Here is a 72,089-nt window from a genome sequence, read left to right as displayed (position 1 = left end):
TCGCTCGTTTAAACAAAACCAAGCTGAGAAGGCAACCCAAACCAACATCATGATAGGGCTGACCACATGCAGGCCTTGTTCGGAGGAAGAGCGGGGTTATTCAAGTAGTTTCCGATAGGTTTAGGATTCTATTCGTTTATCACTCGTACTCTTCGTTTCCTTTGTTTTAAATTTCATGTACTCTTATTCTATATAAATGAAATTTCATTTTCTATGTTTCTGAATTGAGATACCTAACTCATATAGTCCAAAATGGTCGTGAAACGAATCGTGGGTTTTGTAAACGGTAAAAATCGATAACATACCGGGTCTGCACGACCGTGCCTTGCTGACCACGACCGTGATGTGAGTATGTGATGATTTTTATCTATTGAAAATCATCCTTTTTCACTTTTAACCGCACCCTTTCAAACCCTTGGCGATTCCAAGCAATTTTCCGGCCATTATTCCACCGATTTCTTGTTCCAATCATCAAGGTATGTCAATTTACTCGTTTCAATCTCGTTCTAGGGTTAGATTAAGACCCACTTCACTTTCAGTTCGAGTATAATCCGAACCCTCGATTCAAGTTTCACTAAATTTGGGTTAGATAAGGACTAGCTAACATGTTGAAACTTAGTTTACATGATTTAAAAGATTTTTTGATTCGAAAACGTTGAATGTAAACTAGTTGAAACATGGTTTTGAGTCCATTTTGGTTAAATTTCAGTTCAGGTCGGGTTTCACCCTATTGACCGACCCATGTCCGAAACCATTTGATAAGTTTGGTGAACCGGGTTGATACGCACGTTCGAGACTTCATAACTCTGAATTCATGTAAAAAACGGGTGAACAGCAGTGGTCAACCAGAAAGTCAATCAAAAATTCACCCAGAATCAGCACGAGCTGTGCCTTCCAAGGCACGGCCGTGCCTTGCTTTTGTAACCAATCTTTAAATTTTTCAAACCCATCTCTCTTACTCGTTTTCATTATTTAGGATGGCCGGATATGACGATGAGGAGTTTGATGAGATAGATCACTCATCGTTACTATTTGCAGGTACTTCACAAAGAAATATAGAGGCTAGTGAAAAAGTCGAGATAATGAAATCAAGGATAGAAGCCCCTCTCTATTATGTGTGTAGGGCAACACTTAGGAATGTGAATCAATATGAAAGGTATAAGGAAATAACTCATCGATTATGGCAGTGCTTCCTAGGAAACCAAACAAAATCATATTAGGAACTGACCATAGAATTCTTGGCTTTATTCAAACTCAAAGAAAACTCATTATATCCAAGAGATCACTTTGAAAAAGACCTGGTAACCTTTAGGCTAGGAGGTCGGTGGGTTAGGACCTCATTCACTGAGTTAGGTGTGAGTTTGGGAATTTACACGGATGCTGAGACTCAGACTGAGATGTGGCTTACATCAGACTACACATTTGAGGGTGAAGAGGGAAGAGAGAGGAGGAAAACATCTGATAAAATTGAGAGAGCAGATGCATGGAGATTGTTGACAAGTAACCCAAAGGCAGTGTACAACCCGAGTGTTTCCAAGAGTACAGAGTTGAGGGACTAAGGTACATCGATCGTATCCTTAGCCACAACATGACAGCATGCGATGAGAGTACAATGGTAGTTAGCCTTAGGGATTCGTGGGCCCTCTATTGTATGAAAATGGGAGGAAACTGTAACACTATCTGCATGTTGTGCAAGATGTGGGAAATATGTGCAAAGGTCAACGAAACAAAGACATTTGGGGGAGGTTGGTTGTTAAGCTTCATGAAGCATACGGGTTAGATTCTTATGGTACCGAGGGACCAGAGCCAATTCCCTTAAATCTCTAGATATGTATTACTATGGATATGGCGGTACGAGTTTCAAGAACGAGGAGCTTTCGAATTGTGGATACCCATGGTAGGATTTGGGATCCAGAGACTCTTGCTGATGAGGATGATGATATGCCGCTAGCTCAGGTGCGTCGTACACGTCGTCGCCCCGACACTCCACATATCCACTATGGTGCAAGCTCATCACAACTTGACCGTACTCCTTTGCGGGCCTACACCATCTCATGACCACCCGATTTAACCATCATGATGGAGAGAAAAGACACATGAGGGAACAAGAGGACATGAACTAACCCCAAAAGACCAGTAGGTGCGGTATGACCTCGTATTACCCATGACACAATTAACACTTCTTCCTATGATTACTTTATGATGTTTATTGATACACTTTCATGCTTGTGTTGATTATGGTTGTTGAACAAGATTTTTTTATGTTGCTTGGTGTAGATGTTTTAAGAAAATATTATTATGTAGGATGGCGGTATGGGTAACTATATACCCATACTTATCTTGGGTCTTTATATATTTTGTGTATTATGTTTGTGGTTGTGGTTGTAGATTTTATGCAGGTAGGATTTATTTAGTACCAGAACTTCCAAAATAGCCGACAGGTAGACAACAGATGGCAAAAATTTCATCTCGGCTCGTAGGGAAGTGAAATGCTTTTTTTGACTCGATTCTATTTATTTTAAGTCTTTCACACTGAGAACAATGTGAGATTTAAGTGTGGGTAGGGGATTTACACTTGATCAAACCAAGTCTAAAAAGCAAAATTTTTGACCAAATTATTCAAAATTCTATTTTTGCAGCAAAGAAACCTAAAGTTTTTTTAAACATTTTTGACAAACCAGAAACTAAGAAACAATGAGAAACATTTGAGCAAAATTACCTCTACATTAAAATATGACAAAAATAAAGACATGGTTAGTAATATTGAGATTAACTTCATGCAAAATATGGCCTTTTCACCCAGTCCTTCCATTTGTGAGAATTAATTCTACATGCAGATATTCAGAAAAATACTAATATATTGGATACTTTTGAGTGAATCAAGTACTTTTTGCGGATTAGAACTTCTCTTAAGAATTTTATTCGAGATCTGACAAAATGATGCATAACAAGAAAGGTTATATATTTCCAAAAATCACAAGGAACCCCCACATAAACGCTACATCTATCACCAAACCTACCATACCAAATTAACCCTTTCACCGGCAAATTCAGCATTGGTATTTCACCGGCAGACCCTAGAGAATTGGAATGCATTCTTTCAATATCAATTTACTTTGCTGCCTACAATTCGCAAAACCCGTGTTGCTTCGAAAACTTAGAAAGAGATTTTTTCTCTTTAGCAATGAGGTGAGGAAAAAAGTGGCGCCAAGAGGAACAAATGCCACCATTTTGTGGGATTTCTAAAAATGCAATAAAAGACGAGCAAAAATATATGAAAGAATATTTCAGCTGCGGAAATTTGTCCCACGAAGGAAGATGTAGAGTAAGTCCAACCCAATCCCAATACGAATATACCGAACTAATGAGGATGGGGTTATTAGGCTCAAAGCCGAACGGTCCATTAGAGTTGGGAGTTATGTTCAACATAGCAATGAGGAGGAGCTAATCCATATCCTGGATAAAACCGGTCTTGACGATTTGACCTTAAAATAGTTAATAGAATTATAAAAAAAAAGAAAAAAAACAATTGATTCACCACACTTTGGGACGGAGAATGGAACAAGGACAAGAAAAAGATGAAAATATTAAGATTAGTCTTACCCTCTAAATTACCTTTTCCAAAATAACCAACAAAGACTATCACCCACATTCCAAAACCTTTGGAAATATAATGTCTTTTGACGCATGCAGCGCTTCACAGGGTAGGTGGAGATTGATCTCTCGACAAGCATATTTTTTGTAAATTGTATCTTGGCTAAAGGGATTTTATACATACAACATTGCGTGTATGTCCAAATATAAAGCTGAGTGTGTGTGAACTTTGCGAGCACGTGACATTTTACATAAGATGAAGCTCATAAAAGCAAACCATAGCTTTAAGAATCATATACAAACACATTATGCTCTTATGGATTACCGGGACAATTTGAAATTTCTCGGGATGTTTAGCTTTGATTGACGTGATGTTTTGAAGAGTTTGTTCCAAGCTTGCTTGAGGACAACCAATGTTCAAGTGTGGGGAGATTTGATGTATAGGAATTTATACATCTTTTCAGTACTAAAATATCTCCAAATAAGCATAATTTCGGCAACTATATTAGAATTAATAGCCACTAATGTTTATAATTACTATTTATAGGTAAATATAATCCTATGGAATAAAACAAGCTGAAACACGAAGAAAAACGTAGATAAACAGTGAAAACACAACTCAACACACCTCACGGTAAATCAAGACATGGTCATGCCTAGAACATACGAAGTAAAGAAAAAAATCAGGAAATCAAGACATGGCCATGTTAAACAAGACACACCCCATATTATCAAAAGCAATAAGAAAAGACAAAATAAAAGGTTCTAAAGCAATACACGACCATGCCTTCCCAAAACACGGCCATGCCTTCAGTACAAGAGAAAAGGACAAAATAGGATGACTTTGGACTATTGTGGAACTCAACACGGTCGTGTTACCCATGAGTTGTATGATCTGACATAGACAATTAATGTAGTAGGACAAAAATGGCGACACGGACATGCCTTGAGGGTCTGATCAGCCTATAAATTGAATGTTATTCTCCTTCATTTAATGGACTTGAACACCCCTTGAAGGAGCATTCAATACTCTTCAACAACTTCCTTCCATCACCATTAATAAGAGAATCAATCCCATGCATCCAACCTTTGAAGATTAAAGAGATTAAGCTTTTAGGAGAAGTCATTAGCATCAAAGACTAGTCCTCCAAATTGGTTAGATTATTTCAATTTGGTCATGTTTGTATCTATTAATTTGATAATTATCATCATGTCTATTAGTAGCTAAACATCCATGGTATCATCTTCGTTTATAATGAATCTTACTTGAAGTTTAATAATGATAATAAAACATGTGATCGTTTTTAATAGCTAATAGTTGTGTTGCAATTATCACTTGATGAGGAATGTGAAATACTCTTAAAAGATACCCCAAGTTCTAAGCTTGACGATTAGCCTAGAAATTTCTAGTATTGTGAAGCCTTGGCGAACCTTAAAATTTACACCAGGACCCCGAACTTGATGATAAATCAAGAAATCTCTATTCTTGTGAGGACTTGGTTGATATATTAAGAATCTTTAAAATCAACCCCCAAACGCCAAGCTTGACGATAATCCGGGGAACTATCACTCTTGTGAGGGTTTGGGGAATAACTTAAGAAACCTTTAAAGTGCCGCCAAGATTCTGAGCTTGATGATAACCCGAGAATCGCCATTCCCTAAGCGCTAGGTTAGGGAAAAAACATGAATCTTAATATTGACATGTACCAAATAAAATATTAATAGTGATTAACCATTTTAGAATGGGAATTATCAACAATTATGTGAAAATGGATTGTTGGTGTTCATCCTCTAAGATCAGTTAATTACTCGTTAAGTGAATGTGCAACATAACCAATCTAATGCAACTCTTGAGTGGTTACTACATGGGTTCTATAATCATCAAGAGTTGTGCGGGTTATCACTTGGTAATTCAAGGTTAACCATTTAAGACTCAACTAATCTTTGTTGGTATTTTATGTATAATACAAAGGTTATTTTTACTATAAAGTATCAAGGACAATTCTATTTAAGGGATTGTCTCATCTTTAATGTGAGTTAACTTATCTTTATCGAACACCTACTTACATAAAATGATGCTTTAGTAAAAGGGGTCAAGAGTTATATCTTTCTTTAATTATCATGGAATAACATGACTAACGATGTTATTCTCACATTTAATCACCATAGCAAGCTCAAAACCACATGCTTACTAATCAACTATTAAACCAAGTTAAAAGGAGTTTTAACCAAGATTATACACTTTTATCTTTGATTTTATTTCTACCTTAAAATATAAAAACTCAAAAATAGTGTCTTTTAATTTATTTTACTTAAAACTAAAACCAAAACCAAAAACCAAAACAAAAATGATCTTCACTTCCGGTTAAATAAATACAAATATTTAGTAGTAAAACTCTATAAGTGTGTCCGTGGATCGATACTTGATTCTTACCTATACCTTACTACAAATATGTCACACCCCAACCTAAGGCGAAAGTGCCGGGGCGTGAGCTGATTGCTTACAACTCTCAAGGTACTATCATGCAATATTTAAAATGACAATATCTATTATTTAATCTAATAAATCAAAGTACATGATTTCATAAATAGAACAAGTAAGGACAAAATAAAATTTAAAGTTTCTGTTTCTTCTCTCTAGCATGCAATCTTAAGTTCTTCATCAAATCTTGCAACTAGATCATATGATAACCTGCATGTGCGTTAAAAATACAATAATTTTGTCAACAATAGGTTGAGTATAACACCAGATTTAAGACACTATAATAATAGTACTAGAAGTGCAAACTGTTCATGTGAGATAAACAGTTAAGCCAGAGCACATAAACAATCAATCAAACCATAAAGAAAGAGCTCAACCAATTCCATATAAATGGACATTGGTTACCAAGAAAAGACTAAACCTATGCCATAAATATGGACATCGGTTTTCGAAGATAGTCGTATGATCATACTATAAATAAGGAACTTCTTCAACATGTGTTCAAATAAAGCAAGTAAGCAAATAGCAAGTTACGAAAACTGATATACACACAAGGAAAAACAGTTGCGGTTGAATACTATATAATATAAAAATAGCTAGTTACGCACATGTCCCCAAAAGATAAAATAAGTAAAATAGGGTAGTGAAATACTCACCTGAACAAAGAGGGAATGAATACGATAAGAAAGCTATAAAGCACGCATTCGGGAAATTACCGGCGAGAAATCCTAATATAGAATAACTGCGGAAATAAATATAATAAATATAATTTGAATAACGAAACTAGGATTAGAGAAAGGTGCGAGTTTCAATGATTGGGTATATTCTTACGAAAGTTAAATATTACTTAAACTTATTATTAATTTTATTATCAAAGTTTTATCGTACGATAAAATTATATAAAATACATAAAAATACTTGAATAAGTATTTATAAAGATTTTATAATTTACATAAAGAGATATGTTTTCTTTTAAATTAAAAATGCTTTTAATATAGTTGTATATTTTTATTATTAATAAATATTTCTTTTAAATTTAACATTATAAATAATAGATAATTTATATTATATTTTAATATATAATTAATGACATATTATATATATATATATATATATATATATATATATATATATTATAAACCACATTTATAAAATTAGAACCTCTAACAATTTTTAATACTAAATAATCACACACACACACACACACACACACACATATATATATGGTTTTAACATAGGTTCGGAAAAGTGATCAGTTAATATGTCGGTTTTTATAAAATACTGGTTAATTAATATATTTATATATTTATAACATAGTTTAATCAATATTAATAATATGTTTTAAATGGATTGAAATCAAATAAAGAAAACAAAAACACACTGTCGGGACTCAAACCCGCGCAGTTGGCCGGCACAGACTGAACAAACACACATACATAACTGATTGCTCTGACAGATCAACTGGTTACAGTTTATAAATAATAAAACATAACCAGAAGCTTGAAGAACCAGATTATACAATGAACCCTAACAAATCCAATCGATTATTCTTATTGTTTTTGGTTCAATTAACCTTACGGTTTTTAATGAACACGAACTAACGATCAAAACCATATAAATATTACCACAATCGATGTTATCTAGCGGGTTAATGAAAAGAAACAGTGGACGGCAAATATGATATCAAGAACACCAACGAAATAGCAAAGATAACGTAATTGAATATGGGGGTAACGTCAGCGATCGTATAAGGGTTGTACATGCTTGTTTAATTGAATTATGGTGTTCGTTACACTGTATATTAGTTAACGAGCTAGGTCGGTTTAGGTAAAATAAGGAATCGGTGCAATATTTGATTGTTATTTCCAATTATTTAAGGGATAACGACGGCCAAATATGTATGAATGACATTATGAGATCAATTTAGATTGTAGACGAAAATTAGGGTGCAAGAAATCATATACGTGTTACGGGTTGGTTAGAAAACGGGTTTGGGTAATTGAGTTAATAGATTAAAATAACCAGAATTTGCAAATCAGTCCTTGGAGATTAGAGATGTAAACGGATATAGGCTAAAGTATAGTGTGGGGGTTAAATTGAATACTTTAAAAGTTGTTTTATATTTATATTAAATAAATAATAACAAATATTAATAAAATAATATTATCTCGAATAACGCGATATTTTATCGATAAACTTTCCCGAATATAAATAGGGGTCGGGTAATATAAATTTGGAAAGCCCGAGTTGTTACAATATACGATAGGTACACTTGCCTATTTGTGTGTGGTCTACTTAATATAATAATCATTTTATAAATTTAAAACTCAACATTGTGCGAACAAACTTTAGAAAAAATTAACACATTTTCCACAATACACCTATCGCACACCAATAATATACTTAGGATTTGATGATGAAAGAGTTTCATAAATAAATGAGAAGTTATAACCCGGTTTAAAATCTATTTGGGTTTGTGAGACCGATTACCCGCTTATTTTTTTTACTATAAAATTATTTCTTAATTATAATAATATCTTTTTTTATAAAAACGGATTTTAGTATGTCCCTATTTTATAGGATTTTCATATCAAATATTTGGTTAGTTTAATTTTTATTTAATGAGATGTTATAGCTTGTTTATAGGCTATCTGGGTTTGGTGAGACTCACGCACGTGAATTCATTTCAAATGCATGAGAAACCTTCATTTACAAATAAAGCAATCTGATTTCCTGACCTGAGAGAATGTAGGGAAATTGCGTTTATATATATTTAAGATATAGTGGATGGCTCTTGCGAGAAGTGATATTAGCACGAGAAGTGTGAGAAGTAAATAATAACTGTTGATCATGTTTGATCTATGGTATAGAATCAATATGGCAATATTGTAATTTTTTGCTTCTTCATTTTAATGCATTTTAAGACAAAAGGACAGTGTTGTCTTTTTCTTTTTTAGAAGCCAATATGAAACATCCTTATATTAGTTAAATTTCAAATTTTTGGTTACCATTATTTCTCAATATCAGTTATTTAAAAAATATAATAAAAATTTTCACTCACAAAATAATTTACAATTATGGATCGTTTATAATCCAACTACACATGTAAAAGTTTTTGATAATTGTGTAGGTTCAAAATTTGTATAGGTATATGTTAGTTTGCTTCTTCAAATATATAAACTATTTAGGTTGTTATAGGTTTGTGAAGGTATATGTTAATCTGGTTCTCAAAATATGTATATACTGTATAGGTTGTTGAAAATTTTGTAGGTATATGTTGGCAATATAAGGATTTGTAATTTAATGCTTGTGTATAAGTATATTGCTTATTAAAAAATTGTGTAGGGATATATTGGTTGTGTAGGAATGTGAAAAGATCCAATACACTAATCCTTAACGTACATTAACGTACGCGAATCCATTTTTCACGAATCGATCCATGAAATCACATCCAAACATCTCGGAATCGTCAATACATATCCAATCAATCATTTGTTCTCCGAAAAAAACAGTTTTGGATGGTTAATCGATCAATTTTTCACTTTTTTCATGAAGACCGTTTTTTGAGTGTTTGCTGAGCGTTTAAGTTTTCTGAGCGTTTTAGGTTTTTGCCTTTGTTTTTTGCCTTTGAGCGTCTCCCGTACGTTAAGGCATTATCGTACAGTAACTGCATCCGTGTAGGGATATATTACTTAATGGATGCAAATGAGTATATTGGTTGTGTGTGAGTATTTAATGGTTATGTAGTTGTATGTATATGTTAATTTGGTACTCAAAATATATATATACAGTGTACGTTGTTAAAATTTTGTGTAGATACATGTTGGTTGTGTAGGGATATGTTATCTGATTGTTGTGTATGATTATATTGGTTAAAAATTTGTGTAGGTATGTGTTGATTGTGTTGGGATCTGTTATTTAATGGTTGTGTATGAATATATTGGTTGCTAAAAAATTGTGTAGGCATATGTTGATTGTGTAGAGATATGATATGTAATGGTTGTGTATGAGTATAATGGTTCTTGTGAGTATTTAGTGGCTATGTAGGTGTAGGCATATGTTAATCTAGTTCTTAAAATCTGGTTCTCAAAAATTGGTACATGTTAATTGTGTAGAGATCTTTTATTTAATTGTTGTTTATGAGTATACTGGCTGTTAAAAATTAATGCAGGTATATATTAGCTATTAAATTATTGATTTGTTTTGTTTAAGGGCAAATGAGTTATTGTACTTTACCAATTATGTACCTTATTAGATTGTCTACATAAAAAAATAATAAGAAAACTAATAAAATTAATAAGAAAATGACATCTTTATTACATAGTAGTTTAATCATAAAATTAATATGAAAAATAATAAGACTCCTAAAAAATGTATTAACGGGATGTAAATTTCAAATATTAACCAAGATAAATATCGTACGATCAATGTTTGATATTGTGATGTATCAATACTTGCAATTGTCAAAATAAATTTAGGATGACGGATAATAAACAATTAAAATAATACAAACATATATAAAAAGTACCTAACAGTTAATTACTTATCAAATATGAGAGTTAAAATTTTACTACTATGCCCTTCTATGATTTGAAACTTCCAAACAGATAATCATGTTCTACATGTTATTGTTCAATGATTTTAGTTTATTTGAGTATTTACGAACGTATATAACAATCACATGATAGTATATTTAGTTTAATTTGTGAGCGTTTTACGAGTGTGTTAACATGATAGTAATTGAATTTTATTATATGAGCGTTTTACTAGCGTAACATGATAATATATTTAGTTCATGAGCGGTTTACAAGAGTTTTAACATGATAGTATTTGAAGTTTAGTAATTGAGCGTTTTACAAGCGTAACATGATAGTTTACTTAAGTTTAGGTTGTGAGCGTAGTTAGGGCTGTGCAACGGTTCAGAACTGCGAGAATCGAACCGGAACCGGAACCTCTTATAGTAAACCGGTTCGGTTCCAGGATCGGTAAAGTTGGTTCTCACTAATCGGTTCTGACCAGATGCGGTTCCGTTGTATATTTATCAAATGAGTTGTGCGAACTTTGCAAATTACAAAACAAGTTTATATAATTGTATGTCTTCTTTCACAGTAAAATTAATTTAGTTTACAATATGAACTTTTTTTTTTAAAACCTAATTGCTAAACATAAATAAATCATTAGCAACGAGAGATTAAAAGAAAATCATATCATTTTATATTAAATTACCTTCATAGCTTAAATCAAAATTCATCATGGTTGTAGGTCTTTAACTTATAGAAAGAAGATTTGAATTAAATAATTATTGAATAGATGCCGGTTAATAAGTTACTCTATAAAAAATTGGGATTGGTAAATTTAGTTAAAACGGCTTTAATATTCCGGTTCTTCAGTTCCAAGTCTAGAACCGCCGCTTTTACCTAGAACTGAACCGTGAACCTTTTAATGCAAATTCTGAGAACCGAGAACCTTAAGGAAACACATGTTAGCGGTTCTGAGGCACCGGTTCGGTTCTGGTTCCTCGGTTCTAGCGCTTCCGAACCGTTTTTTGCTCACCCGAAGCATAGTTAACATGATAGTAATATAAGGTTGGTATGAGTGTTTTACAAACGTAGTTAACATGATAGTTTCTGTATAAGCGTTTCATGAGAGTTTACTATAGGTAGATTAGTTGTTGTTATTATTATTATTATTATTATTATTATTATTATTATTATTATTGTAGATGATGCAAGTGTTTTCGTTGAAGATCAATGGAATTATATTATTCTTGTAGTTGCTTCTTCTTACAAATCTGTTAAAGGAATGATGTTTTCATCAACAGATCAAACATTTAATTTTTATTGTGAATATGCAAAGAAAGCTGGATTTGGGGGTTCGCAAAGGTGGATCGCACATGCATGATGGGGTAAAAACATATTGTAAAGAAGGTCACAAGTCAGCCCAAAAGTTATGATTTGAAAGGTGATTATAATGAATCAAACAAGCCATATTATAAAATAAGGAAAAGGCCTACTATTAGATGTGGTTGTAAAACACAACTTCAGTTAAAATCTACGGACGGTATAATTTTCGAAGTTATTGATTTTGTTGAAGGCCATAACTATCATATGGTAACAGTTAGTGATATACAGTTTGTTCGATCAGCAAGGAAGTTGACACATGTTCAAGAGTAAACCATTTATGAGTTGTCTAATTTAAATTTGGGACATGTTAAAGTGTTCAATGTTATGAGAACACAGTATGGTGGTTTTAAAAAATGGGTGAAGCTAAAGATGATTGTAAAAATTTTAAACAATGTTTGAATTGTTTTATTAGAGAGTACGATGCTGAGATGATTTTTCAGAGATTATGTGCGATGAGAAAATTTTCATGTGATTATTCATTCGAATATAATATGAATGACAATGGTGAGTTAATTCATGTTTTTTTGGCTGATGAAATTTCAAAGAGTAATTATCTTGCATTTGGGGATATTATATCTTTTGATGCATGTAAGACTAACAAGTAAGTTATTTGTAACATCCCAAAATTTCAATAAATAATATTTTATATATTATCTCTTATGATGGACAAGTTTATTTAAGATGGTAAATAAAATAATATTAATAGGGGGGAAGATAAGTAGGCTAGATTAAATGGAATTAATCATGGACTAAAAAGGAAAGATGGGCATTAGGTCCATGGGCTTAAGGGAATATAAATACCCCTTAAACCCTAATCCTTTCCATTTCCATCCATAATATCCATCTTATTCTCCCTACACCTCCATAACACACACAAACCCTTTCCTATTTCGGCCGCCACCTAGATTAAGGAAACAAGATCAAAACCCAACCTTTATTAATAGATCTTTGGGATACAAGCAAGATACACAATTCAAGATCATAACAAGCCAACCCGAAGCCTAAAATACGATTAAAGGTATGTGCTTTAACCCTAAAGCTTATGCTTTTATGATAGATTTGCCATGAAACTTGACCCTAGAGTAGATTGGGTCTAGATACTTCATAAAAATGCAAACTTGATGATTAAATGAACTCCATAGATTTATGGTTATGTACGGCTCATATAGAAGATCTAGATCTAGCCTAGAACGTTTTAAACTTATAAAGGTCCAAACTTTATGCCTAAAGCGGGATAGATCTTGAAGCCATGATAAGTAATGGGTGTAATCGGGTAAGCATGATGATGGTAAAGGGTTAAAGGCCCATGATTTGAACCATGAAACGAGTAAGCTGGGCAAGGCAAAATCTAAAGATAGAAAATGAGATGAACTGGGTGTTCTTGGCCACCATGTGAACTCGGTTAGCAAGAATTCTTAATGACCAAGGGTTCTCGGCCATTAGGGGAACTTGGTCGGCATGAGTTCTCGGTCAACCCAAGTTCTCGGCCAATGAGTTCTCGGCCATGAGAGATCTCGGTCAACCAAGGTTTTCAGTCACCAAAGGTTCTCGGCCATAGGATTCTCGGCCAGTATGTTCTCGGCCAGAAACATTAGTTCTCAATCAAGAACAAGTTCTCGGCCACCCAGGTTCTGGTTGGTTTGGGCCTGGACCCTGTTGGCCCAGATGAACAGTTGGATGGACTAAATTAAGCCCAAAAGATGCTAAGCCCAACTTAGAAAAAAAAATTAAAATCTTAATAAAAAAATGTGTTAAGACTGTTAATGGGAATAAAAATTTTCCAAGCTGACCTGGCAGCTCGGCCCCAGCTAGGGGCTCTGCCCCTTGGACCCTGCTAGGGCTGCCGCCCTTAGAACCCCGCTGCCAGGGGCGCTGCCCCCGGACCCCCGTTCGTTGTGGGTTAGATAAAGATAGAAATACGTTATGAGTAGTAATAGTTAATTGATACATGTAAATATTATACAGTTAGCCGTGCACAGCTCAAGAAAGGGATTACGATTAACGGTGAACGTAACCGCATTCAGGTGAGTTTCTAGCCCCATTTATGTTTTATGTTTTCGGGGTTGTGTGCATACTCGATGTGATTGTTAATACATTTATCCTAAGTGATAAGTGTACGTCTTATGTGATTATGTGATTATGTGAAAGGTAAGAATGATGGCTTGTCGGTACGTGAACGATCTTCGGATATTGCACGTGCTGTCAAGATATAATGATATGTATGTATGTTATGAATGAATGTAAGAGATAGAAAGGTAGAAAAGGGACTGGACCCTAATAATATCCAAGGCAGAAAAGGGACCGATACCTTTAATAATCTCGAGGCAAAAAAAGGGACCGGACCCTGATAACTTTCGAGGAAGAAAAAGGGACTGGACCCTAAAAATATCCAAGGTAGAAAAAGGGACCGGACCCTAATAATATCCGAGGAAGAATAGAATAGAGTAAAGTAGAATTTGAATTATGAAAGTACGTATGTATGTATATAAAGTATGTTATGTTATTAACTAGAACTCACTCAGCGTAGCTTTTTTTTAGTATGCACGCGGGTGATAGAATGAGACAGCTCGCTTGAGGGGAACCAGTGGCATTGAATAAGAGGCTGGCATCGGAAGACGTTTATGTTTAATATTATGTTATTTTGAAGGACAAGGTGTTTATTCTAAGACAAGTTATGGATTAATGTAATGTTTATGAAAGTTTTTATATTCCGCGTATGTTTTTATTAACTCTGATGATTAGAACTATGTTGATGAGTAAATCCAACATCCAAATGTGAGGCATTGGTAACGGGGCCTTACATTATTGATCCATACATTTTGCAATATATATGTTTTGTAGTGTTGTGTGTTTTGTATGTATAAATAATTTTTTTTATAACTTATTTTTGTGCAGGTATAAGATGGTTATTGTACCATTCACAGCAATTGATAACCATTTTCATAGTGTGATTGTCGGTGTTGGATTATTAGCTTCCCAAACTATTGTCACACCCCAACCTACGGTGGAAACGTCGGGGCACGAACTGATTGTCACAGCTCTCAAGGTTACTATCAAGCACAATATAAGCTTCAATATCTTTTTAAAATTTCAAACAAATATTCAAGTACATCAAAGTTATAAATAAACAATTACATTAAACATTCAAAATTAAGTTCTTGTATCTTTTCTCTAACATGCATCCTAAGTTGCTTCAAACAAATCTTGATAATCACGTCACACGATAACCTGCATATGCGTTGAAAATAATATAGTTTATCAACACAAGGTTGAGTGAGCAACACACCAGTTTAAATGTACATATAGTATAATATAAAAATAAGTATTTGCAACAAGTCATATGAGAATACCAAATTAACCAAATGAGAAAGTATAACTGAGATGTCGAGAAGCAAAAGGCTATAACAACTGGCGTATGATCATACTAGACTGAGATTATGTTGGACCTCTCCGAATGCGGAAGCATACAAAGCAAATAAGCACATAACAAGTAAGGTATAAGTTGTTAACACATACGACAAAGTTGCAGTTTTGTGCATAAGTATATATGAAAAGTATATTTACGCATATGTCCCCAAAACGTGGAAAACGAGTAAAAAAAAGGAGAATGTGGTACTCACCTTAGCAATAAGCAAAAGATAAACGTATAGGTAAGAAAGCGGTAAGTCAGGCTCTTCGGGATTTACCGACGAGAGTCCTGAGTAACAATAATGACGGAATAAATAACTACGATTTCAATGATGAATCTAAAACTAGATAAACGTTCGATGATGATCGGGGGTGTTCTAAACGAGGATTAAATATTGCATTAATTTATTATCAAATTTATTATCAAAGTTTTATCATAAGTGATATGATTTATTTATACAAAACACATAAAATAATTATTTATAAAATTTGGGTAGTTTATTTAAAGAGATTTGCTATTAAGTGATAAATGATTTCCTATTGTTAATATATTATATATTAATAAAATATATTTAATATATTATATATATTTATATTGTTAATAAAGATTTCCTATTAAATTAATATTGTAAGTAATACGTATTAAGTGATAAATGATAATATTTTTTATAAACCAAAAATCTTTTATAAATACTTGACTAAATTTTTAACGGGATAAAATTTTTAAATATATATTTTATATTAAAACCCTTTAACAATTTTTAATACTAAAATACATATGCATGTATATATACACACACACACACGTATATACATATATTTGGCTTTAACTAAGGTTCGGAAAAGGATCGGTTAACATGACGGTTCCCGCGCCCCCCAGCGGCCGGAAGCATGACACCACCACCCTAGCCAACTGGGCTAGGGTGTTAAGTGGTATTAACCTGAGACGATAATAAAATAAACAGACGGACAAAGATCCATGATGAACATATGAACCCTAATAATCAAATTCGTTAATCCGCTTACTGTTTGATCCAATAACATTAACGATAGGGTTATTGAGATAGAACTTATCGCGATCATAACACTACAAACAATTACCTTGGACGATGTATAACCCGCGATTAAATGACGTAAACAGTGGCTGGCCCTAATGCGATCAAGAACTGGTACAAAACGACGATGATAATATAATTTCTTGTAGGGGTTTGTTAGGCGCTGGCATAAGGATGATGTACGCATAAATAATTGATATATTATGGTCGATTTCGTGTATAAGGGTTAAAAGATTTGTCGGTTTGGTAGAAAATAGGAAAACGAATCAAAGTTGATATTGTTTACTTGTTTAAAATGTCGGTTACGAGATCAAAACTTCAATTACACAAAGATTTGCTAACCTAATTTGGTGTTTATTAGCTTCGGGTACAAGAAAAACCCGATTAGATAAGGGTATGATCAAATGGATGATCCAGATAAGGAGATGGGTTATAAATCTGGATATTAGAATTATATAATTTATATTTTAGTCCCTAGGGAAAGCAGGTGGGAACACATTTGGATAAAAGTTTGAGTTTTGGGTTAAAATTGTCAAAATATTAAAGTGATAAACATATTATATATAAATATATAAACAAATAATATTATAATAATAAATTACACTTGATAAACGCGATAAACTTCCCGAACATCAGAATGGGTCGGGTATTTAATTAAAAATATTGATTCGAAAGAACCGAGTTGTTACACATGGTTATTGGAAAATTTACTTAAGTCATTTGGTAGTGCACCGAAGGTTATCGTTACGAATCAAGACCCGGCTATGAAGCAAGCAATTGCAATTGATTTCAAAATGCAAGGTATAGGTTATGTATGTGGCATATTACGAATAAGGTTGCTGACAAGGTAAAATAGAGTTTCAGTTAAGCATTTAAACAATTTTCTTTAGCTGGGAGTTTAACAATTGTTGTTATCAGGTGGGAGTCGAACTATGTAATAATGAAGATTTTGAGCGTAAGATATGTGATGTTGTGTGGACAAATTCAATTAGTCCTTCTGAATTTGAGGATGGATGGCAGACGATAATGGTTGTGTTCGAGCTTGACAAAACTAAATGTCTTATTGATATGTATGAAATGAGATTTGATTGGATTCCTGCTTTTTATAGAGACGAACCTTTGTCTGTATTGATGCGTACAACATCAAGATCAGAAAGCGAAAATCATTTTTTTGGTCAAGCAACAAATTCTCAGTTAACACTAGTTGAGTTTTTCAACCATTTTGATTTTTGTATGGAGATACAGAGATACGATAGCAGACGGTGTGATCATGATAGTAGGTACACGTATCCTGTGTTAGTAACCAAAAGTTATCTTGAAGGGTAAGCAGTTAGGATATATACAAGATATATTTTTAATGATGTTCAAGATGAAATTAATGAAATTGTTGGTGTTTCACAATTCAAGGCTTTTAAGAAGGAGGTTATTTGAGATGCAAAATTTGGGATTTTAAAGCATATATTCCTGGTTGATCATAGTTCATCTGCAACCAATATCCCAAAATTGATGGATTTTGGTTTACTTGTAGTATTAACATTGACCCAAAACCCATTGCTTCCAAACAAGCTTTCCATTCGGAGTTCATTGCCTTCACTGCATCAACAATATTATAAGGTGCACATCTCACTCTCAACTTTTTGTCTATAAATTCAACAAAAGGTTTCCTTGGTATCCTCTCAGATGGCTTCTTTTCTCTAACAACTTTCTTCTTTGGTCGTTGAAAGTCCGAGTCGGAGGTACTATCTTCTACATCTTTTCGCTTTGCTAACAAATTGTTAATTGGTGCTTCAAAGTCTGAATCAGAGTTTTCTTCAACATGTTTTGTTTTAGCCTTTTTCACAGCAGCATCAAGTTGTTTAGTATTCTTATCAACAGCCTTTCATTTAACATCATTCTTTTTCTCACCTGGCTTGTTACCTTTAACTGAATCACACACATAAAATGCTTAAGACTACATTCAAATTAATTTCATAGATGCAGTTGATACAAGAATCATAAAATGCTTATTAAACGCTTAAGACTACATTCAGATTAATTACATAGATAAAGTTGATACAAGAACCATAAAACGCTTATAAAACGTTTAACACTACATCTAGATTAATTACGTAGATGCAGTTGATACAAGAACCACAAACGCTAATAAAACGCTCATCACCACATCCAGATTAAAAAAATAGGAAAATATGATATAAATACATTAAAACGCTTAACACCAAAATTAAAGCATCTTGTAAATAAAAATTGATACCAAAAAATCACAAAAATTTAAATAAACAACGGTTACATTTTTACTGTATTTAAACCTAAAACGCTTACAGAAATCATAAAAAAAACACCTAATTTCACTGTAATATGAGGTTTATTATGATTTTCTTTCGATCTTCGTTCCCTTCTCAAAGTAGATGATTTAGGGTTCTTCAATTTCTCCATATTCGTTCCGCGCCTAGTACTTTCTGATTACGCTTAAATGTAGAGTGTCTCAGCTGATTTAGAGTACTTTCTGATTACGCTTAATCGTCGCCATGTTATAAGATATTTGATTTTGAAGAGATGTTTAGTTGATTTTGGAGTGATTTTAGGGATGGTTTATGGGAGATTATTTGACGATATTACCCTTTTAGAAGAATTGAGGCGCGTGTTTTTAATTTTTCATCAGACGCTTAAATTGGCCGCATACCTATGGTACGATAAGGTATTATTGTACAGTAACCGCCCTCTATATATATTTATATATATATATAAAGGGATAGGATCATTAGAGAACTAATAATGAAATATTTTTAATTTAATTAAAAAAAATTAACGTTGTAATGCATATATGGAATACATCGACTTTTTTTATAATGCATATGTGCAATAGTGTGAATTTTGATGTTTGAAATAGTGTTGAATAGCATATATATAGTTGTTTGTATATAAAAATATTAAAAAAAATCGATATAGTGCATATATGCATTAGTATTGTATTACATATATGCAATAATGTGTTTTGCATACAATTATTAGTGTCGTATTTGCATATATTCAATAGTGTGTATTAGATAATGTATTTGTGTTGTATTATATGCAATAAAACACTATTTTATATATACAATACACATTAATGCACATGCGCATTACATCGACGTTTTTTTTTTGAACAATATCATCTTATTAGAAGGAGGAAAGAAAAAAAATCACAAATAATTTTTAAAAAATAGTTAAAAATAATTCTTTAATAGTTCTCTAGTTCTCTCTTTAAGAGTTCTCTCTAGATCTCACCCTTATATAGAAAATTGTTCAAATAAAAAACAATTGTTTTGTGAGAATTGTGAGAATGCTTTAAAATAAAGGTTACCGCCTAAATAGGGCACTATACCATATATATCGGAAACTATACAACGTTTAGAAACTACCAATCTCAACCACTAGATCCTAGATTCAATGGTCTACATTTATTCTTATGTTTCTCACAAAACTATTGTTTTTTAAGTTAACCCTGCCCATATAATATATATATATATATATATATATGGAGGGGATCATGAGAGAACTCCATTTTATAGAGAGAACTAGAGAACTAATAATGAATTATTTTTAATTTAATTAAAAAAATATTTTGAAAATTATTTTTCTTTCATCCTTCTTATATGTTGTTATTCTTCACCACAAAAAAAATATAAAAGTGAAAAAAAAAAAAAAAAATTAACGAGTAATGCATATATGCAATACACCGACTTTTTTTATAATGCATATGTGCAATAGTGTGCATTTTGATATTTTAAATAGTGTTGAATAGCATATATATAGTTATTTGTATTGTATATTTGCAATAGTGTTATATTATATACAAAAATTAAAAAAAATCGATATAGTGCATATGTGCATTAGTGTTGTATTACATATATGCGATAATGTGTTTTGCATACAATTATTAGTGTCGTATTTGCATATATTCAATAGTGTGAATTGGATAATACAATTGTGTTGTATTATATGCAATAAAACACTATTGTATATATGCAATAGGCATTAGTGCACATATGCACTACAGTACTACACCGACAAGTTTTTTTTTTTAGGAACAATATTATCTTATTAGAAGGAGTAAAGAAAAAGAAATCCCAAAATATTTTTTTAAAAATAGTTAAAAATAATTTTTACTAGTTCTCTAGTTCTCTCTTTAAAAGGAGTTCTCTATACATCTCACCCCTATATATATATATATATATACATATATATATACACTAGTTTTTATCTCCCGTATTACGGGCGTTGTTTTATATTATTTGTTCTAATATTTATTTATTTTTTGAATTTATATTTTTTTATTATATAAAAGTTAATAATATACTTATGGTTTGATGATAAATTGTTTCACAAATAAATGAGATGTTATAACCCAGTTTAAAAGCTATATGGTTTTAAAGAGACTCAAGACCCGTTTATTTCTTTTACTATAAAATTGGTTTTTTAATTATAAAGAATATTTATAAAAGTTAATAATATACTTATGGTTTGATGAGACCCAAGACCCGTTTATATTTTTTACTATAAAATTGGTTTTTAATTTAAATAATATATATCTTTTTTAAAATAAATAAGATCTTAATTTTTAGTATATCCTATTTTATAGGATTTTTACATCAATAATTTGATGAGAATAATTTTTAATTTAATGATATGTTATAACCCATTTAAGGAATATAAGGGTTTGGTAAGACTCATGCCCATGAATTCGGGTCAAATGCATGAGAAGCCTCTATTTAAAAATCAAGCAAATCTGGTGATTCCAAAAAAAGAGGGAGCGACCACATCACGACACGTAGGATTTTTATGTTTTCGTTTATATATATATATATATATAAACAGATAAAACGACCAAGTAATTTTACTGTATTTTAATTTATGCTATGACAAAAGTGATTGGGGGATGTATTCCCAGTTGTATAATGCGATATTGCCTGGAAGCAACCCTCTCCCTCATATGACACATCTATATATAACTACAACATTACTCAGTTGATCAAATATATGTCGATGCTCTTCGTTTCATTTGGTAGATAAATTCCAAACAATGATGGCTTCATCATCCTCTTCCAACTCCGCTTTGGGTTCCTCTTCTGATCGTTTAAATATGAAGTATTTCTTAGTTTTAGAGGAGAAGATACCCACAAAACATTTGTAGATCATTTCTACGCATCTCTTGTAGATCACAAAATCTACGCTTACAAGGATGACCAAACACTTCCTCGGGGTGAATCCATCCATCTATCTCTATTTAAGGCAATCGAAGAATCACAAATTGCCGTAATAATATTCTCAAAAGATTATGCAGGTTCTTCATGGTGTTTGGAAGAACTTGAACATATTATGAAATGTAAGGAAGATAGACAACTTATAGTTATAATACCCATTTTCTATGACGTGGAACCCTCAGAGGTGAGAAATCTGAAGCGGAGCTTTGGAGAAGCATTTGCCAAACAAGAAGCGAATAATGTTACAAAAAGTGAATCATGGAGGAAAGCACTTGTTGACGCGTGTAACATCGCTGGATGGGAGGTCAAGAACAACGCCAATGGGTAATTTTTAATATTTATATTATTTGAAGTCTCTATATGTTATATATGTAACGCCTAAAATTAGGGTGTATTACTTTCATTAGATTTACAGATCACATACACATTGGAAATCTTTTAAAAACCATTGCATAATTAATTAAACCATTATAAATTTTAACTTTATACACATAACTTTACACTATAATTGTGTTCGTGTGACATGGGAGGAAACACAAACACCGATAATCACATAACATTTATATTTTTATATTAAAGTATATAAATTATAATATTGAATTTAAATAAAATAAAATACTCATTTTCTTAGTGTAAATATGATTGGATAAAATTGTAAGTATAACTTAAATAACCAAAGTTTATGTAAACATGAGGACACAATATTCTAAGTATTTTCTAAATCTTAGAGGATGGTGGCTAAAAGACAGATTTACCCTTTAAAACTCCATATGCCAGTTAGTGTTGTACACAACAATAAATCTAATATTACTAAAACTTTAAGATACTGGTCATTCATTATATATTGTATACTAGATTGAGACAAAAAATCTTTCAATAATAAAAAATTACATATTAAGAGGAGAGGGTTGAGTTATTTTATAAAGGCCAACAAAAATAAAAAGCGTGAGAAACCATAATTAATTAACATGTGTTAAGTGTGGACTAAAGGAAAAAGGGTATAAAAGTAATAGTACACATTTTCTCTCTCTACGTGGAAGTCACATGTTAATTCACCTATTATTTTGAAATGTCTATAACTTTTTCATATGATATTTTTTTAAAAATAAAATTCACCATAATAACAAGCGTTTTTTATCTTTAATATGAGTATGATTTTGTTATATAAAAATAATAAAAAATCATGTCATTGTGTCTTTTTGCTTACTATTGTGTCTTTTTTTATCATTGTCTTTCTGTTTGTTAATGTGTTTTTTCATTATTGTGTCTTTCAACTGATCATTGTGTTTTTTTAATACTAATAACACCGTTGTGTAATAATATGTAAATATAATGAAAAATCCAACAAATTATCCAATACATAAAACACAATGATGAAGACATATTGCACAATAACCTGAAACGTAAAACACAATAATGAATACATATAACACAATGGCCTGAAACGAAAGACACAATTGTAAATAACATATAACACAATGACCTGAAACGTAAAACACAATGAAATCTACATCTTACACAATGACTTGACCGTAACACACAAGGAACATAATATTATTTTTCTCAACTTAAGTGAATATTAATCACTATGACTAAAACACAATGATAAGTAAAAAAGACAAATGTTGACCATAAAGACAAAATAACGAACAAAAAAGCCACGTAATCTTTGTTTTAAGTTTTTTCTTTAATATGAGTACCAATTGAAAAAAAAAAAATGATCAAAATCTATAACACAATGTAAAGAAAAACTCAATTAAAAAAACAAATTGACAACCAAATAACACAATATAAAAAACCCACTAACTTTTTTTTATTTTTATATAACAATATGATATTCATATTAAAGATAAAAAAAACGATTGTTATTATGGTAAAAAAATTTCTAAAAAAAATTTGTATGAAAAAGTTATAGACGTTTTAAAATGATAGATGAATTAACATGTGCATTGCATGCAGAGAGAGAAAATCATCATAAGGGGGGACGGGGTGGTCCGTGATGTGAGCCCCATCACGCGTGATGGGTGTTTGAACATCGGCGTCGGTCACCCATCACTGGTGATGGGGTGCGGCCGTGATGGCCATCACATGGTGATCCCCGAGAAATTTGACCGTTGGCCGACCGTTGAGGTGTTGTAGAGAGATAAGTGTGCCTAGCTCCGACGGAAGGTAGTCGGAGAGGTTCCGGCGAGGTAAGGTTATGGTGGTGACAGGTGTTCGGAGTTGGAGGTGATACCGGACCAGTGGCATGGAGTCGGGTCGTAGTCTTTCCAGGTTGAAAGTGAGTTTGATGGGTCGGAGTTAACGGCGGCTTTGAGTACGAGTAATGAAAGGCCGTCGGAGTTTAACGGTGTTGTGATGGAGATAGAGAGTGTGATAACGGAAATGAAGAGTATAGTGTTGGTGTTGTTCATTATTATTATTATTATTATTATTATTATTATTTTGTGTTGGTGATGGATCGATAAAAAAACAAAAACAAAAAAAACAAAATCACACCATCACCCCCACTAAAATTCCATCATTAGTGATGAAAAGTGATGGGGTGAGGTGGCACACCCCCATTATGTGTTGCAAGTGATTCATAATATATATTTGACGTGATCGGACTAAGAAAATTTAAGAATAAGTGACTTTTTATTTAAAAAATTCCAATACGTCTGTAGAGATACAATTGAGTTATTACAGTTTTTTCCCACTATTCTTTTTCTAGCATTAACCCCTGTTTATATTATTTATCATAAGTATAAACGCAATTTACTTTTAAATTTTAAAACTCTACAGAATCTTACATTAGTGGTCAAGTTCTAAAAGTCAAATTGAGCATGTCAGTACATCACTTTTTAAAGTAATAATATCAAAGATTAAATCTTTAAACTCATTTTACTTAAAAGAAAATACTACTATTGAAAAATATAATTCTTCCAAATGTTTCAGGTTAACTTGACCTGACCTATTTCAAACCTTAAATAACTCGTTTAGACCCATAGCCAAATAATCAATCCCGTGCCCATTCATTCCGACACTTCTATCAGCTGCAGACAAGAGTAATAATAACAATAATGCATATAAAATGTTTACCTTTAGCTGGTGAGAATGAATTCTGGTTGTTTATAGTCCATCTAGAACCCCAAAAGAGCTGCAGTTAAGGCATCTCACGATGTTGTAAAAAGCACTCAAAATAGATTGAAAACGAATGACATTAACACATAAAAGCATTGTAAACTTACAGTTTACTATAGAGATTTGCTTTCCCATACCTTCAATCGAAGAACCAAACAAACAAATAGATAAATGTCAGTTAGAATCTAAATTGAAAAAACATGACAAAAACATCAATAGCTTACCCTAGAACTTCACTAATTAGCACAATAACAAACACTTAAACCAATCGAACAAATACAATATGAACCTGTAGATCTAAAGTAAATCGAGATGGTATTTAGGCCAGATGAGTGCAGACATTGTTCTCAAAATAACCATAAACATCAGTTCTAGGATTTAGGGTTGCGATAGGCCGATGACTACGGGAGAGCAAAGAAAATAAGCAAGAGCGACGAGAAGATAGCAGCGAGAGTAGAGCGAAGGGAGGAATTATGCTTTAAGGTTTCAGGAGCGTCTGTGAATGTTATTTGAAATTCCAAATATCCAGTGTTTTTGAAAGAGCCGCGTTTTTTTAAGAGGGGTAGTGGAATTAAGCTTTAGCACTTGTACACAATGCATATAAGGTTGTAAAACTCTTATTATTAGGAGTTTTGGTTAATGGCCATTCTATCATTCCTATATGTATTTTAATATAATATATATATATATACTAGAAGAGTGCCCGTGCGATTCAACGGGAAACTAGAAACACTTACTTTGATAATCATGTAACAAATTTTTGGGTGCTCGTTATTCCGTTTGAAATTGTGAGACCGTTCACCAGTTTGGTTTCACGGATGAAACAGGAGCTGGACGTGCATATTGAAATGTTAATTATTTACTTATTTAGCATTAGATATGTTTTATAATATATATTTGACGTAGTTAAAATATAGTTAACCAGAGTTTTATTTAATACGAGCAAACTCGTATATTACAACGTTAATTTAGCCCAATTCCAGTATGGGTTTTTTTATAATCTTTGATCTTGTTATGATTTTGCCTTCTATTTATTCTAATAAGATTTATTATTTATGTGACCAAAGTTATCTTTGTTTATAGTATTAGTTGATGCTTAGTTTGAAGTGAATATATATTCAGATTAATAATTCTTATTTTAAATTTTAAACTCAATTTTTATCAAAGTACAAACTATATCGGAACCTACTCGTTGGTAATGGTTAGCCTTAGTTGGGTTTTAGTTAGAAACAGTTTCGTTTTGATTTTTGAAGACAAAAAAAAACGTGTAAAGTTGGTTCATGGTTTAATTTAAAATCATCAAAACCAAAACACTTTAGCATACTTTTTTTTTACTTTGAAAACTATAACAATATCATACTCAAATTAAAGATAATAAAATGCTCGGTTTTATGATGCCACTTATTTTAAAAATATTAACGTATGAAAAAACTATGACTGTTTAAAATTATAGGGGTAGTTGGGTTAAAAGTGAAAATAATATAATATATAAGTAAAAGATTAAGGACCAATGTTGTAATTTTAAGGGATGAAAGTTGTAATTATTTTAAGAAATTGCAAATGCACGTAAGATTTAATGTAACTTATGCACCTAGTTAATGTTGTACCTCATGCATTAAATTTTGTAAATTACTTAAAAAACGTCTTAATTTGCTCATTAGTGGTATATTATATGTAGTATAGAGATACTAGGTTATTGACTCGTCTTTGACACCGATGAAAATATAGAAATTGTCAAATAAAGATATATAATTTAAGATAAGTAAAGATTTACTTGTATGTTTATTGGGAGGATAGGATACGTACACGTGTACTACACGGGTGAAATTTGTAAGTTCGTCAAGTAAACTTATATGCTTGTATATTTGTAGAAATTTAAAATATGTATTTATATAAATGTTTGATTTTACGCACATATTATTTTTTTTTTGTAATTATATTTAATTACAAACGATTGGCATGTTACGTTTTAAACAAGTGAAACTATAAACAAGTCCAAGATCCAATACACGATTGAACAATATTTGCTCAAACACACGAGTGTTTTCTTATTATTTGAAAACAAGAAAAGAGAGATATAAGACAAACTTATACTCAATACAAGACACACTTGATATATTTCTACAACTAAACCATACAAGTGTTATATAGGCAAACAAAAACATAAGGAGTAAAGAAACTTATCTAGTAAGAGTTTGAAACTTACACCAATCCTTATCTTTATCCTATTGAAATAAAGGAACTTATCTACTAGCAAGACTTATCCATATTAAAAAGTCTTATCCGTTATGAATACTAAAAAGACTTATCCATTAAGGAACCTTAGCCACCAAGTATGACTTAGTTTTCTTTTAAGTCACTTTAGTTATGATCTCCTCCAAACCACCCTTTGAGATCAAACCGAACCACCCTTTAGCCCACAAGTGTTGCTCATTTAACACTCCCTCTCAACACTTGCATTCGTCATCCCAAGATCATTGTAAAACTTCACCATCTTCACATTAGTTAACAGTTTAGTGAACATATCGGCTTCTTGATCGTTTGTGTCAACATACTTCAACTCGATTTCACCCTTGAGTATCTTTTCTCTAATGAATTGATAGTGAACTTCTATGTGTGTTGTTCTTGCATGAAATGTGGGATTCTCGGCTAGCATTATTGATGATATATTATTACAATAAATTTTCACACTCGAGTTAACACTTTGATTTAGGTCCTTCAACAATTGTACCAACCACATACACTCTTGAGCAGCCATTGCTGCTGCCCTATACTCGGCTCCGGTTGTGGTTAACGAAGCTGTTGGTTGCCTTTTGTTGCTTCACGTTACAGCTCCTGACCCAATCAAAAACACATACACAGTTGTCGACCTTATGGTAGTCAAGTCTTGGGCATAATCAGCATGACAATACCCAACCAATTCGATTCTTGACTCCCTCTTAAACATGACTCCAAAGCTAGGTGTTCCTTTAACGTACCGTAACACCCTTCTAACACCATCAAGATGCGGTTTCTTCGGATTATGCATGAACCGACTTAACACTCCTACCGCATATGATATATCCGGTCTAGTAAGTGTTAAGTAAATAAGACTTCCCACCAATTTCCGATACATAGTTGTATCCGTCAACTCTTTTCCTTCATCCGCTCGAAGTTGTAAATTGGTTTCTATTGGAGTAATCGCTGGTTTGCAACTCGACATGCCAAACCTACTTAAAAGTTCAACCGAATACTTGTGTTGGTGTAACACAACCCCATTTGGTTCATACTTTAACTCCAATCCGAAAAAATGACTTAACCTTCCCAAGTCTTTCATGTGAAACCGGGTACACAAGTTTTCTTTTAACTAAGCAATCACAGTAATTAAATTTCCCGTGATAATCAAGTCGTCAACATACACTAGGACAATCGCCACCTTGTCTTCTTCGGACCGAACGAACAGGCTAGTATCGGCTACGGTAGACACGAAACCATTGTGTTCTAGGAACTCTCCTATTTTCCCAAACCATACCATTGGTGATTGTTTTAGGTTGTACAACGTGTTCTTCAATTTGCAAACATAACTTGGGCGCTCTTTGTTCTCAAAACCTTTCGGTTGATCCATGTAAAGTACATGATCAAGGTTTCCGTACAAATAAGCGTTGCTCACATCCATTTGCCACATGCTCCGTTCCTTATTTGCTGCGATTGCAAGTAATACCCGAACCGTGGTTAATTTGGCAACCGGGCTAAACGTCTCGTCATAATCGAGCCCGTGTTATTGTAAAAACCCGCGAGCTACAAGACGTGCCTTCTATCGCTTGACTGATCCGTCCGCTTTTCTTTTGATTTTGAACACCCAATTGCACGATATCGTGTTTATGTTATCTACTCGGGGAACTAATTCCCAAGTTTGGTTCGTCACTAAGGCTTTGATGTCTTCTTCCATTGCCACTATCCACTTTCGGTTTTCTTTCGCCTCTTCGAAAGATTCCGGTTCGGTCTCTTCAATCTCCACAGTTGCCACATTAGCATACCGAGGATTTGGTTTTCTTTGACGACTCGATCGCCTTAACCCATGCTTTTCGGAATTCGATGGTTCGAATTGTTGGGCCGAGGGACTTTGGCCAGTTTGGCATGGGCATTGGTTTGAACTTTGGCTTGGCGCAGAGTTCGTCGAATCTTCAATTTAGACTGTCCCAACGTTCTCGACATGGTCCGACCCATCTTTCTCGTTGTCTGATTCTACTTCTCCAAGATTGAAAGTTACTTCGGTTTCAAGCTTCTCTTTCAATTTTTCAGAATCCGGTAACACTTCTCGATTTTAGAACCGCCGTGACGACATTTCGTCAAATACAACGTGTCAAGAAACATATATTCTCCCCGTATCTGGGTCGCAACATCGCCACCCTTTTCGTTCCGGATCATACCCAACAAAGATGAACCTTGTTACTTTCTTTTCCATCTTGTGTCTAAGATGGCTCAGTATGAATACGTAGCATACACACCCAAACACCTTCATATGGCTAACCTCCGATTTAATTTTGAACAACTTTTCAAACAGTGATATATTCTTCATACTTTGTTATGGTAAGTGGTTAGATATATAGGTTGCGGTTCACAATACCCGGTACATTTTTGCCGTGAATCATGCTACCTGAGAGCTCAGTTAGGGTTTGGTTCTTTCTTTCGGAGACTACGTTTGGTTGCGGAGTAATTGAGCAAGTTAATTGGCATTTAATCTTGCACTCTTTGAGATATTCATCAAACTCCTTCGATGTATACTCGCCTTCGTTGTCGGATCGAAGGCACTCGATATTAATCTTGGCCTCCCTTTCCGCCACGCTTTTAAATTCTTTGAATTCATAAAAGCTTCCGATTTTTATTTCATAAAATATACCAAAAGGTATCTAGAAAAATCATCAATGAACGTAATCATATACTTCATACCCATTATTGAAGCTTGTTTCACTGGACCGAACGCATCGGTATGAATTAGCTCCATGGGCTTCATGGCTTCATAACTTGAGCTTTCAAACGGTTGTGCGTGAGCCTTACCGAATTGGCAACCGGAACACACCATGCCTGTTTGGACATCCATCTTCAGAATTCCGGCTACAAGAGACTTTTCGATCATTAAGACAAGTTATCGTACCCAATTTGACCGAGACGTTGGTGCCATAGATCGATGCTTGGGACCGTCTCCGTTCATGCGGAAAGAACGTACACCGTCTCGTTTTTCTTTCCTTGCATTATGGCTTTGGACGAGGTTTCGAACTTATCGAACACATTGACATCATTTGGACCAGATAAAACGTATCGACCCGTAGACGTAATCTAAGGGACCGATAGTAGATTCTTTTTCACACCCGGAACATGGTAGACATCGTTTAATACATATTCCCCTTGTTTATGTGGTTTGAATCGTATGTCACGAACGTGTGCGATTTTGTGTTTCGAGTTGTCGGCTATTACAATCACTCGATTACCTTCATATTTGACCGGGTTTCTTAGCTTCGCCTTTTCTCCGGTCATGTGGTTCGAACACCCGGAATCAACAATCCAATCATCCAAAGGATTGTCTTCGGTTTTGGTGTTCGCGGTTAAGGCCATCACATGTTCTTCGGCTATAAAATAGGCTTTGGCGTCCCAAGCCACTTCCTCTCAAACTGTGGCAGCATTCCATTCACCATCCGACTTCCCCCGGCAATCTTTGGACATGTGTCCACGTTTGCCATAATTATAGCACTTATATGGAAATCGCTTACCGGATTTTCCCGACTTCTTGTCATTCATCGGTTCTCGCTGATTTGAGATTTGTACGGATTTGTAGTTATCCGACTTCTTGTATTGGTCGTTCCACTTTCGTCCTTGATTTTTGCTTGGTCGGAATTTTCCCTTCCCCCGATAGGCATACAAGGCTTCGGTCTCGATCTTCGGGCTTGAAATCGAGATGTCACCCATCTGTTTAGCCACGTCTTCTTGGCTTGCGAGAAGATTCTCGAATTCAACCAAGGATGGTTGTTTTCGGCCATCCTTGAACCGCGGCTACGAAACTTCGATACTCGGTTCTTAAACCATGTATTAAGATTCGTTTCATTCTAGCATCTCCAACTCTTGCTTCCGGATCAAGCTCCCCAATCTCACGACACAAGGTCTTGACCTTGTGAAAATATTGCGGAATCGTGAGATCTTTTTGAGTGATTGACAAAAGTTCGTTTTCAAGAAGCTGAAGCTTCACGTCATTTTTCTAGGAGAAAAGTGCCGCCAAAGCATCCCATGCTACCTTTGGTATTGCTAGGTCTCGGACGTGATCCAAAAGCTCTTCCTCAATCGTTGTTTTCAACGCGAACATAGCTTTTCCAACCTTTACTTTCCACTTGTTGATCGCCCCATTAGTGTCGATTCTCGGTTGGGTGGTGTCTGACCCTTGAACAACTTCCCACAGATCTTGACCCTATAGATACGAACTCATATAGGTTGACCACGTGTTGTAGTTTTGATTGTTCAATTTCTTCACGCCTCCAACAACTTGAATGCAAGTGAAACAGTAAACAAATCCAAGACCCAATACACGATCGAACAATATTTGCTCAAACACACGAGTGTTTTCTTATTATTTGAAAACAAGAAAAGAGAGATATAAGACAAACTTATACTCAATTCAAGACACACTTGATTATTTCTACAACTAAACCATACAAGACTTACATAGGCAAACAAAAACTTAAGGAGTAAGGAAACTTTTCTAGTAAGACTTTGAAACTTATACCAATCCTTATCCTTATCCTATTGAAATAAAGAAACTTATCTACTAGCAAGACTTATCCATATTACAAAGTGTCATCCATTATGGATACTAAAAATACTTATCCATTAAGGGAACTTAGCCACCAAGTATGACTTAGTTTTCTTTTAAGTCACTTTAGTTATGATCTCCTCCAAACCACCCCTTTAAGATCAAACCGAACCACCCTTTAGCCCACAAGTGTTGCTCATTTAACATGGCATCCACACCTATAGGGGTTGAACATTCAAAGCGATCAACTAAACATAATTGTACAAGTTAACATGATTAGCTTAACTCGGCCCTTCCCAACCCATTTTAGCTTGAACCTAACCGGTTAATGTAAAACAATATGCAATTGGTTCCATTAATAAGTTACAATGCAAAGCAATAAAAATGACCAATTTAAACAATAAGCTATAGGCTATAGGATGATGCTAATCTTGAATATACAAGTCTAGAAAAGGGAAATGAAAATTCACGAAAACGCACTCCCAAATTACTACTCGAAGCTGGAATATCAAACAAAAAATCTTGTAAAAAAATGGCTCCTAGCATATCAAACCAACATGCATAGAAAAATAAATATATACCTGATCAAAAGTAGGAAAAAATATAGGGTTGGAAATTGAAAGAATACTTGGCTTGAGTAGTCGGGTTTACGAACAATTTATGTAAAGTGTCTTGTTTGATGAAGTGTTCACAAAAAGATTATCCATTCGATGCGTGTTGAAGGACATAACTGCATTCACACCCACAGGTGATGCATCTAAATTGCATCATAATAGCAGGCGAATTATAGTTTGACACGATAACATATTTGTCGTTTAGATGTTAGAAGTAATAAATCACAAACAAAAGGGTTTGTGTGCTTATAAAGACTAACCTAACATATAGAATATAGAAAATAAAATATAGAATGATTTGAAGACCTGAAAATATGGACCTAATCCATTAGATATGTAGATAAATTAGGCAACTCCTAAAGTAGAATAACTCTCTCTATGTTGTTTCTGCATCTGTTATTAGAAATGTAAATTTCATTACAATCCTTTGATGTGAATGAGTATGAATAGATAATTGAAATACAGAGGACACATGTTAAAGCACTTACTAATTTCTTTTGTTAAAATTTATGGTGAGTTTTTTTTTAATTTTTAAAAATGTGCAAACCTTAAATAGATTGTGCTTCTATATGCGCATTATGCGTCATGTGATGTCACGTTACCATAGGGTTTTATGGCTAAAATGAGTGTAGTGGATGAAGCCTCTTCAAATCATTACAACATTATTAATTTATTATTATTATTATAAAAATAAATGCACAAGCACCACTCACCTTCCACTCCATAGCACCCATAGCGTCCCAAGAGCGGTGTTCACGGTGCTACAGGCTCAATGGGGTGGCATAGCGCCCCACTACGCATCGTCTAAGGAAATGTCAATAGACAATTAAACATAACTAATTAAAAATAAGTACTTTGTTTTTTTGAATAAGGAAAACCTCTAATTCGTATGAGAGTTTGTTTGAAAAATATTGTACACTTGTATTAATAAAATGATGGTACTAAAATTAAATAATTTGCAATTATTTTAAGGAAACTAAATAACTATTACATGATGATTGATAAGGCAACACATATTTACATTTCAGAAAATTAACACTATCAAATAATTTGGAAAATTTTAAATTCAAACGGTTATTGGTAAGAAGCAGTTTAAGAATATTGGTCAAAATTATTTGAAAAAAAAATCTCAATAGGATTTACATATATAGAAAGTGTAATTATTGGTCAAAATAATAAGAGAGATTTTAAAAAATTACAAACAAATTTAACAAAGTGAATAGCATGTACTAAAGAAAGGGAGAAGATAACCGTTTGATCCAATAGTATTTTGTACGGGATGATTCAATGATATCCAATGATAGTTACTGAAAAAAAAAACCTATCTTACAAACTAACAAATATGATATTGCAAAAGGTGGTGTGATGATGTGAAATTCGTGTGTCCAAGACACTGTATATATAGACATGCAATAGGACTAATATTTTCGGATAGTTAATTAAATAAAAAAGAAATGTGTTCCTAAAATTACAACCACACAGTATCCATTATAAGTTACATGATTAATATATTTGGTTAGTTAAATATAAAATATATTGATTTCGAAATTACAAGTCAATGGCATATAATTTTGAATTTTGAAAGAGCTTGAAATGTGGAACAAAATTAGGAAACATATAGAAATTGGGTCAATTATGAAACGGTTTTAATTGTTACTGAAGAGGTATGTACCCGCCTCAACACCGAGCAAGGCGGGTCAACCCACAAGATAAAGACATTATGAAGGCACAAAGCCAAAACCTATGCGCATGGCGCATACAAAACATGCTCAGGCATCATATGCCCAGGCACACATATGCTCGCGCATCACATATGCGCGCGGCGCATCAGCGCGCGGCGCATATCACATGCCCGTGTATATCGCATCTGCCCAGGCACACATATGCTCGCGCATCACATATGCGCGCAGCGCATCAGCGCGCGGCGCATATCACATGCTCGTACATATCACATCTGCGCATGAAATATCTGCGCGTGAGAATAAAGAGAAGACCTCGCGCATCCTCAGGATGGGCGCATATCACACGTGCGCATAATCAACCTCGTCCTTATCCAAATCAGGATTAGGGCAACCTTGATTGTGCACGTCAGACAACCTTCCAGAAGGCATCTTTTTAAGGAGAAAGAATATGCTGATGTTGATAGCTGCCAAATGAAAGGTCGACAACTCAGCATGACACATGTGTTACCACGTGATTACAACCAACGAGAAAGCGCCAGGTGTCCCAGAGGACACGTGGCGCAGTGCGATTGGAGGAAGCCAACGAGGTTGAGCCCAACCGGTGGTAACCTTAGCACTATAAATACAGCATCAACTCCACTTTGATGACACATTCATACTCAATCATTGACAGTTACAAGCAGTGATAACACATTCAATCATATTGAATCACATTCATTCACAGTCAGTTACATACAATCACACAGTCTCACAACCAAAGGGTATTGAGCAATTAAGCAATACTCTTGAGATTCTCTGACACACATTATTATCTTCTCCACAAATATACTGATTCTCACGCCGGAGGGTTACCCCAAAGAGGACCCCTCTGTCCCTTTCTGAGGGGTAAGTAACGGCGCTGTTCATTTTGTAGGTGGAAGAACACTGATCCAGAAGAACCATCGGTGAAATAGTATAATCACACCCGAGGAAAGTAGATCTGCTACCAGTGAGAAGATCCACGTTTCTTCATTGGCGCCATCCACTGTTACAAACGGCAATCAGATCTCATCAGATCTATATAAAAAAAAAATCAATCACCATGGTTTCTGGCGTTCGTAACGTTGATCAAGCTCTGGAGGATATTGAACGTGAGGGTGTTAACGACGGACAGCAGGTTCTGAGGGTACCGCGTGATTCTACGCGTACCACCAGCAACCGTCCCTTCGTCACAACCCCTCACGGCCAGACTGAAACTCCTCCAGACGATCTCACGTTACAAAATATGGCCGGCGCGAAGCTGAAAGGACCAATGGGTCCAGAAGATGAAGCAAATGATCCGAATGAATGGCTCATAAACGAGCAGCGGCGTCTGATTGAAAAGTACAACGAAATGGTCAAGCAGAAGAAGCTAGCCGACCAAACACAAAGGCAAGCTTTTGATAAGCAGACTACAAAGAGGCCGCGCGCACCGGAAGAAGGACATTCTGTTCACACTGCACACACTGAGTTCAGTGATGAAGAAGTGCATAGCATGAGGAAGACACGGGATACTCATGCAGGAGGCTCACAGCTCCGCGCGCCTGTGAACATGGCGCCTGGAGCCAGAGCAGATCTGGATCTGCACATGCCGTACAGCCCACCGGTCAGAGGGCAAGTGGACGTAACCACGCCCTACAGACCAGCCATCCTGGTAAAACACTCAAAGTTTACTGCGCGCATCGCGCAGGCTCCCATCCAGCACAAGACAAAGATGCCAAGTGGTCTGGGCAAATATGATGGCACAACAGATCCAGATGACTTTTTGCAAGGTTTCTATAACACGGGAAACCTAGAGAGCTGGACGATGCCAACATGGTGTCATATGTTTGCTCGCTGCCTCACGGGCGCAGCGTGGGTATGGTTCGAGAGCTTGCCGACAGGGCAAATTGATGGGTTCGAGGAACTATTAGAAAAGTTCCAAGCCCACTTCGTACAGCAGCGCAGGCACACGCGCGATCCTGATGACATCATGCACTGCATACGCAGGAATGATGAAACGATTGAAGATTACATCACTCGTTTCAATCAGGAATCCCTGGCAATCGGGGGTATAACTGAGCAGCTCCTGTGCGTGGCCTTTATACAAGGCGCGCGCAGTGATCAACTCCGCCGGGCTCTCGTAAGCAAAGATGGTATGCCCACCACGTGGGCCAAGTTAATGGAGGCATCGCGAGTTTTCGCGAGAAATGAGAAACAGATTGCCCAAGATAGGGCAAGAGAAAGAGCGCATCAGGAAGAATCACCGCGCAGCAAAGAGAAGAGGGCCAAACAGAACTCTGTATGGTCCAGGTTGCAGCCAACAAGTTTTTCTTCCGCGGAAAAACAAGCGCAACCAACCTCACCCCAGCCCCAAAAAGAAGTGCGTAATCGCGGGGAGGGTGACAAGAGGGAGGGCGGCAGAGATCCTAGCAGACCTCTGCCAAGAATATGGACACCCCTCACTAAAACACCTTCACAGGTGTTAAGTACTGAGAATGTCCAATTCAAGCCCCCCCAAGCAGCTACACTACAAGGGACCGCAAAACAGTGGCAAATATTGTGAATTTCACAGGTCCCCGGGCCACAACACCGACGCATGCCATCATTTAAAGGATGCGATCGAGAAGGATGTAAAATCTGGCAGGCTGGCTCACTTGGTGAAAAACCAAAGAATAGAAGATGAGCAACCGGAAGGAGCCTCTGCCAGTAAGAAATACAAAAGAATCTGTGTGGCTGAGGGGGGACGACAAGGGCAGACGTCAAAAAAGAGAAGCGCGCAAATCCACGGAGATTGGCGCGAGCAGCAAGTCATCTTCCCAAGAATCAGGGGAGGCCCTTCAATAAGCAGTCCTCTCGTCATCACCACACACATCGCTCATTACGAAGTGTCAAAGGTCCTGGTGGACACTGGAAGCGAATCTGACATTATGTATGAGCAATGTTTCAGAAAGCTAGACCCGGCAGACCAAGCGCGGCTCGAAATTGTGAACGCACCAATCTGTGGTGTCTCAAATGAAATCATACATCCCCTAGGCCAGATTCAGTTTGAACTAACTATGGGGGATGATGAGCACAAGCGAGCCGAAGTTGTCAACTTCTTGGTCTTGCCCACCACATCATGCCACAATATGATCCTGGGTAGGGGAACGATTGCCCAATTTAATGCTGTACCGTCGCCAGCGCACGGCGCATTGGGGTTCCCTACACCAACAGGCGTAACATTTGTTTACCGCGATCATTTGTGCGCAGTGACAAGCACGCCGCGGGAAGGGAGAATGAAACTTCCAATGGCTGACAATGCGCCAGAGAAGTGGATTTTAAACCCAAAATTCCCAGAGCAAACGGTCACAATTGGCGCTACCATTTCAGACGAAACGAGATTGAGAATGAAAAAGTTGCTCACAAAATACACGTCGGTTTTCGCGTGGCAACACTCCGATATGACGGGGGTCCCGCGAGACTTGGCGCAACATTCTCTTAACACGTTCAAGTCGGTGGAGCCAATTGCTCAGAAAAAGAGAATCATGGGGGATGAAAAGGCGAAGGCCATGAATGAGCAAGTGGAGGACCTGTTGCGCGCAAACATCATCCGCCCGATCCGATACCAGACGTGGGTAGCCAATCCTGTGATGGTAAAGAAAAGCAACGGGTCATGGAGAATGTGTATTGACTTCAAGGACCTCAACAAAACATGTCCGAAAGACTGTTACCCCCTCCCAAACATCGACGCAAAGGTGGACTCCGTGGCGCCATTCAAGCTCAAATGTTTCCTGGATGCCTACAAAGGCTATCACCAGATTCAAATGGCACCACAGGATGAAGACAAGACTGCCTTCAGAACCGACAAGGGTGTTTTTTGTTACACAAAAATGCCCTTTGGTTTAAAGAATGCGGGCGCAACCTATCAGAGACTTATGGATTCGGTTTTCAGTGAACAAATCGGAAGAAATCTAGAAGTCTACGTTGATGATTTGGTGATCAAGAGCAGGGAGGAGAGACAAATGCTCAAAGACATCGAGGAAACTCTTCAGCGCCTAACGGAAGTTAACATGAAGCTCAACCCGAGCAAATGTACTTTCGGCGCGGAAGAGGGGAAATTTCTAGGTGTAATGGTCACTAAGGATGGTTTCAAGGTGAGCCCTGAAAAGGTGGAAGCCATCCTTGACATGCCTTCACCATCCACCATGAAAGAGGTTCAGAAGCTGAATGGTAGATTGGTGTCAATCAACAGGTTCCTAGCGAACCACGCCAGCAAATCTACTCCATTCGTTAACACTTTGAGGAATTGCTTGAAGAAGAGCCAATTCAAGTGGACGCCTGAAGCTGAGCAAGCTTTCAGTGAGATAAAAGAATGTCTCATAAAGCTGCCCGCGCTCACAGCTCCACTTCCTGGCGAAACCCTTACATTGTACTTGTCAGCTGGAGACCGCGCCATCGGCGCAGTATTATTGGTGGATCGCAAGGGGATCCAAACGCCAATATACTATGTGAGTCGGGTACTGACAGACCCTGAGACGCGCTATTCCATCATGGAAAAGTTAGTTTTGTCACTAACAAACGCGTCGCGCAAGCTTCACAGATACTTCAATGGTCATCCGATTGAAGTTCTGACAGGTTACAACATCCAGCAAGTCTTGCGACGCCCTGCGCTATCCGGAAGGCTGACAAAGTGGGCGCTGGAATTAGGTGAACACACGATCACTTATAAGCCCCGTCCAGCGATAAAGGGTCAAGTTTTGACGGATTTCATCACGGAAATCCTAGAGGGAAAGATTGAAGAAGCTCAGCGCGAGGTAGACCCTCCGCGAGCAAATGATGAAGAAGATGTTTGGAGGCTATTCACTGATGGAGCCTCCAACAGCGAAGGGTCCGGCGCAGGCCTCAAACTGGTGGACCCTGATAATCATGAATATACTTATGCTATTAGGTTGGACTTCAAGAGTACCAACAATGAGGCTGAGTATGAAGCCCTGCTGGCTGGTCTGCGCATTGCGCGCAAGTTTGGAGTTAAAAGGCTAGAGGCCCATGTTGATTCTTACTTGGTAGCTGCTCAGGTCAACGGCCTATATGACGCCAAGGAGAACACAATGCCTCTATATCTAGAGCAGGCAAAAAAGTTCGTTGAGCAGTTTGACTTCTTCAGAATCATACACATCTCGCGCAGCGAAAACAAGTCCGCTGACGCGTTGAGTAAGATGGCATCAACTAATTTTGATCACTTTGGCAAAGATGTCAGGGTGGAAGTGATGAGCAACCCGTCAGTGCAAACGCAATCGGTCCTTGTAATTCATACAACTCCTTCATCCTGGATAACTCCAATAATGGAATTCCTGAAGGAGGGGACGTTACCGGATGATCGCGCACAGGCGAGAAAGATAAGACACAAGGCGCAGAACTATGAATTACTTGATGGTACATTATATCGGCGCTCTTATCTTGGACCGCTCATGAAATGCCTGGATGCTGAAGAAGCAAGCTATGTGATTAGGGAGATTCATGAAGGAATCTGTGGAATACACGCTGGTCCGCGCATGGTGGTTGCCAAGGCAATGAGCTCAGGCTACTATTGGCCAGGCATGTACTTGGATGCGCTAAAAGAAATACAAAAATGCAAGGCATGTCAGAGCTACGCGCCAAACACCATGCGTCCAAAGAACAACTTGATTCCAGTGACCTCCGCATGGCCTTTCCACAAATGGGCCATTGATATTGTGGGGCCCCTGCCGCAAGCGCAAGGGCGAGTGAAATTTTTGGTAGTGGCGATAGACTATTTCACAAAATGGGTTGAGGCCAAGCCACTAGCAAAAATCACAGCTGAGGCGATGAAGCAATTTATCTGGAGCCACATCATTTGCCGTTTTGGCCTTCCTATGGAAATTGTGAGCGACAATGGCAAACAATTCACTGACAGGAAGATATCCAGCTGGCTCAAAGAACTGCACATCAACCAAATCTTCACTTCGGTCTACCACCCTCAAGGGAATGGCCAAGTGGAGCGCGCGAATCAAAGTTTGTTAAATGGGCTGAAGAAAAGATTGGAGGGAGAATCCCATTCTTGGGTCGAAGAGTTACCTAATGTCCTGTGGGCGCACAGGACATTAAGCAAAACTAGCAATGGCGAATCCCCGTTCAGCCTAACCTATGGGACTGAGGCTATGATCCCAGCAGAAATTGGACGCCCATCCCATAGGGTACTCATGATGAGCAAGACTGATAACGAGCGCGAAAGAAGATTGGACCTCAACTTGCTTGAAGGGCGCAGAGAAGCGGCTATCATCAATGAAGCCAAATACAAGAAAAAGCTGGAAAAATATTATAATCAGCGCGTTAAAGAATGCCACTTCAAGAAAAATGATTTTGTCCTTCGAAACAATGAAGCTAGCCGCGCGATACCCCCAGGAAAAATGTCCCCCAATTGAGAGGGACCTTATCAAATTTCAGAAGATTTGGGGAAAGGCGCGTACACTTTAAAAGATTTGAATGGCAAAAAGATACCGCGCGCGTGGAACGCAGCACAGCTTAGAAAATGCTTCATGTAAATGTTCAAATATGTAATCAAGGCTTTTAAGCCATCATGAATGATGATTCGCGCTATCTTTCAATATTTGTTCTATTACCTTTGCATACATGTTTCACACTTCCTTTATTAATTTGGAACAATATGACAACACTATATTGACTTCAAAGCAAAATAAAGCGAAGTAAAACATACATGCGCGAGCCTTAGCTCAAACGCGTTAACGAGTCTTAACTCTAAAACGCCAGGGCCTTAGCCCAAACTTACGAGCCTTAGCTCAAACACGTTAATGAGTCTTAACTCTAAAAACGTCAGGGCCTTAGCCCAAAACAAAGAGCCTTAGCTCAAAACACTCACAAACATCCATCTTACATCCCGCGCAGCCTGATCATAAAAATCCTTAAACACAACTAAGGCAAAGTACATGCCATATCATGTTAAGGTCTCAGGTCGAGGTCGCGCGCGGAATCATAGTGGATATCTGAGTAACACACGCTGACATGTAATGGCTAAACTCATACTTCCATATAAATACCGCGCGACAACGACGCGCAAAAAAGAAATAATGAAAAGTTAGCGCGCATGTCAGCATAAACAAGATACTGCGAAACCACAAACAAAATAGAACAGAGGTTAAGTGAATAATTTCCTTACAACCTTGTTCTTATTTTAACGTGCAAGCATATCTTATATCTATACAAGCAAACATGAAGAGATGAATGGAAATGCGCAAGATGTGAAAAAGAGAAAACAAGTTTCATTCCATTGGATTGAAATTTACAAGTATGATGAGTTACAAATTACAAGTATAAAAAATTAAATATGTAAAATTTGATGAAGGGCTTCTCAAGTCTCCACGTCGACGTCAGCCACTTCATCACCTTCATCATCTCCCGCAGCATCTGACGCGGCCTGCTCCTCATCTCCGAACTGACCATAGTCAAGTTCTTCCTCCTCATTGGAGTCTTCTATCACGACGGTGGCAGGAGCAGATTTATTCGCAGCGCCAGAGCCGCTGGTAGGGGCAACATCCCCCGCGCCACCATCATCGCCACCAGCTCTCTCGCATTCATCGAGCAACTTCTTTAGCGCGCCGAGGTCGGGCTGGTCAGCAAGCGCAGCTATCTGCAAAATCATTAGAAAAGTATTGAGTACAAAACACTTGGAAAAATTAGTCAAGTAAAACTCATTAAGGTCAAGGTACCTGCATAAGGATGGGGATGGGAGTATTCATGTACTTTTCCCCCACCGCGGCCATGTCCGCGCAGGCCGCGTCGCTCTTGTAAGGGTACTCGGATGGGTTCTTCTTCAACATGCCATAGTCATACCCATCCGTAAACCCTTCAGCTCGGCCCACCAAGCGCGCGGCGGCATTGCAGTCCATCACAAGGGCCTGAAACTCGGCGGAATATTTCATCGCCAAAGCGCAGCGAGTTATGCCCTGTGACACCAGCCATTGGCGATCCTGCGCGAGGCCAGCAACAGACGTCTCGAGGACAGGAACCTGGGAGTTTAATAACTCAACAGTTTCCTTAGTCTTTTGTAGCTCCTCCTTATCAGACGCTGCTGCCGCCAAGATTTTTTCTTTCTCCGCCTGCGCAGCACCAAGTGCTTCCTGGCTGGACGCCGCCGTCGCCAAGGCCTCATCTCTATCGGCCTGCGCGGCCGCCAACTCCCTCTTCAGGCGCGCAACCTCGCTCTCCAGTGATGATTTTTCAGTGATACTCTGGACGATAGCTTGGTCACGCGCCTCAGCCTGCTGTTCCAAGACACGCACTCTACGCGCGTACTTGGCAACTTCGGCCTCCGCCAACTGTTGCTTCTCCCGCGCAGCTTGGAGCTCATGCCCGCGCTTAATATAGGCGGTGTTGGCACTTGCTCGGTTTTCGCTGAGCTCCGCCTGGAGTTTCTCAGCTCGTGCGCGAGCATCAGAAAGGTTCCAGGCGGCCACCTTAGCCTCTTGCTGGGCTGCCACAAGAGCATCGCGTACTTTAATATAATCGCGATGAAGCTCTTGGGAGGCAGCAAAGAAAGCTGACCCAGCGAAAATGTGATCGTTGAGCAAGTCAGCGCGGGTGCGCTCCTCCTGATACCTCCTTTCAGTAGGAGGCACGGCATGAGCCCAGAAGTCCTCGCATACGCCCATGGATTGGAAGGAACTGTCTTCATTAATATTCCATCTCGGGCGATAAACGTGGTCACCTTCCTACAAAACACAAGAAATGTTCTAAGTCATAAACATACTTATATGGAGGTACGCGCAGCGGAGCAACAAATTTAAACATACCTGCGGGGATGAAGCAGAAAAGTCAGCGCCAGCCCCACCAGAAGTATGCGCTGCGAAGGCTTGTGGCATCACAGGGCTGGCGCGGTCTCCCAAGGAGTCCTCAGCTTGAGCCCCCTCATCCTTCTCATCTTCTTGAATAGGCCTCTTCTCCTGCGACCTGGGGGGCTCCAAACCAGCCTCGCAGAGAGGGCTGCGCGTAGGAGGAGGCGAGGGAGGTCTCGACGCCGCCAGTTCGGCGCGCAATACGGCTTCCTGCTCCTTTGTAACCCCAATAAGGGGAGAATCAGCACTAGCAGGAGCAGGACCAGAACCAGCGGCGCCGCCAACGGCGCCAGGAGTGTCGCCAGCAACTTGTACGCCAGCTACAACTCCTATGAACAAATCAACAAGGAAAAATGGTTTATGACTGAATCCAAAAGAAAAATAAAGAAGACAAGTGTGCAAAACATACTTTGGCGCAATTCTGTTCGCGCGGCGAACATCGCCATAAAATTCATTCTACCCTTTTCAGAGGGTAGAACAGGGGACTCCGAAGCAGCCCCCGGCGCAGCCTCAGCACCTTGTGGCGCCTGTGGCTCATCTGCTACCGTCGCCGGTTCTGCAAACATTCAAAGGAGGAAAGGTTTAATAACAATTCAGCCAGATGAAGATAAATAAAGTATACCTGTTGCAGGCGCGGCACTGCTTCTCTCTTCAGCCGCGCGAAAGGAGGAGGCGACGCCACCATACCTCAAGTGGACAGGAGGTCTGCCCACTCTCACAGGCAGGGAAGCTAAAGAAACCTTTGTGGTAAACACCTGGGTTTCCTTAGGTCCCTTCGTTTGAGCATGGGGATGAGCGACAGGGGTGTCATCTTTCTTCTGTTTCTTACTGACCCCTGCGCCAGATTTCCCCTTAGCTTTGCGCTTTAGTAGGGGCGCCTCCTCTTCCTCCTCCTCCTCTTCCGCGAGCTCCAGCTCGTAGTTTTCAAGCGCATCTGCAAAAACAACCAACAGAACTGTTAATTAACTTGGGTATTCTAAAGGAATGAGCATAAGTGCGAAGGCTTACCAGGCGCGTCACTGTCAAAGTCAAATTCCAGATCCACTGGGATGAACATGTCATCGAAGCGATCTGGGAAACCAACTTCCCCAGCGCCAAGCGCGACGGAGCCACCCTCCACTTGTTCATCATAAGCGGCAAGGACATAATCCTTGGTGACTGCGCAAAAACAAGTCAAGTGATATCAGCAAAAGAATTATGTTCGCGCAGAAAAAATAAATAAAGCAATGAAATAAACTTACACAACCCGTCGACTTGGATAACGGGCTCAAGCGCGCTGTCGGCCCAAAGCTTACTCATGCCGACCCCCACCAGCGCCTCCTCTCAAATTTTCTTCGCGGGGGATGGTTCGGCGGTCAGTTTCTTAACCCAGGCGCCAGTTGGGTTCTTGAGGACACCCTCATCCGCAGGCGCAGAAGAGATAGAGCGCATGGTCATACGGATGGGGATCACACCAGCCCTTATGTAAAAGAACCTCTCAGACCAGTCATGAAGGCTCTTGAATGAAACAGTGGAGCACTTCACCTTCTGACTGCGAGGAATGAAAGAGATCCAATTGTCCTGGATCTTGGGCTTGTAAAAATATTGAAAGCGCCGAGGAGTGGGTTCCTCGCGCTGGGATTTGCACATGAACTCAAAGTGAGTCACGCGCACGAGTCCAAACGGATGGACTTGGGATATATGAATCCCATAGAACTTCAGCAGTGCACCCACAAACCTTGTCATCGGGAGACGAAGGTTGCAGTGGGTGAAAAAGTGGCTATATAGGGATATATAGCCGGCAGGCGGGTCCGCCGCCGTTTGCCCGGACCTAGGCAACATGCAGCCAAACAGGGTGGGAAAGCCCTGAGAGGCGATGAGGTTGTCGAGATCGGCCTGCTTCAATTTGCAGAGGATTTCATTCCACCTTTTGGTGGCCTTGGTCCTCCCTACTTCCTCCGATGTGGTCTCAACAACCCTCTTCCCTTTCCCCTTTTGCTTCAATGTCGACATCACCACAGACTTCACACGGCGTCTTCGAGAGGCAACAGAGGTGATTGAGGGGCTAGACGAGTCTGAACTATCAGACATACAACTGCACCAGCAGATAATCGAAAAATCGAAAAGATGAATATACTCAATTCAGAATATGAAAGGCAGAAAATAGAAAATTTGAAACAATGAAGATGAAGATAAAAATTTCCTAAGGGCCTGCTTTTATAGGCCCATGAGAGAGAAAAGTGGTAACTGATGGGATTTCACGCGCCCCCACTCGCAGGTGTAAGCCAACGAGGGCGCGGCACGTGTCCCTAACACTGTTGAGGGGACATAAAAACGTAACGGACCTGCCACGGAGCAGAGACGCGCCCCCACTCGCAGGTGCTAACCAATGCGAGCGCGACACGCGTTCAAGACAGCTGTGTGAGGGGACGTGAAAGGCAACTGTAGCACCTCGAGCACACGAAACGTCTGACATGTTTACGGCGCACGTCACCACCAACTAACCACGTGTTCGACCCTTCGTTTTCAACCCTTCGTTTTCAACCAAATGGATAGAACTTCGCGCAACGATGGAAACAACCAATAAAACGACAAAACCCCTTTAAAGACCAAATCAGTAAGTCTAATATCCATCTTACCGCGCTCGCGCGAAATAAGACACACATTAGACTGGGGGGGCTTGTAGAGGTATGTACCCGCCTCAACACCGAGCAAGGCGGGTCAACCCACAAGATAAAGACATTATGAAGGCACAAAGCCAAAACCTATGCGCATGGCGCATACAAAACATGCTCAGGCATCATATGCCCAGGCATACATATGCTCGCGCATCACATATGCGCGCGGCGCATATCACATGCCCGTGTATATCGCATCTGCCCAGGCACACATATGCTCGCGCATCACATATGCGCGCAGCGCATCAGCGCGCGGCGCATATCACATGCTCGTACATATCACATCTGCGCATGAAATATCTGCGCGTGAGAATAAAGAGAAGACCTCGCGCATCCTCAGGATGGGCGCATATCACACGTGCGCATAATCAACCTCGTCCTTATCCAAATCAGGATTAGGGCAACCTTGATTGTGCACGTCAGACAACCTTCCAGAAGGCATCTTTTTAAGGAGAAAGAATATGCTGATGTTGATAGCTGCCAAATGAAAGGTCGACAACTCAGCATGACACATGTGTTACCACGTGATTACAACCAACGAGAAAGCGCCAGGTGTCCCAGAGGACACGTGGCGCAGTGCGATTGGAGGAAGCCAACGAGGTTGAGCCCAACCGGTGGTAACCTTAGCACTATAAATACAGCATCAACTCCACTTTGACGACACATTCATACTCAATCATTGACAGTTACAAGCAGTGATAACACATTCAATCATATTGAATCACATTCATTCACAGTCAGTTACATACAATCACACAGTCTCACAACCAAAGGGTATTGAGCAATTAAGCAATACTCTTGAGATTCTCTGACACACATTATTATCTTCTCCACAAATATACTGATTCTCACGCCGGAGGGTTACCCCAAAGAGGACCCCTCTGTCCCTTTCTGAGGGGTAAGTAACGGCGCTGTTCATTTTGTAGGTGGAAGAACACTGATCCAGAAGAACCATCGGTGAAATAGTATAATCACACCCGAGGAAAGTAGATCTGCTACCAGTGAGTAGATCCACGTTTCTTCAGTTACAATTAATTTCATATGAACTGATATTGATTTGATTTCAGTTATATCTACAACATAAAAGTTGTAAATATATATCAATTGATCAAGTTATAACAAATAAATTTAGTTAAAATGATATAAAGAAAATAAAAAAAAACATACACTTAGTTATATCGTATGTTTGCTGTCCATACTTCATTTTTTGCTTTTGGCCACCAAATGGAGGTCTGTATTAACAAAACAAAAAACAAGTTGCAAAAACAAAAGATCATTTGAACTAAAATATGATAATTACAAACAAATAAACGAAAAACTATCATAATATATATGAAAACTTTGGTGTTGTAAGACTATAAGAGGGTAATTTCATTCGTGATATTTAATCCCCAAGATCATGAACTGAGTATATAACTTTGATATCTAGCGATTATGAATTCATTAAAATGATGCAGCAAACAAATATTTTTATGAAATTTTGGTTTATAAAATTGAGGAAATTAAGCAATTAGAATGTATAAACAAATAATTGATACAAAGTAAGATGATATCAATATAATCCATCAACAAAATCAAAAAATATTACTATCATAAAACATAAATCTAGAATTGGAATAAAAATTCATCATCATCATCATCATCGTACTCAGTATATCCCACCAATAGCAAAGCTATGGTAGGGTCTGAGGAGGGTAAAATGTAGGCAGCCTTACCTCTACCCCCATAGGGATAGAGAGGCTGCTTCCGGTGAGACCCCCGGCTCGATAGTAGTTTTGCATCAAGCCTTGGACATAAGGCACATAGCACTCAATCATCGGGACACCGGCTGATCGGTGCATGTACCCTTATCTTTCAGCTATCAACGCCACTACATGATGCCTGATTAACCGTCCGTCACTTTTAACGTTATTTTCACGAGATTAGTAAAATAACGTCAAAATTAGTGCAATTTCACTTTTGCCCACCCGAGGGTTCACACATGTATACATCATATGTGCGCACCGCAAGCAGGGCTAAATTGGAATAAAAATTGATTTAATTAATTAAAAGAGATAAGTTACACTAACCTTGTTGATTATCATCAAAGCTAACAATCCGAGTATAATCGAAAGAAAATCTGGAGATTTACAAGCCGACTTGACTTGTAAGACAGCTTGTTTATATTTAATTTAAACTCAAATTAAACAACTTAGTATTTATTTAAAAAAAACATATTTAAGTTGTCATCGGGTAAAAGAGAAGGCTCACACAACAAGGCCGAATGTGCCAAGGGGACAAAATCTTTCGTGTTGGCCTATACCCAATTCAATCTCCGTTGTTTGTCATTAAAGATGTGGGAAAACAAATTATATTTGGTTTTAGTTACATGAAAAACCTAAAATCGAACTAAAAGTTCTGGTTTTACGAAAACATATAACCAAACTATTAGTTTTTATTGAGTTTGGTTATTTTGGCTTACATTTTTCTTCTTACAAGGTTGAGCTTGGCTTGGGAAAGTCTCGTTTGCCAGATTAACCTAAACGAGCCATAGCTCTCCTTGAGCTCAGCCCATGAGCCAATAAAGTCTTGAGCTTGTAATTTATTGTTTAAAACATATATATATATATAGTTAAGACCATGTGTAGTCATAAAGCCTCATCTTCAGGCATTATGCGTCACGTGACATCCAGTAAGAGTTATGGTTTTTACAAAACTGGGTGTAGTCATAAAACCTCATCTTCAGGCATTATGCGCCACGTGGCGCCCAGTCACCTGTACACTTTTTTGTTTTTTTAAATAATAATTTATTTAAATAATTAGATATAAAATTAAAAAACTACATTAAAATAAAAAAATACATTAAACTCACAAATAAAAGCTAAATTAAAATAAAAAAAAAATACATTAAATTAATAAAAAATACAACAATAATAATAAGACTACATGTTGCATTTTTCAAAATTTTCGCTTGCCGAATTTCTTTAAGAGATTGAACTCTCGGGTCGTCTTGGATAACTCATTTTCTAAAATCTCGATGTCGTTGCCCAATTCATTCCTTTTAAGTACTTCGACGGCGTCCAAATTTACTTGAAGACGTTTAGCTCCAAGTTCTTGTATATTTTTGAGTCGAAGGTTCATTTCTTTGAAATGACTTTCCATTTCGGCATTCGAACCCGTTGCCGACGACGACGCGGCCCCTTTCCCCTTTCCCTTGCTTCTTCTTCCCCCCGGCCTAGGCATCTCGGTAATATCCGCATAAGGATTCCCGGCTTCATTGTCGATTAGGTTGAAGTTTCGAGCGTCGGAACGGAGGCGTGTCTGGATCAACCGAAGACAATGTTTTAGACCTTTTTTTATGCGGACCACCCTGGGTGTTGGCCTCCATAATCGGGCCCTATTTTGGGTGAAACCTCAGGTGTTATTTCCAAATGCTAAAGTAATTGAAGCTCTCCGTGACCTTATGTTGATACTTTGTCAACACCCTTTCCATTATTTTCGCGTCAGAGACACTGCTACTCCACGTTCGAGTCATTCTATAGTAAACCGCATGGAAACCCGTGCATTTGGTGTTTATGTCGTTCCATTTCGACTGTAAGGAATCTTTTTATCGGCGCGAGTCCCCGCCAAGTTCGTGGAACAACTCTTTAATTTTGTTTCAAAATACGCCCGTTGCTTGATAGTTCGTTAAAAAATTAAAACATTACAAGTTCAATGTTTGTTCTAAGAAATTTAAAAAATATATATAGTTTTTAAAAACTTACCGCACTCGGCGTCTTCCGATATCGCGCACCAAGCACGAGCACATAGTCCGCACTCGTCGATACTCCACGTTATGGTATTCATTTTAGCCCGAGCTTCGCCGGCGGGCTTCTTTGCGTGTTTTCTCGGACGTCTGCGTTGGCTCGAACCGCCGCGAGTCCCCGGGATGGGTTGTGGATCCGGGTTTATTTGTGTCTCCGACACAAACTCGTTGTCTGGTTGGGAACCCGACCCGGCAAAAATGTTTGTGGTTGGGTTTTGGAAACCAGGCACCGTATTTGGTAAAGGGGCTCCGGAACCTAGTAATGCCATTGCGATTCGAACGGATACGGGGATTGAGAGACAGGAACGGTTGGCATCGGGGCGGTAGATGGGTTCGGTTGTGGATTTTGGGAATTTTGGTTGCTTGCGTTGCCTTGACAGGCAAATTGACCGAAACCGAGAATATTTTGGTTGTTAAACGGAAACATTTTGGTAGTAGGTAGTAGAAGAATTGTGTAAAAAATATTAGGTAGAGAAGTAGTAGAAAGAATTGTGTAAAAAAATGAGGTTTGAGTTTGTTTTTATAGTATATAGTTAATATTTTAAAAAGTTTTTTTTTAATCCAACGATAATATTAACAGATAGATTAAGAGATATATTTTTGATTTTTGAACCATTTCTCACGTTATGTCTAAAACGCCTAAAAAAAGTTAGCCAAAAATGCCGGAGGGGAAGGGGACAGTGTGCCCCCGGCGTTTTGGCCCAAAACGCCGCCGAAAAACGACGAGTACGGGTGTAAGGATGTTATTTTAAAAAAAACTTTCAGTTTATATTAAACTAGCTTTTATCCCTCGTATTACGGGGTTATTTTACATTATTCGTTTTTAATATTTATATATTTTTTGGATTTTAATTTCATATATTGTAAGGAAGTTAATAACATTAACTTAGGATTTGATAATAAAAGAGCTTCACAAATTAATAAGATGGTATAACCCGGTTTAAATGTTATCTGGGTTTGGTGAGACCCATGATCCGCTTACTTTTTTTTACTATAAAATTGTTTCTTATATATAAATAATATTTTTTTTTAAAATAACTCGGATATTAATTTTTAGTATATCCCTATTTTCTAGGATATTCATATCAAATATTTGGTGAAAATAATTTAAAGATGTTATAACCCGTTTAAGGGCTATTTGGGTTTGGTGAGACCCGTACCCGTGAATTCAGGTCAAATGCATGAGAAACCTCCATTTACAAATAAAGTAATTTGATTACTTGAGAAAATATAGAAATGTTTCATTTATATATATTTATATATATTTAGATTATGTACATACATGTGTTACTTTACGTTTATTAGTTGAATTGACATTAGTTGATAATGGTCAAGGCTAGTATTTGTGATATTGAAAATTATGTGGTGGTTCTATCCCATTTTGAATATCTCATATTTATTTATCTGTGAACATCCAATTTGTAGGCATGAATCAAAAGTCATAAAAGAAATTGTTGATACAATTTCTGATAGACTGTTCGGTGCCTTTGATTCCGGTGTTGACGAAGATCTTGTTGGGATAACGACCCGCTTGAATGATTTGGAATCACAATTAACCATGGGATCAAACGAAATCATCATGGTTGGGATATGGGGAGTTGGGGGTAGTGGTAAGACTACACTTGCATTTTCTCTTTATAAAAAGATCTCTAGTCACTTTCAAGGTCATTGTATTATTGACAATATTCGGATGGAATCAGATAAACAAGGTTTAAAAACTCTCCAAGAAAAAGTTATATCAGGCATTTTTAAAACACGTCGATGGGTACAGCATGTTGAGACTGGAAAGGACATGTTAAAAAGTAGGTTATGTAAAAGTAAAGTTTTGATACTTCTTGATGATGTTAATGATCTTGATCAACTACAAGCGTTGGCTGGATCAGATAAATGGTTTGGTAGTGGGAGTTTAGTAATAATCACGACCAGAGATGAACATCTGTTAAGAAGCCACGGCGTAAAGTTAATATATGAGGTCAAATTGTTATCAGATAAAGAGGCTATTAGACTCTTTAATATGCATGCCTATAATGAAAAAGACGCTGTAGAAGATTACGATAAACTTTCATTACGTGTGGTTTCTTATGCTGCCGGGCTCCCATTAGCACTTAAAGTTTTAGGTTCTTTTCTATATGACAAAGACAAAAATGAGTGGTTAGGTGCCTTGGAGAAGTTAAAAGACATCCCAGATCCCAAGGTCATTGATGTGCTCAAAGTTAGTTATGATGGACTTGAAACATACCAAAAAGAGTTATTCTTGGATATTGCATGCATGTGGGAGATGGAAAACTATGGATGACTTGAAGCTTGTGATTTTTACCCTAAAATAGGGATAAAAGTATTGAGACAAAAAGCTCTCGTAAGTATTGTGGATGGTAGGTTTGATATGCATGATCTAGTTCAACAAATGGGACACTATATTGTTAGAGGAGAATATCCAAAGAATCCTGAAAAACATAGTAGAGTTTGGAAAGATGAAGAAATCAGGAACATGTTCTCTGAGGATACAACAGTGGTAAAGGTTAAGCTTTTCAAAATATGCATAAAATGATACATTGTTTTCTTCTTTATTGCAGGAAGTTCACGACATTAAGGCCATAAGATTCGAAAACCATTATTACAATCATGACCATTATCTATTGCCATTCTGTAAAATTGTTTCAAACATGAAGAAACTAAGATGCCTTATGGTAAAAATTAAGAAAATCATGATGATTGTACCGTGCTCTGGTAAGAAGGTAGAGGAGTATTATGAAGGCCCCATATTTCTTTCAAATGAGTTACGGTATATCGATTGGGAGAAGTATCCTGCAAGTCCATTCCCGGATAGTTTCCATCCAATGAAGCCTGTTGTTCTAAAATTGAGTAGTATGCAAAAAGAACTTTGGAAGGATTATAAGGTAATTCATTTTATTATACATATAGAAGTAGTGGTTTAACATGATTTTAAGGTAATTAATTACTAGAAAATAGATCTTTAATGACGCTCAATGTATGTCATTAAAGGGGGTGGATGGCAAGCAAAATGTGTCAAGGAAGGCCGCGTCATAAAAGAATATGACGTGCCTTTGCTTGTCATATGTTTATGACACGACATTTATGACACGGGTTTTTATCTGCATTTTTGACATACATTTTTGGCATGCAAATGGTTTTAGGTGTTTTAAAAAATATATCTTTTTGTAAAATTACTAATTTTTACATTAACTGACAACTAAATGACAATTGATGTCTCATAATACAAAATAAAATACATATATAACAATACCGCCCAATTCATACAATATTTTATAAATCATTTTGTCCGTTTTGGCCCGTTCTCTAAAACAAGTATCTAGTTTAGTTGTAAGGCCTTCCAATAAAAGAATGCAATAGTGAAGATTTTCCTGCCTTTTGGCCCAAAAACAATAAACTAGAAGACATTTCGGTCCGAGCTTTGCTTCTTACGGTCAGCACGTCCTGTTCGGGCAAATCTTACTGATGCATATGACGTCAACACTCAGTACTGGATCTAAAACTATCATAAAAGCCCACTGCATCCACCAAAACATGTAATAAATATTAAAAAAAAGTTTAATTACCAGAAATATTTATATACCTCTGACAAAAAATCCATCAGCAGATAATCCTCCCAATGCGTTTTTTCCTGCAACATTTGCATTCAGAGTTTCCTTTCAAGGACTGTAATGCAAACACAGCAAATTTAAATTCTGATGAATGTAAATTAGCAAATTTAAATTCCACAAAAGTTATAACTATAATAATAATGGACTAAATGACAATGTGACTCGCACCATCTCTGTCAAACAAGGTAAGACTCCTTCATTCCACAGCTTCGCTTGTCAACTCCACACTCTTCTAAAGGAAAAAGACAAAAAGCATTAAACCAGTTACCAAAATAAGTAAAAAAATAATCATTTACCTTATCAGAAGTTCTTTTAAATGCGTCTTCATAAAACAGTCCATGAATCTAAACGCCTTTTTGAATAAACAAAGTGTATATTGGCCGTCGTGCAATGGGGTAAAGGCAAAAGTAGGTTTATTTCTTATCGGGATTGGAAGACCGGAGTTACTGGTAAAACTCCTTGGAGGTGCGGTTATCATCAGTAGTTTGACCATTACCAGAGCTTCAAGAGACGTGGAACTAATGAGATGTCTTGCTCGCCTGCGTGACCCACAATGTGAGCTTCTCTTGCTTCGCTCATGTATGGGGATGGCTAAGTTGTTGTTCGGACTCCGAACATGTCAGCCTATGTTTGTTAAGGAAGTTGTCTCTGTTTTTGACAAAGGGCTTCGAGCGACGATTGAGGATATTGTGGTATTTGGGGGTCCATTTTTTGGGGATTTTCAATGGAGACTAGCCTCTCTCTCTATCCATTTCGGTGGTTTAGGGTTATATTCAGCTGAGTATTTTTCCACCTATGTTTTCGTAGCTCAAGAGCACAATCTTGGAAGTTACAGGACCACATTTTGCGTGATTGTGGTGTTGATGGGTTAGATTCTGATTTTGGGTGTCCGATGGATTATTTGCACAACTCTATTCCCGATTTTGATCTTGGCGGGTTCGCTAATAAGAACACCGCCCCCCTAAAGCCCAAAATGTTTTGGCGAGTGCCCTTTATAGTAAAACCCTCCAAAGTTTGGGAGAAAAGTTTGGCATGTCCTCTCGTCAAAAAGCGGTATTAGAATGTCTTCATGCTCCTCATGCTCAAGACTTTTTGACTGCCACCCCCATCGAAGGGTTAGGCCAGCACATGTCAGCAGTGGAGTACCGAGCCATTCTTAAATATCGTTTAATGATCCCCATGTTCCCAGTTGATGAGCCATGCCCGATCCGTCGTAAGGTTTATCTAGATAATTTTGTTGAACACGCAGTTCATTGCAAAGAACTCCCGGGGTTTAAATATAGACATGATTTGGTCAGGGATGTCCTTTGTGATGTGTTAAAACGGTCGGGAATCTCGGCAAGAAAAGAGGCTCCTGTGAATTTCTTGTCGAATCCACATGAAGGAAGGTCTACTCTCTGACCAGCGGACATTCTTGTGTTTAGATAGGCGGGGGGAAGCATGCTTGTGTGGACCTCACTGGGGTGTCCCCTCTTGTCGGGTTTAGGGACACCGGGTATGTTGCTAGGCAGGTCGTGCTAAAAGCAGAAGCAGGAAAAATTGATAAGCACGAAAAGGCGTGTGTGGATAATCAACACGCCTTAATTCCTTTTGATTTTGACACATTTGGGTCTCTTGCCCCCGATGCTGTTACATTTCTAAAAAGAGTTTGACGGGTCGTGCACAGTAACTCATCGACGCCGAAGAACGATAATTTTGTTTTCAATAGGATCGGTTTTGCCATTCAAAAGGGGTGGCGGTGCAGCTTGTTGCCCGCTTACCTGCCTCTTTATTGTAATTGGATCCTTTTATAACAATGTGTTAAGAAATAGAAAGGCCGTTTACGTTTAACCATTCTCAGCGACTCCTTCAGGCAGTTTTTCTTGGACAACTCTTCTCATACCCACTAATTATGAGGGTTACAATGGAGCATTACAATATTTGACCTGTTTAAGATCATGATAAATGAATATGATACTTTTTGATTTTAAATCTAAAACAATATTCATAAAATTTTCAGTAACAATCAACAAATCAAAGGTAAATTGAGATGAAAACAGTTAAAAAAATGAAGAATTCAGCAAATAAATTAGGTTCCTATGCGTGTTACTATGTGATCGTTTAAAAAGTTTGTGCCAACTCGTATCATCATGATCTTGAAAACTAGCCTTAGATCATCTACAACAGTTAACCAGATACCTCTGGCCTAGGGTTTAGGCAACCATAACCGAAAGAATCACCGATTTAATATAAGTAACCGTAATAACCTAATATGACAAGCTATATGTTACAAGCCAAACAGAAGAACTCAACACAAAATACTAATCTAATAGGTGAGGGAACCCATTTGACTTATAAACCCCACATCCATTGCCCATAAAACCCATGTGGGACAAGTCCCCTAGCAATGGTTTTAATCTGTAAAAGTACACCCTCCTTAAGAGCCAACGTCCTCGTTGGTCACGGTCACGTTAGTCACGACAGGCTCACTCCAGGCCACCACTCCGAGTCCTCGTTGGTCATGGTCACGTTGGTCATAACTGGCTTCCTCCGGGCCACCACTTCGCGGGCCACCACTACGAGGTTGGCTCTGATACCAATGTTACAAGTCAAACAGAATAACTCAACCCAAAAAACTAACCTAATAGGTGAGGGAACTCATTTAGCTTATAAACCCCACATCAATTGCCCATACAACTGATGTGGGACAAGTGTCATACCTTGCAATGGTCTTAGTCTGTAACACTATAAATACAATTAACAAGCACAAACACGTAAGCACGTACAATTGACACATACAAATCGAGAAATATGACATACCAGAAATCGGAAAGCATGTTGTCGCCGGAGACGATGAAGAGTGAAGATGTTCATAGTACGAACTTGTGAGAATCAATTTTGTGAGGATCGAATGACTTTTGGGCAATATGGTGACAATAAAAAAATGACACAAAAATTCATGTCCTCTATTCTTTAGATATTTTTAAAAGATGACATTTCTTCATAACAAACACTTTTAAACGTCATTGGTTCATTGTGTGTCATAATTGACGTGTCATTAAATGTAAAAAGTAGTGACTTAAGACTAACGTTTGATTAACTTTATCTTAGAGGAGCAAATACAAATGCTTCAACAAGTTAGTGATGGCAATAGATTATATATATGTGTATTATATCCATCTATATAATTGCCTATTAACGCTTTCTGGTTGCCTCCCCCTCCTTTTAGGCCACCACATTTATTTAACATGCTTCGAAACCGTTTACCTATTTATATTATAATGAATTATAACATCTAATGTATTTATTAAATAGCCTCATAATCATCAAATAATATTTTACGGGTCATGAGTCTCACCAAATCCGAATAACCTTTAAACGTGTTATAACATCTCATCTATTTGTGAAACCCTTTAATCATCAAAAAAATTTCACGGGTCATGGGTCTCACCAAACCCGGATAACCCTTAAACATGTTATAACATCTCATTTTTTTGTGAAATAACTCATTAATCATCAAACAATAATTTTCGCGGGTCATGGGTCTCACCAAACTCGGATATCCTTTAAACGGATTATAACATTCCATCTATTTCTGAAACCCTTTCATCATCAAACCCTAATTTAATTTATCTTCGCTACATACTCTTTGTCACCAATAGATCCTCTTCATCACCAGTTAACTTCCACCACCCATCATCATCAACACCCTCCTCATGCATCAATCACTATCGTCACATACATTAACCACCCCTTTTTCATAAGACAAATATATGTGTTCATGTTTGTTTGTTTATAAAAATCAACATGCTCATGTTTGTTTATGGTCGTTCGTTAAAAATCTAAAAAACCTACACATCTCATTTGAAAGAGTCCAGACATTAAAAAAAAGATAAAATGAACGTGACAAACTAATATATAGGTATTAAATCAAAACAAAACTGCATTAAAAAATAAAACAAATTATTATAAAATTTAAAATAGCAAAACGATTAAAAAGAAAAGCATACCTATTGTTGCCAATATCTGCAATAATATTGCTGAGGTGATGTTTCAGTTACTATTGTTGTATAAATTTAGTTGTTTTATTGTGTGCCTGCTTAATCTTTATGTGATGCAACTGCAAGAATTATTATCATAATAATAATAATAATCAAATGATCCAATTTTCATTACTTCGTTATTGCTGAACTGATGTCATGACTGAATTTGTTCAATACGTTGTAGAAGATTATGGACACTGTAGTATTTGCTTCATGAAATTAACTTCAAAGGAGCCACATGTCAACTGAACTCTTGGTTAATCTGTTAATAGACCCACTCATTTGAATTGATCCATTAAACAACCAACAATAAACGTAAATAAAACAAACTAAAGTTTAACTCAAACCAAAAATACATAGCATGGTATATAGATTCATGTAACCTTTAATTTAAATACCTAAACACATCATACATTAAGAATAATATATTCACAATAGTTTAAAAATAAATAAATAAAAGTAATCCGTCTAACGTGCGAGGTAAAACTAGTATGTGTGTGTGTGTCGGGTTAGGTTAAAATACAAAGTAAACAAAAAATACGAAGTTTGAGAAGAAATATTGATCATTGATCTTAGATTTGAATAGTTTTGATTAGTTTGAGAGAGAAAAAAAATATGGAAATGACATTAATGGGATACGCAAATTGGAGTTTAATAATTTCATCATTTTGTAGTTGGTTGATAATAACTGCACATTAGAAAATAGCTGCCAACGGTCCCAACTTTCACACTAATTGTTTCATTGCACCTCCGTTAAAAAAATTAACGTCATTAAATTAATTGATTTAAAATTTTTTACATGAATTATTTAAAAAATTATACATATTAGTTTATGTTAGACAAAAATAAACAATAATTAATTTACTAAATTAATTATTTAAAGATATGAAGTACATTAGTTCTTTTATAAGAAATATTTAAATATAACAATTTTTATAAATCATCTTATTTAAAAGAAAGATTATATGTTTATGATAATCAATGGATCATAAGATTTTGCTAAATATTTATGCTTGTTATTACAAAATAACTAGGGTTGATCTAATATTTACAAAATCAAAGTGTTTATATTGGATATTCATGATCATAATGATTCTTAAAACCAAAATATAAAATTTTTATTATAAAAGAATCATGGTCGTGAAAAACAAATTATGAACATTCAACATAAAAATCAAAACAAAAACTATAAAATGCATGAAATCATAAAGCTTACTTGTTAATGCTTTCAATCTTAAGAAAATAGTGTATTAAGATGTGAAAAATATGGAGGATTAGTCCTCCTTTTATAGTTAATTTTTAGAGTGGTTATATTTATAGAATTTAAGAAAGTAAATCATGTTTAATATAATTAAAACACAAATTAAAAAATAATTAAATGGAGTTTTCAAAAGGTTTAACTATTTTAATCAATTTTATTGAATTAAAACATTTATTAGTTTTTATTAATTAAATAACATATGAAATGATGATGATGATGACGATGAAGATGATGATGATGATGGTGGTGGTGGTGGTGGTGGTGGTGATGATGATGATGATGATGATAGGTCAAAAATAATTCAAGTAAATTGCATGGGATATGTACATGAATATATGATCTTGATTATGAATATTAACATGAACATGCAATACTACAAAGGTGTTGAAAAATATAATTGCATAGAAATGATCATATGATTGAAAGGTGAAATACGAGTAAGTTCAAAATTGACGAATGTCACATAAAATACATGAAACGAAACTTGAGATTAAATAATAACATTATAAAAATTATATATATAAATAAACACAAAACCAAAAATTTAAAACGGGTTGTGTTTTTGGGTTTGAAAAATAAAGAATGTTGCATTAAACAATTAGCAACAAATTACCCAAGTTTAGGGTTTTGAGGTAGAGAATTACGCAAAAAAAATTACCGAAACAAAGGAATTACTATATTACACTTATTGGCATCACCATCTTACACCCACAACACCAATAACACTAGAGGCCTTGAGTGCTGACTTTGGATTTAGGGTTCTTGTGTTTCAAAATTCGTGAGAGCGATGAAGAGGCTTATATTTAATCGAACTCATCAATGGCATTCAATTGATAAGATCTGCAACCATTTGGGAATACATGTAACCGATTAAAGGTGAGTTTAATATAAAAAATACCTTCCATTGGGGACGATGATAGCCAACAACGACGAGGTAGAGAGTAATCGTCGAGGGTACAGTTGGGGTGGGGTGGGGGGTGAATGGCAAATAAAACCTCACCTTAAATCGCAATAGCAACCCTAATGATTGTGATGAATGCAAAAGGTGTTATGACCCAGCTGTGATTTCTAGTCATGATTCAGAATTGAGGGAAGGAGGAAACCGTGAGGGTGGGGAGATGGATTGGAATTAGATTTTTGAGGATTTTTATGACATGTGTAAGTTATTCGAGTCAAAGCGGACGAAATCAATGAGAGCTCATTATTTACAAATGAAACAATCTGGTGGCTTCATAAGATGTGGGGAGCAACCAGAGCGTGACACGTAGGATTTTTTAAGGTTTCGTTTTTATATATTACTAGTTTTATCATCTGTATTACGGTGGTTGTTTTACATTATTCATATTCGCTTCTAATATTTATATAATTTTTGGATTTTAATTTTATTTCTTGTAAGGAATTTAGTAATATACTTAGGGTTTGATGATGGAAGGGTTTCACAAATAAATGAGATGTTATAACCCGGTTTAAAAATTATCTGGGTTTGGTGAGACCCATGACCCACTTATTATTTTTTTACTATAAAATTGGTTCTTAATTATAAATAATATTTGTTAAAAATATCGGATATTAAATTTTTAGTATATCTCTCTTTTATAGGATTTTCATATTAAATATTTGTTTAATGGGATGTTATAACCCGTTTAAGGCTATCTGGGTTCGGTGAGACCCGTACCTGTGAATTCAGGTCAAATAAATGAGAATTCTCCATTATAAATAAAATAATCCGGTGGCTTGTTAAAAATTAGGGAGCAACCAGAGAGCTTTTAAATGTTTCGTTCATATATATTTAAGATATTATATAGATTATAATATAATTTAAGGATATTGTAACTTTGGCCTATTGCCCGGTATCAATCCCAACTTAAAAAGTTCCTTATATTAATCCCAATTTTCATCATATTGGTTTTCAGTGAGCCTTTTCCTAACGAAGACTAACCCAATTAGTTTTTAGATAAAATATGTCATTTCTTTAAGTTGATGGGGGTAAAAAAAACTTTTGTTATCATAAACCAAGTTTATTTTTCTCTCCAACTTGGGGGGCAAACGAGTCGAGACGAGCTCGACTCGCTTCTATCTTTCTTTCTAAAGCTCGATTTCGACTCATAAGTGATTTTCAGACTCAAAGTCAGTTCGTTTACCATTTATTGATCAATTCTATATATTTATAATTAAAAAACTATATGTAGAAATAATATTATATACTATGTATTATGTATTTATTTTTTCGTTACAATATATATATATATATATATATATATATATATATATTATATATATATATTAATAAAAATTTTCAAACTCTCCTTCAAACCTAATATGCATGGAAGCAATGACGACAGTGGTGGTGGCAGCGGTGAAGGTGACCTTGGCGGCGGTGGTAGCGATGGAGGTGACGGTGGCATTGGTAGAAGCGGTGGCGCCAGCAGCGGGCGACAGAGTTGACGGTGGCGTTTTGAAATTTATTTGTCACTCTCAAGTTAGAGAAATGACAAATTTTTGCCTTAAAACTAACCAGGTTAGTCTCCGTTAGGAAAAAACGCGATGAAAGTCAATAGGATGAAAGTTGGGATTAACTTAAGGAATTTCTTAATTTGGGATTAATACATGCCATTAGGCCAAAATTTGGATTATTAAAATCCAATATCCTATAATTAATGAAAACAGAAAAAATAATAGTAATACTTTTTTTTATAATTAATTAACAAATACATAACTTATTAAAGATAAAATAATAAGGATGAAACTTTCAAGCATTTAAGTACATGAAGAAAAAAAAATGATTGGTTAGAATGACTTCTCGTAAAAACTTAAACATATATACGTATGTATATATGTATTATATATATCTTAAATATATATATATGAGCGAAAACTCTCTAAATTTTCTCAAACCATCCGATTGCATTATTTGTAAATGAAGGCTTCTAATGCATTTGACCCGAATCACGGGTATGGGTCTCACCAAACCCAGATATTCCTTAAATGGGTTATAAAATCTCATTAAAATAAAAATTAATCTCACCAAATGTTTGATGTTAAAATTCTATAAAATAGGAATATACTAAAAATTAATGATTTTTTTTAAAAAATATATATTTTATTTATAATTAAAAAATAATTTTATAGTAAAAAAATAAGCGGTCATGGACCTCACCAAACCCAAATAGATTTTAAACCGGGTTATAACATATCATTTATATGTGAGATCCTTTCATCATCAAATACTAAATATATTATTAACTTTTATACAATAAAATTAAAATCTAAAAAATATATAAATATTATAAACAAATAATGTAAAACAACCCTCGTAATACGGGGAATAAAAACTTGTGTGTGTGTATATATATATATACATGATTGATTTCTTTTGAGAACCACTTTAAGTTTTAAGAACTCAAAAGAACTCAACATAACGATTTTTTTTACACACATGTAATACGTAAGTGTAAGTAACGTAAAAAAAATTACAATATTTTTTACATACCCGATTCGACTTGTTACACATGTGTAACTAATATTTAAACTTGTGTAATTATCAAAAATCTTTATTCTCTCTTCTGATTAATTTTTTAATTAGATTTATTCTTAGCCACATATTCAATACCCATTTAATTAAATGTGTGGTTCATATTTAGTTTTTAAAGTTCTTACAATTCATCAAGTTCTCAAAATATCCCTCTCATATATATATATATATATATATATATATATATATTGAGAGAGAGAGAGAGAGAGATGTAGATCATATGAGATGTATAGAATTAAAGAGCACCAAATGTGCGCACCATAAAATTAAATAGATGATCAATTGAGTTCACAAGTTCTCCATTTGATCTCTTCTAAACTCACCCTTTTATAGATATTAGTCATACAAAACTATGTCTACTTTATCATACTAATTTTCATAAACCACGTTATTAATATTAACTGTGTACACTTCAGCGCCTACCACATTTGAAAGTGCTTGAACTTTCTTCTATGAAGAACCTACTCAGAACACCAGATTTTGATGGACTACCAAGTCTTCAAAAGTTGACACTCCATTGCTGTGATAAGTTGGAAGAGATTCACCCATCACTTGAAAATCATAGACGTCTTGTATACTTATGTATATTAGGTTGTTACAAGCTTAGAAGGTTTCCAAGATTTGTTAAGATGGAAAACCTCAAGACCCTTCAAATAATTGGTTGTCGGTTGAAAGATGGAGATTTTCCTACTGGTATTAGTGAGTTATACAACTTACAAGAGCAGTAATAATTTTTCACGATTAGCTTTCAACCTCTTGCAACTTACTCAACTCGATGTCCTTGACTTGTCATATTGTGATAATCTTGTTGAATTGCCTGAGCTCCCATCAAATTTAGCTACTCTTAAAGTAGAAAGTTGCTTCAAACTTACGACTGTTGGAGATTGCCACAAAAAATGTAAACAACTATGTGAAGTCTCACTTCATGGAGGGGGTGTCATAAACGATGGTGATATATTACTCCAATCCATGCTTGAGGTTTGTATGTTTTTTGTTTTCTTAATATCATCAAAAGCTAATCAAAATATAATGAGCCTGTATTAATTATTAGGGAAATTCTATTGAAAACGGGCATATGCTTCTCCGGCTTCAAGGTGTTGAGGTTGCAAAGGGGTTTACACCTCCGCAGATTAATGGGGGTGCATGCAAAGTGAAACTTCCAGAGAATTGGTACAATGACTTTTGTGGCTTCTTAATATGTTGTGTTTTGTCATTTAATGTCTCTTCTGTAGTATTAAGTATGAAGGATGTGATGAGTGGTAATCCAAGGGGTCTTTTACTTATGGAAAGGTACGAACCTCAGATTGAAAAGATAGCTATACACGATACATTTGTATGGTATGTTTCATTTAGTTCATTGAAAAACACTACATGGTGGAATCAAAGAAACAAAGCTCTGTTGTTTAACATTGAAGGTGTTGTTGATCATTACATGGACAACACGTGCCGTGGTGTTAGAGTTAGACTAGTTGACCAGAAAAGTACAACTAGTCGAAAAACACCACAGTATTCTCATCATGCGCCTAATTTCAAGATCGAAGATGACACAACGTCTGCTTTAACGATCTCCTTAAAAGAATTCTATGTGTAAGATATTAATCATTCACATGTACAGTTTGGGTTTAGATATGTCAAAGTATTCTCATCATGTACGAGCTGGGGGTCTCACTAGAAGCAGCCTCTCTATCCCTATGGGGGTAGAGGTAAGGCTGTTTGCATCTTACCCTCCTCAGACCCTGCCATAGCTTTGCTATTGGCGGGATATACTGAGTATGATGATGATGATGATGATGATGATGATGATGATGATGATGATGATGTATAGTTTGGGTTTAGATATGTCAAGGTGTGAAACTATGTTTAGAGTGTTCTCATATCAAGATAATATCGTTTAGGACTAAGTATGAACGGGTGTTATAAATCGGTGTGTCGCTCCAAACACACCTTTTCACTACGTGTAAATAAGTGTTATAATTAATGAAATTCAGTCGATCGATCCTTTTGCAATTCAATTGATTTTCAATTATTCATCTGGTTCATAATTCACTCCTGGGCAACTGATTATTAATCATTCTCGTTGTCACATGTATTTTATGTGAAATTTAATCATTCCCAATATTTATATAGTTACCAAAAAAAATTAGTATTGTTGCAAATGACTTTATTTTCTTGATATTCTATTTGTAAATGTAAAATGGAAGGTGATGTTTAGAGAATATTTGTCGATTTGAGTGAAATCAATCATCAAGTGTTGTGAGATGATTTTAACACAACAGGGAGATAATCGAATAAGATAACTAGATGGAATCTATTAATTACAACTGAGAATTCAATAACACAAGACGGAAACGATTACAATCAAAGAAGTACAGTTTAGAAGGAGATGGGAAATCAGAGTTACAACGTACAGGCTGAGAAGAAACCAAACATTCTAACAATATTCATGCATACCCTTTTCCTCGATTTCCATTTTGTTGGCCTAGACGGATCAAACAATCATATCGAACGAACTTATCAAACAAACGAGCACGAGATATTGGGGTGATAACCAGCGAATCTTTTTATATAATCAAACGAACATAACTTCACGAACATACAAGGATAAAAGACTCTCTTTTTACTCTCTCTTGACTCTCTAATAAAACTAATAATCTAGACCCTATTTATAGAGACCTACTAAACTTGTTATCTAATACAAACATAACTTCCTCTACAAGGCAAACCTTTCCTAAACCTATTATAATTCAAATAACTAAATTAAAACATAATTAAATAAACCCTCAACTTTATGAGAATTCAAGATTAATCCTTCATTCACCCCTTAATCTTGAATATTCATCTTCTTACATTTATTCCTTCTTTCAACTGACTATAGCATACTTGCTTCACCTTTTCTTCAAACTTAGAATTTGTTCCTTCAGTGCTTAACTTTGAAACCACATTGTCATTTTCTTTCTCAACTCGATTCTTCTTATCAATTCGTTCTTGACCAATAGTTTCACGAACTCCAACAAATCATATGGGATTATTCCAAACTGAATATCCTTCACTTTCATAGTCGGTTTCACATCATAACTTTCTTTCTTTTCAACTTCAAAGTTATTAGGATTACAACATACCTGAAGCTCGATGTTGTACGTCAGATTCAAATTTCTCTGAACCTTCATCAAAAATCTCTATTTCTGATCATAAAGCCTCAATATCCCATTGGCTATTTCAATCTTACATCATTCTTCATCCAACTTTCCCAAGCTAAGAGCATTCTCATCCCATTCTCCATCCTTATTTCTATAATCACACTAAAAAACACTACATTTCTCTCTCTGGTTTAATTAAATAATATTTTGTATACCTTTATCATTACAGTTTTCTCTCTCATCTACTCACAACTAATCCAACAAATATTAAAAAATAAATAGGGACAAACAATGTTCCCCAAATGTTTCCCCAAATTTACAAAAAATCACCACATTTTTCTCTCCACCCTATAATTTACACTCACAACCACTCAAAACCTCACCATGTAATTTACATACTCTCCTCACATAAATTTAGGGGATGTGATGTGAATGCTCTAAGAAGACTGGTCTTCAACTTAGGGATATTGAAAACATCACAAAACGTTTTCTTTTCACTAGTCTTACTTACCACTGTCACATTACCTTTACCTTTGATTTCGATCTCGGATCCATCACCAAACGTTACTTGACCCGAAACTTGTTCATCTAAGGTTGTAAAAAACTCTTTCTTTCCAGACATATGATGACTTGCACCATTGTCTAAATACCATGTTCCTTCATTATTTTCATCTTTTTCAAACACACCAGGGATAGCCATTTCTTCACTTAAACTTACTTTCTTTATTGAACAAACTGCCATGAACAAAGAAGGATCAACATCATCTTCTTTCTTTGTCAAATTCACTTCATTAGACCCTTTGCTTGGTTCTTACATTCGTTTGAGTAGTGCCAATCTTATAACAGTTGTAGCACATTACATACTTCCTTAAATCTTCCCATTTTTCAGGGTTCTTTTTCCGGTATTCACCTCGTTCATCATTATTACGTTCATTACTTCACCATTCCATCTTGAGTCCCCTCTTCCTCGTCCATTGTATCTTCCATGTCCTCGGTGTTCAACTTTCTTTTCGGTTTGGGTGAACATGAGCTGACTTTGGGATGAACTTCCATTCACATTCTTGAACTTGTTTATTTCTTCATATGCCTTTAGACGTCCAACTACATCTTCAAATGCCAATGTCGATGTTTGAAAGTAGCTCCATCGAAGAAACAATAGGTAAATATTTTTCCGGCATAGAGTTCAAGAATTTTCTTACCAAAACCTCTTCTTCAAGTACCGCTCCCAAGCTCCTGTACTTTGACTGTACTCCACCCAACTTAGCTGCATAATCATCAATACTTTTTGTCTCCCCCATCTTCAATCCATCTAACTTGGTTCTTAGCATTTGAACACGGGCTTTCTGAGTTCTTTCTGCACCAAGATAACGAACTCTTAACGCTTCCCAAACATCTTTCGGCTCCGAATACTTAGCCATCTGAAGCATCACGTATGTCTTCGGGTAGGGTTTGAAAGATAACACCCAGGGTCATAAACTTCTTTCTTTCTTCAATTCCATTCCCCTTTTCCTTATCAATCGCATCATGCAAACCGTACGCACCCGAAATAATTTCACCATAACCGACCATGATGCGCAGTTGGTTGAAGTTAACTTCGGTTCTTGCAAAACAAAACCACTTATCGATTCTTTCATTGTTCATTAGCTTCCTGCTTCTTTATCACCGTCCATGTGTCGATGATCAAACTCTAAAACCAAAACCTGTTTGTCTAGTTTTGAATTAAATCCACCGTCAATTTTCTTTTCATGCACACGATTGGCTTTTATTTACTTTTCTTCTTTGAATTCAGAGTAGCCACTGCCAAGTTAATTTCAAACAAATCTCTCTGTGAATTTGACAACCTCAACTTATTGCTACCATATTACGAACAACTTAATGGCAAAGCGCTAAAACCTCTCAACCGAACAATGTGAATCTTTACATGAATTCGAGCCGTAGCTTTGATACCAATTGTTGGCCCAGACGGATCAAAAAATCATATCGAACGAACTTATCAGACAAACGAGCACGAGATATTGGGGTGACAACCCGCGACTCTTTTATATAATCAAACGAACTTAACAAACGAACATAACTTCACGAACATACAAGCAGAAAAGACTCTCTTTTTACTTTCTCTTGACTCTCTCTAATAAAACTAATAATCTAGACCCTATTTATAGACCTACTAAACTTGTTATCAAAGACAAACCTAACTTCCTCTCCAAGGCAAAACTTTCCTAAACCTATTATAATTCAAATAACTAAATTAAACATAATTAAATAAACCCTCAACTTTATCGAGAATTCAAGATTAATCCTTCCATTTACTTTATATTTTGTCGTGGTTTCTTCACGATCCAACTATTTTCTCTTGTTTGGCTACTTAAATGGGCTGTTAGGCTGGGCCATAGTGGGCTAGTATGGTTGATAACATCCAGCCATCTAATACCACCAAATAGAGGTGTACAAAGAAACCGGTTTCAAACCGGTTCACCGATTTCAAAACCGAACCAGGTTGACTCAAACTGGTCCCTAAACCGACCCAACCCGCAGGTTTGGGTGTCGGTTCGCATTTTTGCTTAACAAACCGGGTTAAAAACGGTTTAACTGAAAACCGGGTCTCAAATCGGTTCAAACTGTCCTTATGGCTGATGCGTATATGTTTTTTATTGTGGTCAGATGGCTGCTGCATGTTTCTTTGCCTCTTTGGGCTCCATCAATCCAATTGTTCAAAAGTAGATAACATTTAAAATAGCTTTACTAGATTTACTTTACTAGAAGCTTAAACCATGAAAGCATGCATACATGTAGATGCAATAGTATTCATAATAGTATTCTTAATTAGCATACATGAAGATGCAATGGTAATGCTACCGTTTGTTGAAAGTATTTTTTTTACCGTTAAATACTTGGAAGGAACTAGTATTTAAGAGACACAACACTCTTTATTCATAAATCACAACACTCTTATTCATAGCTTTGCCTTAAATCATAAAAATACACTATTTATTCATTTTCAAATGGCTACTTCAAGTGCTCCAACTCAATCCAATGTTGGTGCAACCGACGTAGTTGTTCAAATTCATCCTACAAAAAGGAACTGGGAAATATGGTGTAATTTTGACTTGTGTTAAATGGCAAGCGGTCCTCCATTGAACGCGCTGTGCAAGTTTTGTGATAAATGTTTTTGCCAAGACAACAACACAACTTTGAGAAACCACGTTCAAAAGAGGTATTGCAAGGCATTAAAAACCAACAGGGTGAAGGCCAAGCTTCGGTGGCAAAGGATGGAGCCTTATGGGCTTTCAACATGGAAACGTGTCAGGACCAATTTGCGCGTTTCGTGATTCAAGAAGGTTTGCCATTCAATCACTTTGACAACGAGCGCTTATTCAAACAACTCTTCAACAGCGTTATCAACACGTAAGTCGTGTTACCCTTAGAAGAGATTGTTTAAAATTGTGGCAAAGTGCTAAAAATGAAATAATATTATGTTTTCAAAACTTACAAACCGATGTTAACTTGACTAGTGACACTTAGTCGGCTCCACATGGTTCACCGGACTCGTACATTTGTATCACTGCTCATTGGGTAGAACCCAAAATGTGGCGGATGATGACATGTACCATTGCGTTTTATATAATAGTCAAAAATGATTAAAACGTTTAAGTCGAAAAAAAAAATACTATCAATTTCCTTTGATAACGCGTCGAACAATACGAGTGCTATAAAACAACTTCAATTGAATATAAACCGATTTGTAACTGTAAATTTTTTCAAAGTCGATGTGTTGCACACATTATAAATTTGTCGGTACAAGACGGTTTAAAAGCAACAGAAAACGTTAAGATAACTTTAAACAAATGTTACGTGACATTTTTAGCTTAAACAAAACGTTTAGTAGATATCGCAAATATTGTAAAGAGGCGGGTTCCATTTGCTTAGGCCCGAATCAGGACATGCCTACAAGATGGAATTCGACATGTACAATGTTTGAGAAGGCTATTAAACAAAAAGAAAGTTTAATTTCATATCATGGTGTGCTTGTGACCCGTCACCCTCGTGCGTTTAAGGAATTCTCTACATCAAGTTGGACTATTATCGAACAAATAACCGATATGCTTGCCGTTTTCAAAACCGCCACAACTATTTTATCGGGAGTTTATTATCCCACGAGTCCTCTAGTACTTAACCAAATTTTTTTAATTTGTAACAAATTAAACGAGTTGTCATTTAGAGGTAAACCGTTTTCCGATATAATACCACCGATCATAGAAAACTTTCAAATTATTTCAAAGATATGCCCCCGGTAATTACTTGTTCCACCGCATTGAACCCGACCATAAATTTAGACGGGGTGGAAACTTTACTTGAAAGAATTGGTTATGATTTGGATTTACACGATGACGACCCGTTTTATATTAAAAATGCTAAAGAAAAATTTAACAAAGATTTATCAAGTTTGTTTGATGTTTATCAAGCAAAATTTGGTAAAACATCATTCATTCATGAATCAATGAGAGGTTCGGCGGGAAGTTCAAGTAACTCCGATCCCTTGTTAAATTTGATTAATACTTTGGCTAATGAAAATAGTAAAAGGCAATGGGGAAACACTTGATGTAGCGAACTTGGAAGGTGTTCCCGGAACAGACTTTTTGACCGGTATAGGTTCTCAAAGTTTTAAAAGTTTTAATGTGTTGGCTTGGTGGAAAGAAAAGGAAGATCAATTTCCGATTCTACCCGTCATGGCTCGAGATCTACTAATTGTCCAAGCTTCTACGGTAGCTTCGGAGTCTGCCTTTTCTTTTAGTGGCAAGGTTATATCTTTACGAAGAACAAAGCTCACTCCCGTGTCGGTAAAAATGAGATTTTGCTTGAAGGATTACTTGGATGCTTTGGAAAGAAAACAACAAGTTTCTTCACTCGAATACGAATTGGAATACAAAGGCGAAATATATGAGGACGAGGTGGACCCCAGATTGACGGCCGGACTTACCGAAGATGAAGCCGCATATGATGAGTATCTAAGAAATAGCTCCGGTTCGGGAGACGAAGATTGAAGATCAAGAAAAACAATTGTCGCGAACGATTGTCTAAAATTAACCACCAGCTTTGGTCTAAAATTCCCAAACTTTTATTGATTAAAGCAATTGTCAGTTCTTAATTCTAGTGATTCTCTCTTCTTGGTGATCAATACCTAAGTTAGTTTTCCATAATCAGTTTAACACCAAGGGCAACATGCATAAATTAAGTTATTATAACATGTATGGCTATGAATAGTGATTTTAACTAATTATTTAGTTAAAATGTCATGCAAGCGTCGTGTAGGTGAAAATGAATTTACTAAAGTCTATTTTAAATCAATTGTGGTGTTTAGAATAATTGGATTCACTACTCAAATATTTTTTTATTTACTTAATACTTTATGATTAAATAAAAATAATAGCTTAAATAATATATCACACAATAAAATACATAAAATACTTGAACATTTTAAATAAATTAAAAGTAAAACTTATGGAAATGAATATAAGAACTATGTTTCTTTTGAAAGGCCGTCAGTTCGAATCTAAACTAAAACGGGGGTTTTATTCTGCATGCATTACATAGAGTGTTTTGATTCTTGTGGCAACATAACTGGTGTCAAGTAGTATCAAGAAAGAAGGTTCCTTCGAGGACGCAGAAAGAAACCGCGAACCAAGGGGTTATACCCTTTGGGAGAAACTCTTAGGGATTCCAAAACATCGTCGGCCACAAGCTGACCTGCGACAACCTAGTTATACGGTTATACCGTAGACCACCACCGTTTTAATTCTAAAAAAACTAAATTAAAAGTTACACGCACGATTTAACCGATATCACGTCCCCGTGACAACACACGCAACACACTGAGCAAAGCAACTAGTGGTGTAATAATAAAATATCCAAATCTGTTTTGTCCGGAAAATTGGTGATATCATATCACAAACGGGCTTCATTTTTATAGACCTTTACAATCGGATCACTTATTTTTCACTTCATTCTCTAGGGTTCACCTATTCATCCAAGAAGACAAAAAGGTACTTATTTTCCTCTTTTAATTTGCTTTATTTCGTCGATTTAATTGTAGATTCATCTTAATTGAACTGTGGATTACCGATTATGTGTTTGTTTGTTAGTTGAAATTAACTTCCTTTATAATCAAATCAACCACAATTGAGATGTTAATCATTTGACAATGAACCCTAAAGTTGCCCACCAAGTGTTTGATTAAATGTCTCTGTACATTTTCGGGTGATTCGTCCTTAACATCGTACAGATTATAAGCCTGTCACTTTTATATCCCAAACTAGATCAGACAAACTGTTAACCCGCACCCAAAAATGCTCGTATTCATCGAGCATGAATCCGAATTCACCAAACCTGAACTGTTTCAGTTCGGTTCGGTTACCGGTTGCTCGTTTAGGGATCCCGGGTACACCCGGAAACTCGAAAAACCTGTTCTGCGTTTTATGCTCTAGACCCGAGACTCTTTGATTTGCATTCTAGTTCGTTCGAGACAGGTGTTGTCCGATGGATTTGACATGTGCTCGATCTTATCCATCATTTTTCTCATTCGGTCGTATCTATTGCTTTTGTTTTAGCATTTTGTTAATATTTTTATTTATTTAGTTTTCTAGGTCAAAATCTCGAAACCCGATAAAACCCGAATCCGAATATCCTGAACTTGAAGAACCCAGGAGAGATTAGGGTCAGGTTTCGGTTCTAGATTTAAATTTCTCAAACCCGAAACCGTCAAGTATAACTGAAGAACACCCCTAGTACAGAATGTGGAGTAATAGAGCAGTTTCTGAGTAATCAAAGTTAACAACCACTAAAAAGAGTTCAGTTATCGACGTTTAATATCTGCCGTTCTGCACGTAATGTAAAAATGCATAGTGCTTCACTATGTTAATTGCTTATTATGTGACATCCTTTCTCTCTATATTTTTGTTTATATATTCGCCACTTTCTTTTCGTGTTGTATTTGAATACGGGGAAAGCATTTTTTACGTCTCATTATCTTCTCATCCATATGTATAAATTTGATGTTGCCATATATTTTTTTCAGGTCCATCACATAACATGGAGACTCGCATCGATTTCTTGGAATGGCTTGAACCTGACATGGCGTTCAAAATACTTTCGTGTCTGGATGATTCAGCTGACCTCGTTCGTGCATCTGCTGTTTCACGATACTGGCAGAATATTGGTGTGTTTTATAGATTATAACCTACATAGTTAGTTATTCACACGATTAATAATTTGTTGATTGCAGTGGTCTCTAACGGACTTAGCAAGCAGCTCTGTATGAGTACATTTCCTCAGCTTGCTTGCATTACTCGTG

At 36.4% G+C, this 72,089-nt stretch overlaps 1 protein-coding gene and 1 pseudogene across 1 annotated transcript in view; both read left to right on the top strand.

Moving 5' to 3' along the window:
• The first annotated feature begins 21,501 nt into the window (after positions 1-21,501).
• Positions 21,502-63,195, top strand: LOC143560983 (disease resistance protein Roq1-like; annotated as a pseudogene).
• A 7,477-nt stretch (positions 63,196-70,672) lies between these two features.
• Positions 70,673-72,089, top strand: part of LOC143560987 (F-box protein At4g00755-like) — a 3,933-nt gene continuing 2,516 nt past the window's right edge. The window contains exons 1-3 of the mRNA XM_077049158.1: positions 70,673-70,782; positions 71,814-71,954; positions 72,021-72,089. The exon at positions 72,021-72,089 is cut by the window's right edge and continues 303 nt beyond it. Coding sequence (XP_076905273.1) covers positions 71,828-71,954; positions 72,021-72,089 — 196 coding nt within the window. The 5' untranslated portion in view covers positions 70,673-70,782; positions 71,814-71,827. The remainder of the gene's footprint in view (positions 70,783-71,813; positions 71,955-72,020) is intronic.

The sequence above is a fragment of the Bidens hawaiensis genome, unplaced genomic scaffold (genome assembly GCF_021521415.1).
Source record: "Bidens hawaiensis isolate Kalapana, Puna unplaced genomic scaffold, B.hawaiensis_p1.1 tig00020520_1, whole genome shotgun sequence".
NCBI lineage: Eukaryota > Viridiplantae > Streptophyta > Magnoliopsida > Asterales > Asteraceae > Bidens > Bidens hawaiensis.
Note: the sequence above shows the minus strand (reverse complement) of the source record. Positions and strands in the feature narration are given on the sequence as shown.